Consider the following 72,089-nt stretch of genomic DNA (forward strand, 5'->3'; position numbering starts at 1 on the left):
GGGGTAGGCATTGGTCTGAGTAACTGCATTGAGTTTCCGAAAATCGATGCATAAATCACCCGTTTTCTTGCGGACAAAGAAAGCGGGGGCTGAGTTAGGGGCGGAAGATGGCCATATGAACCTTCGAGCGACATTCTTGTCTAAAAAGTCCCGCAACACGGTACGTTCGGCAGCGCTCATGGGGTAAATTTTACTCTTTGGAAGCTTACTATCCCCCATCACTTCAATGGCGCAGTCCGTTCTGCAGTGGGGGGGTAGTGCATCGCATTTCTTTGCATCAAAAACGTCTGCAAAGTCCCGATATTCAACGGGTAGCGAAGGAGGAGGGGGTGTGTGTCAGAGACTAATGCCGAGGCTGTCGGAAGGACAACAGCGACTTCATGGCGGTGTTGGGCGCAGTCAGGATCAGAAAACGTAATAGTATCAGCTTTCCAGTCTATAGAAGGGCTGTGCCCCTTGAGCCAGTTTATTCCCAAAATGACTTCATACCTGATAGGGGCTATGGTAAAGTCAATTTGTTCCCAATGAGTGCCAATACCCATCGCCACCCCGCGTGTGCGACGGTCAACTGGGCCTCCCCTAAAGCTACTGCCATCCATTTGAGCAAATTGGATGGGATCGGGCAGTGTCTCTGATTTGACCTTGAGTGCATTGAAAGTGGCCTCATTGATTAGGGAGCGCCCACAGCTGGAGTCTATGAGTGCTTTGACATGCACCTGGGGGCCTCTTTTGTAATGTTGTAACACCACGTCCACATATACGGTATTTTCAACTTCACTCACCATAACAGGAGCCTTGGGTTTCGCAGGAGAAGCTGCAGGGGTCTGCGGTGTCGCTCCGCTCACTGCAGACCCTGCCCGTTTTTTGACAGATCGAGAGGAGATTCCAAATTGAGCGCAGGGGGATTCCAGGTGTGATCCTCATCTGAAGAAGGAGAACTGTCCCCCAATGGGGCACTTGTAATTGGAGACCCAGGTGGGTCGGTAGACATAGGGTCACTGGGAGTTTCTCTGACGTGAAGTGAGAGGGTGCGTGTCGTCCCGGAGCAGCGCTATGGGTGGCCCCGGTGCCTCTGCGTTGTGGTCACCCCCGGGTCCGGGGCGGTCCGTCTGGTCGGGGAGGAAGTGTGAGGTCCTGACGGCACGGACAGGCAGATGCAAAGTGGCCCATATTGCCGCAAACGAGACAGGCTCCCCTCTGGAACCAGGATTCGCGGTCTTGCGCGGGCTGCGTTGGTCTCCACGGGGCGGGGGCTGCAACTTTAGGAGGAGGTTTTTGATGACTGCTCCCCTCTCGGGTCCGGCGTCGGACCAGAGATATAAACTGACGGCGGCTTTCCCCCTCCTCTGCCAGTAAAACCCAATCTTCCAGGGTGTCGGGGTCCCGTTGCATGTATGCCCAGTTCAAAATGTCAGGGTGTGGAGCTTCCCCGGAAATAGTGTATTCGGGTGGCTTCAGGCCAATCCACAATTTTACTGGCAAGTCGTTGGAACTCATCTGCGAAGTCTCAAACAGGAGTAGAGCCTTGCCGGAGTTGCAGGAGTTCGGCTTTGGCCCTTTTTCCCAAGAAGGGGTCCTTGAACCGCCTCCCCAGGGCAAACATAAAATTGTTGAGAGAGCATATCGATCAGGCCCGAGTGTCAAACTGGAGGACCATCCAGTCGGCCGCTTTCCCCGTCAACAGAGAGGCAACAAATCGAACTCGGCTGTCCTCAATGGGGAAGTACTGTCTTGTTCCCTCATATAACTGTCCACATGATGTAGGAAACAGGGTAAAGCATCAACCGAGCCATCATAAGTTATCTTAAGACACGGTTGTTTCCACTAAATAGGGGGTGCTGGGGACGGTAGAACTGGTGCCCCTGGGAGTGGCAATGCGGGCGCCCCAGGAGGCGGTAACGCTGGAGCTCCTGGGGGCGGTAAGACCGGCGGAGCTTGTGGTTGTGGAGCCGGCTGAGGTTGTGGAGTTGGCTGAAGTGGTTGGGTGGGAGCCGGTGCAGCTGGGGTGGTTTGGGCGCAGTGCAAGCGTTCATTCTCGTGGAGTAGTTGCTCCATTTGGTCTTGTAGCCGAGCTACTCGGTCAGTTAAGTCCCGGTTTTGGCTCCGCAAAAGGTGCATGTCATCACCGACTCTTCCCGTGCGTCTGGATCGGCTGACCCGTAGGTCGGTAGCCCAGTGGGATCCGTCACCATACAGGTCTTCCTCGTCAGAGTAGTCCGATTCTGGCAGATGTTCCGCAAGGCGCCGTGCACGTTGCGTGGTGCGAGACGGGGCAAAACCCGGGGAAAATGTGGACCCAAAGGAGAATCCAAATCCTACAGTGTCTTTAGGACGCACGACCGTGTCTACCCGCACTCGATTGGCGGCCAATTGTTGCTCCTTCTCCTTGTCGGCCTGAGCCTTGGCCGCCGCCGCATCTGCTGCTCGCAACTGTTCCTCGGCCTTCTTTTGGTATGTGAGTGCCTGGTCGGCTTCGAGCTTCAAGGCGGCGGTCGTGGTGACGATCGGAAGGGCTTCTTGCTCTAAGAGAGTGAGGAGTGGGGCAGAGTCCCCACCAAGCAGAGGTTGAACCTGGACAGCTAGAGCAGCTGCACCATCCCCGAACGTCGGGGTTAACAGTTGTGTTAAATCGGCCACCGTGGTTGTGGTCGGGGGCAGTCCCACGAATAGCAACACTGTCTGGACAGCAACCTTTTGTGCCTCCACTAGGCACTCATTAGGATCCGTAACGAAGGACAGCGGGGTTCCCCCCGCTTGTGCCCCCGTCATGGATCGGGGCGAGTCGGGGTGGATAGGGACCGCTGCTGAGTCTGGTTGCAATGTCTATCTCGCTAACAAGCGAGTCAAGGTTGCCAAGTCCTCTTGTGCTACATGCACTTCGTCCAATAGCCAGTCCAGGGCCAGGAGTTTGTGATAGGCGCTGCGATTTGTGTCCTCGGACGTCCAGGGCCTCACTTCAGCAAGACAGCGCCACTGAACCAGAACAAGTTCCACTAGGCGGTTGATTTCGGCATCAGTCCGTACTGCTTCGATGAGCACATCACGCAGTAGAGTAGGGTCGTCAGGGATGGTAGATGTTCCCAATCGGAGGGCCCAGTGGCTTAAGTCCTCCAGGATTCCAAGCGAGGAACCCGTACTCGAGACGCAGGCGAACCCTCCAGGGCTCTAGCCAGGCAGGTGAAAGAAGAGTGATTCCTGCCTTAATGTAAGCACTTGTCCCCGTAGTGCTCCCTAAAGCAACATCTGCAGACAGGTAGTCCAAAAGAGGGCTGACTTTATTAGAAAACATACAGGTATTCAGAGCTTGCAGAAGTAAAAAGGCAGGAATGGGGGGGGGCAATATAGCAGAATATATGGAGGAATAGTGGTCATAAAGGTCATATCAGATAGTACAGGTTGGCACGGCAACCCCAGGCTAACGGGGCCAGGCTCCCACGGGCATCAAAGGCTAGAGAGGAATGCAACAGTTAGATAAACAATCCTTGAGCAAAGCATCTGCGAGAAGACAAAACACTCCCAAATGCAGAGAGGAGAGAGCAGGCCTGACACCAAATTAGTTCCTGCTCCTCACCTTGTGTTTTCCTTAATAAACCTGCATTTTAAGACTCGTGGCTTGAACATCTGTTTATTGGGATTTAGCAGGTGAACTCAGACCTGACATTAGGATTCCAATCTACCTTTATTTTGATTTCTTTATATTGTGTTTTTGGAACTGTATGCCTGAGTGTTGCATGGCAGCAGCATTTGGGGCCAATGATTCCAGTACTCCCTCTGAGGAAGGGGACAGCCTGTCCACCCAGGAAGGGAGACTGAGGACTTCTACCACCAGGGAGATCCTCCGTCAACTCCTATGGGAGGAGGCCGAAGGAGGTACCCTGAGTACATGGAGAGAGGCCTACTGGTGGCATTGTGGGGAGCGGAAAAAAGCCATCAGGACCTTCCTGTTAGACCATTGTTGCCACGTGAATGAGGACGGTGGAAGTGATCTTCTCCAGCAGGAGACCCGGGTGACCCAGGAAGGCACCTCTCTACTCTCTCAACTAGTCGCGAGTACCGCGGCTTTGGAAGGACTATTGGGGGATCCTGTTTGGCAGATTACCATGGCTGATGGAGGTGAGAGCTTTCGCCTGGACGGGGCGAATGCCACCGCTAAAATCGTGTTGTGTATTATGGACAGAGTTGGTCACGGAAGCCCAGATCCAACAAATCCTAGAAAAGGACTTTGGTTCGAGTTCAGTGGACTTGGCACCCCAAGTTATGCCTCTTCTCACCAACTTGGAGGAAGTGAAATTATTCCTCAATTCTTGTTTGGGACAGATCCTAATTGACTCGGCAGCGGCTAGATTCAATGTTTTACATCTCAAGCCTTTTGAGATGGAGAAGTGTTACTTCAGACAGCTGCAGTCTGCCAGCTATAACACTCTGAAGTACTGGCAGTACTGTAGCTATATTTATACTGTTTCTAGACCCATTAAGAGTGAAGAAAGCTCCTTTATCCCCTCTTTCTTATCCTTCAAGAGGGTACCTTTATTCCCTCTAATCAGATGTCAGGAGCAGTGCAGCTGCTCATGTCTTATGTCCAAATATGGACTTCCTTTCCTTTCACTCCTCTTTGCTTAAAGTATAAACACTCATTTCTGTTACATGATCATGTTATATACATAATTTGTATACCATCCTCTTTGTTAGGACAATACGCATTAAATGAGACTACTTAGAAATCTGTAGCACAATGTTTAACTATATAACTCATAAAACACAATTGTTGTTTACATTTGTCATTTGCAAAGTGACACTGTTTACAATAGTCAGTAGGATTTCCTCTAGCGAGATTACAGAAGGCAAGAAAGCATATTACTCTTATCTTTGAGAGAACTTTAATGCCTTTAAGCTATAATAAGCACAGTTTCAGCTATTAGTGCACTCTTAGTACATTAAGAGATCTTGAGACCTTGAAAAGGACAAGTGTCCTGCCGTTGAGATTCTGACATCTGGTAGCTGAGTCAGAAAGGTGATTTTGTCAAACCTAAATAGATAGATAAGGGAAGGTGCTCTGCTCTGCCCCTTCAAGGACAGATCAGGGTAATTTTAGTAGTTAGCTTTTGATAGAGCTGACATTGAGAGCATTCTGTCAGCCTGTCAGCATTACACAGACTTTCATTATACATTACACAAACCTCTGTAGTGGCTCAGTTTGCATGATGCGTTTAAGCTCTATATGGAATTAATTCTGCACATGTTCACAGAATACCATGATTATGTCAGAGCCTGTCACATGGCTATCCTCCCTTCCGCTCGGGTAACCTGGACGCCTGCCAACAGGCTTTTGAGACTTCAAAATGCCTATTTACCACTGAACCGGTGCTGAAGCACCCAGATTGAGAACGTCAATTTATCATTCAGGTTGATGCTTCTGAGGTAGCCATGGGAGGTGCACTCTTGCAAGAGGAGGCGGATGGCCGCCTGCACCCCTGTGCCTACTTTTCCAAGAAATTCTCTCAATCCCAGCTCAACTGGCCCATTTGGGAAAAAGAGGCAGCGGCAGTAAAGCACGCGTTAACCATATGGAGACATTTCCTTGAGGGTTTGGACACCCCATTTCAGGTTTGGAGTGATGATAAAAATCTTGAAGCTCTGACCGGGTCACACAAATTGACTGCGAAACAGGTCAGATGGGCGGACTTTTTCTCTAGATTCTGTTTTGTAATCAAACATGTCCTGGGGAAGCAAAACCTACTGGCTGACGCTCTCTCCAGGCTTCCCCAATATCCCACCAAGGTAGAGCGACCCACAAACTCCCTCTTCACTCCAGAGCAAAGGAGGCTTCTACCTACTCTAGCGACGCAAACTCGCGCCCAAGCGTGACAGCTCCGACTGCGGAAGCGAAGCATCCCGCTGCATCAGACACCATCCCCCCCTTTTGCCCCTGCCCAAACTGCCGGGAAACTCTGCAAACTCTCCTCCAGCCCTTCCTGCAGTCAAAACTGCTCCTACGATTCCAGGGGGACTACCTGACTCTTTCAGAGACACTCTGATTCGCAGTTATCAAACAGAACTGACTGCCAATGTCCTGCCCACAGGGCTGGAGAAGCGGGGAGATTTGTGGTTTAAGGATAACAAAATGTATGTTCCAGAAACTTTGCGTGGGGAGGTCTTAGAACTTGCCCATGGTACGAAAACCGCAGGGCATTTTGGCTATGTCAAATCCTTACACTTGCTTCGGCGTCAGTTTTGGTGGGCAGGCATGTGATCTGACTTAGACTCTTTCATCCGCAGCTGTCCAGTTTGCGCCACCGCGAAACGTCCCAGAAGCAAGCCGCCCGGATTATTGAAACCCTTGGAAGTGCCCCAAGGTCCATGGGAAGTGATTGCGACGGACTTCATGACTGACTTGTCCCTTAGCCAGGGGAAAACTGTACTGTGGGTAGTTACTGATCTTTTTTCCAAACAGGTGCACCTGATTCCCTGCGCAGGCATGCCCTCCGCTCCGAAGTTGGCCCGTTTATTACACACATTTATAAATACCATAGCTTTCCACGCATGATAATCTCCGACCGCAGCTCCATATTCCTTGTCAAATTTTGGAAAGCATTCCTTAAACTAATTGGGGTGGAACAGTCTAGTGCTTTTCATCCCCAAACGGATGGACAAACTGAAAGAGTTAATGCTGTGTTGGAATGCTACCTTCGTTGTTATGTTAATTATCACCAAGATGACTGGGTAGATCTATTGCCTTTTGCCGAGTATGCCTACAATAACTCTGTGTATCAGTCCACTGGTTTCAGTCCTTTTCACATTGTTTATGGTAAGGAATTCGGACCCATTGGGCATGTGGATGTTTCTGGGGAGGAGGGGAGTCCTGACATTGCTGACTGGGTCCAAGCCATTCAGTCTACATGGTCTTGGCTCACTAGGAACCTGGAACAAGCCAAAAGAAAATACAAGGCTCAAGCCGATAAACATCGGTCACCAGGCTGGACTTTCAAGGTGGGGGGACCTAGTGTATCTGTCTACCAAGAATTTACGGTCCCTTCGTCCCTCCAGGAAATTGAGTGAAAAATCCATTGGGCCGTTTCCCATTTCTCAAATCATTAATGAGGTTACAGTGGAGCTACAGCTTCCCAAAGCGTTAAGGAGAATCCATCCCATTTTTCATATGTGTTTGCTAAAGCAATATGTACCCTCCCCACTATGGCATCCAGAGAACCCCCCAGAAGTTCCTGAAATGGTGGGGGGGGGGATCAACATTGTGAAGTCTCCAAAATCCTGGATTCCCACATTCACGGGGGGGGGGGGCTGGAGTATTTGGTCTGTTGGAAACATTTCAGTCCCGCCCACGATGAATAGGTTAAACATAAACATGTTTCTGCCCCACATCTAGTAAGTCAGTTTCATGCATCATACCCTGACAACCCCCCCCCCCGCTGGATGCGAAGAGAGGGGGGTCTTAGGAGGGGCAGAATGTCAGCTCCTAGCTTGGGAGCGCAGGTGGACTCCAAAGACCTTGGGCTGTGTGATCCGAAGTCTGTTTTGACTGCTTGTGTTTCTCTGTGTATGATAGCTGTAATCTTCTGTGAGAAGTCCATGGGAAATATGTCTGCGGTTTTGTTTACTGTTCTCTGCTGTTCTCTGTTCTGTATATTATTCCAACTGCCCATTCCCCTCTCATTGGAATCCTTGAATAGTTCCAAGTTAGTTCCTGCTCACCTTGTTTTCCTTAATAAACCTGCATTTAGGACTCGTGGCCTGAACGTCTGTTTATTGGGATTTAGCAGGGGAACTCAGACCTGACATCTGAAGAAAAATGAAAGAGAAATGGTGTAGCAACCTTCGTGAAAAATGATTTCTCATAGGGAAGAGAGTAATAAGACACCGACGTTGCCAGCAAAGCGGAGATTAGTTTCATGCAAGAAGAGGATTATGGGCCCTGCTGCCAGAGAAGGACAAAATGGATCACTATTTGGATGGCCTGAGCTAGGCAATAATCTAGTGAGACGAGCGCTCTTACATGATTGGGTAAATGGATGCCAGGGGCAGCGCGAGGGCTTCTCTTCCCAAATGCAGGATTGGGAAAGGGATTCCCACCCAGCCAGGACAGCAAGGGTTAAAAGATCTGGTTCCCACTAAAACTGGGTATGTTGACAGAGCCCTCTGGCTTCATGTGGAGGGTCACGCCAGGCAGAATGACAAGCTAAGATGCTCATCCCACAGATGGGCGACTGGGAAGTTTAGACTGGCCTCATGTGTTTGGTTTTATTTCCTTAGATCCGCTGTGTGCAGATGCTCTAGATTTCACAGCTGTGTAGCAGTAAATAAATATCTTGTTACTTGTACGTTCTCCAAGTGTGTTCAAAGGCCTTTGTTCGAGCACCCAGTCACTTGTTCATGCATGCACAGAGGAAGGGGAGTGGGAGCTGGAAGAATCCACCCTCTCCGGCACACTGGGGCCCTACCTGTGCCCCCAACCACAGGTAAACAGAAGTGCTCTATTTTAATTTGGGTGGTGGCAGACTGAGGGACACATAGGGCAAGGGGGAGGACAAGGAGGAGGCAACCTCCCTTCACAGACATGCATGCAAGCTCCCCCCCCCCCGCAACCACCACATTTTACAAACACTATCCCACTTTTACCGGGAATAAAGAAGCAGTGTATAAATTCTCTAAATGTACACAGAGTGAGTCAATAAAATCAAATGCATGGGAAGTTCAATAAACAATGAACTAGCATTTGGGTTATAGAACCCACCAGAAATGTAAAAGCAGAACTGAAGCAAAGTGAATTGTTAGCATGACACATGAAATGAAGACCCTAATAATTTATCCCAGTAATTTTGTGGGATAAATTTTCTGCATAGAACCCTCTTGCATAATATTCTGCATAGAAAGGCCCTCCTGCATAGTTCAGAGCTGCCTAATTTGTGGACAACCAGGAGAGTGGGCGCCTTCCTGACCTCTGCATGCAAGACTTTCCACAAGGTGGAGGCAACAACAGAGACAGCACATGTACGGGCAGTTGCTGATTTTGCCCATTTGTAGGTTGACACCTGCTGTCAGGCTGCTATCTCGGTTTCGTTATTGCCTCTGTCTCTGTGCTGTATTGTCTGCCCCCCAAGGTCGCATGCCTAAGCCTGGGAACTCAGCTCCTGGGAAACTGTATTCCTGCGTGTAATCTCCCGCCTTTCCTGCCTTATAATATCTCCCAGCTAGTGAGCCTTTCATAGCTGTCATTTTATTCGTTTGCACTGTATGCCTATTTGATCAGTAAAAGCCATCTGTTTAGACTCTATAAGACTTTGTGGTGATTTCTGGTTCTGTGGGCCAAGGGCTGACATTATGACAGCTATCTCTTCACCGTTCTCCTAGCCAGGCTGGAGCCCAGGGGGGGTTCGCCTGCCACTTGGATGGGAGCTGTGCAGCTCTCCAGGTGATCTACTACCCTGGAGCCCTTCTCAGAGGACCCTACTCTGTTACAGGACTTAATCGCTGAACTTTTCCGGACGAACCGAGAGGTTTGCCGCTTGAGGGGACTGGTACACGCGCAGTGGCAATCTCTTACAGGACGTCTCTGGATGTTAACATCGGAGGATACTGATGCTCGTTTAGATCTTCAGGACTTGGATCAATTACTGGACGATGCCCGATTGGCGACTGAGGATTTACAAATATTAACTGGACTTTTGGATAATCTTATTTCTCGACAAACTCTTTCTACCATGGCGGGAGCCCCGCCGGAGGGTTTTTCCCTGATCCCGGATGCGGCCAGCTGCCAGGCTGAGGCCAAGCGAGTCGCTATTAGCACCGCTCTTCTCCTTGTGGAATGTACAAAGGACACCCCGGTAGCCACCTTGGCTCAAGTTTTGACCCCGACGTTTGGAGCCGAGGCATCCGCACTGGCGGTTCGAGTACAACCTCTGCTGGGCGGGGAACCTGACCCCATACTCTTGCTCCTCGAGACAGAACTTTTGCCGCGCATTACGGCAGAGGCTGCCCTAAGACTTGAGAACGCCAAAGTCCTTGCGGATCAGCAAGCCGCCGAAGCGGCTAGGGTCGCAAGAGAGAGAGAGGCGGCGGAAGCAGCCAGGGCGGCTGCAGCAAGGAATCAGGCGAACGTGGACACGCGCCCCAAGGACTATGTACTGGGACTATCAGGTCTAACTTTTTCCCCGGCGTTTGTCCCGTCGCGTGCGACCCAACGCGCACGCCGTTTGGCTGACCGACGTCGAGACTCAGATGAGTCTGAAGACGAGGATTTATATGGGGATAGCTCTCAATGGGCCACGAGCTTCCGAACCAGTAAGCCTCATCTTACTGGTGGCCCAAGTGAGGAGGTTCATCTTTTACGAGCCCAGAATCGGGAGCTCTCCGACCGTGTTGATCAACTCCAAGAAGTAATGGAACTTATGCTTCACGAGAACAGGCAATTACAACAAACCCTGATAGCTCAGAGACAGCCCGTTCCGATACCGGGTCAGGGGGTACCCGTACAACCACCCGCTAATGTGCCTGCTCCACCCTTACCTCCTGGAGCTCCTGTTGCTCCTCCGCCCGGACCACCCGTGCAACCACCTGCTAATGTACCTGCTCCACCCGTGCCTCCCGGAGCTCCTGTTGCTCCTCCGCCCGGACCACCCGTGCAACCGGGTCAGCCCGCGCCCGGTCCTTGGAAGCAACTCAAATTGAGGACTACGTATGATGGATCTCTTGAGACTTTGCCTTGTTTCTTGCATCAAGTGGACAGTTATATGCGAGAACAAGGTCAACTTTTCCCCACGGAAGATAGCCGGGTGCGGTACGTAGCTTCCCTCCTGACAGGCAAAGCGGCTGACTGGATGGTCCTCCAGTTTGACACCCGCTCTCGTGCGATTCGTTCCCTCAACAACTTCATGACTGCCCTGAGAAGGAGGTTTGAGGACCCCTTCCTGGGAGAAAGAGCCAAAACGGAACTCTTACAATTAAAACAAGGCTCTGCTACAGTTCGGGAATTTGCCGATGAATTTCAGCGACTAGCAAGTAAAATTGTAGGTTGGCCCGAGACCACCCTAATCCATCATTTCAGGGAAGCCTTGCATCCTGACATTCTGAACTGGTCTTACATGCGGGGCGATCCCGATACCCTCGAAGGCTGGATCCTATTAGCCGAGGAAGTGGAAAGCCGCCGCCGCTTTATTTCTCTCGTCCGTCAAAAGCACAAGGAGAAGGGTACCCAAAAGCCTCAACCCAAGGCACCACTGCTCGTCCCACGAAATCCCCCACGTCCGCTCCAGGAACGTGAAGCCCGATTTCAGAGGGGTGCCTGTCTTACATGCGGAGAAATGGGCCACTTTGCAGCCGTTTGCCCACGCCGCCAGGAATTATTTCGTCCCAGCACGACAACCCGCGCCCGAGGTCGTCCACCACGCAGAGGCACCGCGGCCACCCGCAGCGCAGCTCCGGGAAGGCCCACACCCTCTGCACTCCATGCCGGGGACCCAGCCTCCCTGCCTGCTTCCAACGACCCCGCCGGGTCTCGGATTACAAGTGCCCCATTGGGGGACAGCTTTCCCTCTTCGGATGAGGAAAACCCTTGGATTTCTCCAGCCTTAAACCTGGAATCTCCCCTCGACTTGTCAAAAAACGGCTCCGGTCTGTGGTGAATGGAGCATCTGCACAGACCTCTCAGGATCTTCCTATCAAACCGAATGCTCCTACCAAAATCAAAGAAGTGGACTCCACCGTCTACGTAGATGCAGTTTTACAACAACTTAACGGAGGTCCACAAATCCCCGTCAAAGCACTAATTGACTCCGGTTGCTGTCGCACTCTCATAAGCGAAGCCACGTTTGCTGCACTCAGAGCCGACTCAGAGGCTTTACCCGCCCCCGTCCAATTTGCTCAAATGGACGGGAGCCAATTCCAGGGGGGTCCAGTTGATCATCGCACCATAGGGGTGGCAATGGGAATTGGTTCCCACTGGGAACAAATAGACTTCACTATAGCCCCTATCCGATTTGAAGTGGTCTTGGGAATTAACTGGATTAAAGGACATAGTCCCAATATTGATTGGGAAACAAACACTATCTCTTTCGCTAGTCCCACCTGCGACCAGCATCGGCAAAACTTTGCTCTGCCATTTCCGCCCGTTCCAGCGTTAACCTCTACTGCCCCAGTACCACCGGCTCTACCCGCTGTATACCGGGACTTTGAAGATGTCTTCGACCTTAGGGAATGTGATGCCTTACCCCCCCACCGGGCCTCAGACTGTGCGATTGAAGTAGTAAAGGATTGCACATTAACCAAAAGTAAGATTTACCCTATGAGCGCTTCCGAGCGCACTGTCCTCCGGGACTTTTTGGACAAAAACCTCGCCAGAGGGTTCATTCGCCCTTCGAATGCCCCAAACTCGGCCCCCGCGTTTTTCGTCCGGAAAAAAGAGGGCGACCTTCGCCTGTGCATTGACTTCAGAAAGCTCAATGCGGTTACCCAGACCAACGCCTATCCTATCCCATTAATATCGGATATTTTGGGACAATTACAGGAAGGCCGTGTGTTCTCTAAATTAGACTTGGTGGAAGCCTACTACCGAGTCCATATCCGCGAAGGAGATGAACACCTCACTGCCTTCTCTAGCTGTTTCGGAATGTATGAATTCCTTGTAATGCCGTTCGGATTAAAAGGGGCCCCGGGGGTCTTCATGCAACTCATCAATGAAATCCTACATGACCTTCTATATCGTGGGGTGGTGGTCTACTTAGATGACATTCTCATTTATTCGAAAACTATGGACGAGCATGTGACTCTGGTCAGGGAAGTTCTACAACGCCTGCGTAACCATCAACTGTTCGCTAAACTAGCTAAGTGTGAATTTCACCAAAGCAAACTCACGTTTTTGGGATACATCATCTCCCACCAAGGTCTTCGCATGGACCCCGCCAAAGTCCAAGCCGTCCTCGATTGGACTCCCCCCACCAACCGTAAGCAAGTACAGCAATTTCTGGGATTTGCAAACTTCTATCGGGGATTCATCCCTAACTTCGCCCAAGTGGCTCTACCCATTACAGACCTACTGAAAACTAAGGGAAAAGTAAGCTCGGCTGCCTTGCCCTCCGCAAAAATCCTATGGACTGAGCAATGCCAAGCCGCCTTTCTGGCCCTCAAACGCCTCTTCACTTCGGAGCCGGTGCTACGGCACCCAGACCCAAATCAAATGTTCATTGTGCAAGTCGATGCTTCCGATGTAGCCATGGGAGGGGCTCTCCTCCAGCAAGGACCGGACGGTCTTCTTCACCCTTGCGCTTACTTTTCAAAAAAATTTGCGCACGCTCAATTAAACTGGCCCATCTGGGAGAAAGAGGCCTCTGCAGTTCATCATGCGCTGACTTTATGGCGGCAATTCTTGGAAGGGTCTAAAGTACCCTTTGAAGTTTGGACCGATCACAAAAATCTAGCTGCCCTCACGGGGTCCCATAAGCTATCGGCGAAACAACAACGGTGGGCGGAGTTCTTTGCTCAGTTCCGTTTCACCCTGAAGCACGTCCCTGGGAAGCAGAACGTTCTCGCGGATGCCCTCTCCCGTTTACCACAATATCCGGTAAAACTCGAAAGACCTACCAACTCTCTGTTCACCCCTATGCAACGTGGGGCCCTACCTATGCTGGCTGTGCAAACCCGATCCCAGCATCAACACACCTTCCCTAACTCGCAAGCTCCGCCAGCCCAACCGGCTGCCCAGCCGCCACCGCAACAGACCGGAGTTCCCGCCCCTCCTACCCCTCCGACCGCTCAGCCGCCTGCAGTCTGCGCGCCGCCGCACGTAAGCACTAACCCTATAACTATTCCTCAGATCTCCAGGACCGACGGGGGGGCTCCCTCCAAAATCCCCATCTCCGAATCCTTTTTAACTGTCCTTCGGGACCAGTGCCTTTTAGAACGTTCCGCTCATACCCTACCTCCTGGTGTTTTGGAACAAGGGGGGTCCTGGTACAAAGACTCAAAATTGTATGTACCCAAAGCTCTCCGGAAGGACGTTTTACATTTAGCTCATGGAGCCAAAACAGCTGGGCACTTTGGGTTTCTGAAGACCCTTCACTTATTGCGCAGACAGTTCTGGTGGGGGGGAATGCGTTCCGACATTGACTCCTTCATCCGCAGCTGTCCCGTTTGTGCCGCTGCGAAACGATCGCAGGGCAAACCCCCGGGACTGCTACAACCTCTTGAAACGCCCAGCAGACCTTGGGAAGTGATTGCTATGGACTTCATGACTGATCTCCCTCTCAGTGGGGGTAAAACTGTGTTGTGGGTTGTTACTGATTTGTTTTCTAAGCAAATACATTTGATTCCATGTGCAGGGATCCCCTCTGCTCAGAAACTGGCCCGCCTCTTCGTGACGCATATATTTCGTTTACATTCGTTTCCGCGTAAAATAATTTGTGACCGCGGAAGTGGTTTCGTTTCTAAGTTTTGGAAAGCTTTCCTCAAGTTGGTGGGGGTGGAACAGGGATTATCTAGTGCATACCATCCTCAAACTGATGGTCAAACTGAACGTGTCAATGCTGTACTTGAATGTTATTTGCGTTGTTATGTTAACTACCACCAGGATAACTGGGTGGAACTGTTACCTTTAGCAGAATATGCCTACAATAATGCCATGCATCAATCCACAGGTTTTAGCCCGTTTTTTGCTGTGTATGGACAAGATTTCAGTCCCATCGTTCCTACAGATGATGTAGAGGGGGAGGGGAACCCCGACATTGCCTCCTGGGCACACGCCCTTTGTACCACTTGGCCCTGGCTCGTTAGCAACCTCGACCGGGCCAAACGTAAATACAAAGCGCAAGCTGACAAACATCGCTCCCCCGGGGGTGATCTGCAAGTGGGTGCTTTGGTTTACCTTTCCACCAAAAACCTCCGTTCCACCCAACCGTGCCATAAACTCAGCGCCAAATTCATTGGCCCTTTCCCCATTACGCGGGTCATAAACCCTGTCACAGTGGAACTGGCTCTCCCCAAATCCTTGAGGCGTGTGCATCCTGTTTTCCACATAAGCCTCCTCAAACCCCATGTTGCTTCTCCACGGTGGCATCCGAACCCACCGCCTGCACAGCCCATCATGGTGGGGGGGGAAGAACACTTCGAAGTCTCCAAGATCCTTGACTCCCGTATTCACCATGGCACTCTCCAATATCTAGTTCGTTGGAAACATTTTCCCCCTGCCTATGACGAATGGGTGCGCGCACGGGATGTCTCCGCCCCCGACCTCGTCGACGCCTTTCACATTGCTTACTCGGACAGGTCAGCCCCCTTGCGAACTGGGAGGGGGCCTTGAGGGGAGCAGAATGTCAGGCTGCTATCTCGGTTTCGTTATTGCCTCTGTCTCTGTGCTGTATTGTCTGCCCCCCAAGGTCGCATGCCTAAGCCTGGGAACTCAGCTCCTGGGAAACTGTATTCCTGCGTGTAATCTCCCGCCTTTCCTGCCTTATAATATCTCCCAGCTAGTGAGCCTTTCATAGCTGTCATTTTATTCGTTTGCACTGTATGCCTATTTGATCAGTAAAAGCCATCTGTTTGGACTCTATAAGACTTTGTGGTGATTTCTGGTTCTGTGGGCCAAGGGCTGACATCTGCAGAAGACTCCTCTCAGACGAGGGAAGCTGATGTGGTGAAACATGGGGGGGAGAGATAGGGAGGTCAAAGGCCATGAGGGGCTTTGAATGTGATAGCCAATATTTTAAACTGAGCCTAGTAACAGAACTATACAGAAGAGATGAAAGGATAAAAGATTCTTTCCAAGAAGAATCTTTTGAAGAAGAACCTACAGTTTTAGAAAGTGAAGTGAAAGCTGCATTGAGAGCAATCGGGAGAAACAAATCACCAGGAGCAGATGGGATATCAATAGAGCTATTCCAAGCCACAGAAACGGAGTCCATCAAAATCTTAACAAGAATATGCCAACAGATATGGAAAACAAAACAATGGCCCACAGACTGGAAACAATCCATTTACATTCCAATTCCCAAGAAAGGAGACATCAAAGATTGCAACAACTATCGGACCATCGCATTAATTTCTCATGCAAGTAAAGTGATGCTCAAAATCTTACAGCAAAGGCTGTTACCATATATGGAACGAGAAATGCCTGATGTTCAAGCTGGTTTCAGAAAAGGAAGAGGCACTAGAGATCATATTGCAAATATACGCTGGTTACTGGAGCGTACGAGAGAATTTCAGAAGAAAATCAGCTTGTGTTTCATAGATTACAGCAAAGCTTTTGACTGTGTGGATCATGAAAAGCTATGGCTGGTTTTAAAGGAAATGGGTGTGCCACAACATCTGATCGTTTTGATGCGCAACCTGTACTCTGGACAAGAGGCCTCAGTTAGAACAGAATATGGAGAAACGGAATGGTTTCCAATTGGCAAAGGTGTCAGACAAGGATGTATTTTATCTCCCTATCTCTTCAATCTATATGCAGAACATATAATTAGGAAAGCTGGATTAGATTTAGATGAAGGTGGAGTGAAAATTGGAGGGAGGAACATTAATAATTTGAGATATGCTGATGACACTACATTATTGGCAGAAAATAGTGAAGATTTGAAACAACTATTGCTGAAAGTTAAAAGAGAAAGTGCCAAAGCAGGACTACAGCTGAACATCAAGAAAACAAAAGTAATGACTACAGGAGAATTACACAACTTTAAGGTTGACAATGAGGAAATTGAAATTGTTCAAGACTTTCTATTCCTTGGCTCCACCATCAACCAAAAGGGAGACTGCAGCCAAGAAATTAGAAGGAGATTGAGACTGGGAAGGGCAGCCATGAAGGAGCTAGAAAAGATTTTGAAGTGTAAGGATGTGACTCTGGCCACCAAGACTAGATTAATTCATGCCATCATATTCCCTATTACTATGTATGGGTGTGAAAGCTGGACAGTGAAGAAAGCTGATAGGAAGAAAATAGATTCCTTTGAAATGTGGTGTTGGAGAAGAGTGCTACGGATTCCGTGGACTGCCAAAAAAACAAATCAGTGGGTTATAGATCAAATCAAGCCTGAACTGACCCTAGAAGCTAAAATGACTAAACTGAAGCTGTCGTATTTTGGTCACGTCATGAGACGACAAGAGTCACTGGAAAAGACCGTCATGATAGGAAAAGTTGAGGGCAGCAGGAAAAGAGGAAGACCCAACAAGAGATGGATTGACTCAATAAAGGAAGCCACAGCCTTCAATTTGCAAGATCTGAGCAAGTCTGTCAAAGATAGGACATTTTGGAGGACTTTCATTCATAGGGTCGCCATGAGTCGGAAGCGACTTGACGGTACTTAACACACACAGTAACAGATGAGCAGCTAGTGGAGTGACTGCAGAATGAGAGTCGTACACATTCCGTTTAGCTCCCGATAATAGTTGAGAAGGGGGTATTCTGCATCTGCTGGAGTTTCCAAATTGATTTTGAGGGAAGACAAAAGTACAGTGCATTACAGTAGTCTAGACTCAACGTTAGTGTGGTGTGGGTCCAGGTGGCCATATCTGCCGTATTAAGGCAAGAGTCCATTTTCTAGGCTGCATGAGTTGGAAGAAACCCTTATTTTTGCAACTGCAATATCTTGCTTCTCCAGCAATAACACTGGATCCAGAAAAACCCTGAGGCTCTTAACTGAGTCAACTGAACCCCCTCAAAAGTGGGGAGCATAATGACCTTCTGCCTCCAAGCGCTTCATCTACCGAATCCAAGGCATCAGGGGAAAAAATCCAGTAGGAGCAACAAGGAGGCCAGACCTTTGTCTAAAGTTAGGCGGAAGTTGTCAACCACAACCAGCAGAACCATCTCTGTCCCTTAGCAGGCTGAAAAGCAGACTGAAAAGACTACAGCGAATGGTTTATCTAACAAGACCTGGAGTTGTTCGCTACTGCTGGAAGCCCCCACCCCTTTCATCTGCACACCCTCCCTCCCAGCATGAATGGAAGTACTGCCAGCGTAACACCATGAGCAAGTCCCATGAGGAACACAGCATGCCTATTATATTGGGTGTGGTGGAACACAGGAAGGATGGTGCTGCTGCAGTTGTCTTGTTTGTGGCTTCCTAGAGGCACCTGGTTGGCCACTGTGTGAACAGACTGCTGGACTTGATGGGCCTTGGTCTAATCTAGCAGGGCCTTTCTTACTGTTACAGGCTTTGACCTATTAGAGCATATAAACTGTTATATTAGTGTTGTACATATGCAGAATTATTCAATATGAAACCTGGATTACAGGATTGTTGAATCTGTGAAAGGGCTTTAAAAATAAAACTGGGCATAGTTTATGCAACACAAGCATTTGTTATGACCAAATGGGGGATCTTAATGTGACAACATTTAACTACGACAAATTGTAATAAAACGGTCCCAATATATATTACATCTATCCACAAACCCAGCAGCCTTATCCCACCTTGCATCACCCACACACACGTTAAAAGGAGGAGCCCTGGAAGTGCTCCACAGAACGACGGTATGCGGAGAGGAGAATATATTAGAAAGTATAGGGGAGGTGCCCAATGAATTGAAGGAAGTAGGATGTATGGAATGGTTTCAGCAGCTAGCTGATTAAAAAAAAATGAAAGGGACCTGCACAGCATGACACTTATGCGATAGAACTAATTAGTTTGGGTTCTTCTTAACCCAAAAATGGGGGGCTGTGGTGAGAATTTTTATATTAAAGATTAGTTTGGCTTAAGAAGAAACATCTATATGCTTAATATCATAACCTTTAGTTTAAAAGCCTGACTATGGCTTTCAGGGGGCAGTTTAGAAGCCTGACCCCAGCCTCAACAAGGCCCCCTGACCTTAGAGGGTATAGGAAATTGCATTGCTAGGAGTTAGTCAATCAAAGCACATTAGGTGCCTGAAATTATGTTTAGAGATAGGAAGGTCACTTAGATCGGCATGGGGGGAATTGTTTTTGTACATGAATGATGGATGAACAGGCGGGCAGTTGTCAGAGATCCTGGAACTGAGTGAAACTTATTTTGGAACAAGACATTTCCAAACAAAATTAGCCATGATTTGTGAAACTCATCTCCTGAGGAATTTGAAAGGGAGGTGTCAGGCTGAGACCCTCTCCTCACTGTCCAGCCTATAAAAAGGCTTTCAAGCTGACCAGTCCTTGGTCCTTCTAAGAGAGTGACCATTTCTGTCTCTTCCTTGGAACGACCCAGAATATTCTGACTGTTTGTTTGTCTGTCAGTTTCTATGTGGGTTTGTTAAATTTGTTAAGTATTGTTTTTCCCTTTGCCTTATACTTTCTTGTAAGTTCAATAAAATTGCTTTTGTGTGCTGTTTAAGAGTATCTTGGGTGCAAGGTCTATCTGTCTTTCCTATAAAGTCTCTGGCCTCTGCTTTTTGGTGAGTAAGCAGGCAGAGAATCCAATCACAAAGAACCAAGGGGAAGAATTCCCCCCACAATATGGTGACTTTTAACAGTGAAATTACGGTATGAAATAGTATAAATATGGGCAGAGAAAGGGCTAGAACTTCAGACCTCTCTAAGTCTTTGGACTGAGGGTCTCAGAAGATGGTCTTGGTACGTATGAATTTACTTAGATGTTATTCTAGAATGTGAATTAGATACTTTGAACTAAATCAGACTGTTATATTTTAAGTATTGGATTTTAAAACTGGATAGTATGTAGAACTTGCTTTATTGTATACATTGTTACTGAATTTTAAGACTTTGTAAAACTTGCATATACACATATATACAAATAATTTCATTGGAGCACATCAATAAAAAGACTTTTTAAAGTGAATAAAGTATTTGAGTCCTGCTTAGTAGGTGACTAACTGAATAAGATAATATACCATTTCTCAGGAAGGGGTCGATTCTAAGAGCATAGTCAACCAAAAGGCACTGACCCGCTTCATTATGTTCTTATGTAACACACAGAGCATGGGGAGCAATAAATACCAGTTATGAAGATAGGAAGCCAGCAGGGGTCGGGGCGGGTGGGAGGGGTTCCAGTGTGCTCTATGGAGTGTCACATGTATGACTATCTGCCTGCTGGACAGAAGTCGTGGGTGTGTGCTCGGTGCAGGGAGCTCCTGGCTCTCAAGTGTTCACTTCCCTGAGACCAAGTTAGCTCAACTGGAGGAGCTGAGACAGGCAGAAAGAGAGGTAGGTAAGGACTCCAGGGATGTAATAGTCGCATCCCAGCCCCAATCCTTAGGAATGTAGATAGCTGGGTTTCTGGCAGATGCACGGACCGCACAGTGACTTGCCTGCCTGGTGCAAAGGTTGCAGACATTATTTTATTTATTTACGTTCATATTTCTAGCCCGCCCTCCCCCAGTCAGGCCAGGCTCAGGGCCAGTTACCCGTCATATAGGTTGTCTGGTAGATAGTTCTGGGAAGGAGCCAGTAGTCGTGGTGCACATTGTTACCAATGATGTTGGGGAAGTGTAGTCCGGAGGTCTTGGAATCCAAATTTAGGTTGCTAGGCAGGAGATTAAAAGCCAGGACCTCCAAGGTAGCTTTCTCGGAAATGCTACCTGTTCCACGTGCAGGATCAGCTACCTGTCTCAATGCGTGGATGAGATGGTGGTGCAGGGAGGGCTTTAGATTTGTTAGGAACTGGGCAATGTCGAGAGAATTTTCAGTATTGATCATTAGTTCATATTGAATATATTATTAATCTATATTAAATGAGTTTGGGTTGAAATTGACCACATGCATTATCACCTATAGTCACACAAGACTTTTAGCTGACATCAGCTCCAATTAGGCTCTTGACCCTAAAGTGCACAGGAGCTAGTCACCCAAAGCACATTGCGTGCTCCAAATCAAGGCAGTTCAAGCAGGCGGCAAATTGTCTGCCCACTCTAGGAGGAGATTGTTTTGGAACATTGATGGACAAGCACAATCAGATATCAGAACGGACACTGAGAAGAATTATTATGGAACAAGATATTTCTAAACAATTTTAGTCATGATTTGCAGAAAACTCATTTCCTAAGAATGTGACAGGGAGGGGTCATTTGGGACCCTCTCCTCTCTATAAATGAACAGTCCAAATATCCCTTCTTTGTCCTTCCCAGGGAGAAGCATTTTCTCTCTCCTTTGGAACGACCCAAAGTACTTTGCTACATGTTATTTGTTTGTGTGTATCTCTGTGGGTTATTGTTATTCTTCTCTATGCCTTATAACCTTTAATAAACCTATATGCTCTACTACTATGAACGTGTGGTCTGAGACTGTCCTAGGAACATGGTTTGTGGTTTCCTATTACACTCTCCGGCGTTGCTTTGGTAAGAAGCAGGCAGAGAGGGCCATACACAACGAATTTGGATTTTCTCGCCACAGGCAACATCTTGGGACATGTTGGGCCTATACAAAAGAGATGGGCTCCACTTGAACCATGATGGAACCAGGCTGCTGGTGTGTAACATAAAAAGGTGGCAGAGCAGCTTTTAAACTGAACCTGGGGGGGAAAGGCGACAGGAGCTGAGAAGCATCTGGTTCAGGCAGACTCAATGTAAATGAACACATTGTCCACATGGGAATGGCATAGACATGAAAGGGGACGGTAAAAAAAGTGGGATAGCCACTTAAGGATGCCCAAGGGCACATGCCAGGCAAGTCAAAAGAGAGAGACAGTGTGGAGATGTTTCTATGCTAATGCTAGAAGCCTCCAAGAGAAATGGGGGAGTTAAGCGTTCATGGTTTTAAGGGAAAACAGATATAGTGAGCATTACAGAAACCTGGTGGAGGGGAGAGAACCATTGGGATACTGTCATCCCTGGTTACGAACTCTTTAGAAATGACAGGGAAGGGCATATTGGAAAGTGTGTTGCTATGTATATCAAGGAAGGCATAGTCTCTAATAAACTAGAAACTATAGAAAGGGCAGACTCATCCACAGAATCCTTGTGGTTACAATTCCAGGCCCCAAAGGTAATTTGGTACTTGGGACGTTCTATCGGCCCCCTAACCAAAAGGCTCAGGGTGATCTTAAGTTGGAAAATGAAATCAGGGAAGCATGTAAAGGTGATGAAGTAGTAATAATGGGAGACTTTAACTACCCTCATATTGACTGGATAAATGCATGCTCCAGTCAAGCCAAAGAGATAAATTTTTTAGACATCCTAAATGACTGTGCCCTCGAACAATTGGTCATAGACCCAACCAGAGGGGAGGCGATCCTGGACTTAATACTCTGTGGTGCTGCCAGTGACATAGTGTGGGATGTGGATGTAGTTGAGCCTGTTGGCAATAGTGACCACAATGGCATCAAATTTAATTTATATGTAAGTGGGAAAGTGACTGGGAAATATCACACAATTATCTTTGACTTTACAAGAGAGAACTTCTCTAAAATGAGAAACCTGGTAAAGAGGAAGTGGAAAAGAACAGTTAGGAGGGTCAAATCTCTAGAAAAGGCTTGGGGGTTATTCAAGTTCACATTACTAGAGGCTCAGCTGGATTGAATACCACAGGTCAGGAAAGGTGGTAATAAGTCCAAGAGGTCACCACCATGCCTAATGGGTAAGGTGAAGGAAGCAATTAGAGAATAAAGGCTTCCTTCAGAAACTAGAAGGGTTGCCCAAATGAGGCAAACAAAAGCAAACACAAACTTGCACAAAGGAAATGAAAGCAAACAATCAGAGATGCAAAAAAAGATGCTGAGGGACATATTGCTAAACTCATCAAAACAAACAATAAGAAATGCTTTAAATACATTAGGAGTAGGAAATCAGCTAGGGGAGCAGTTGGACCATTGGATGACAATGAGAGTAAAGTAATAGGGCAGATTCCTTCTTCTGAGCAGAGGTTTTGGGGAGGGAAGAATGAGGAACTGGGGCAAATAGTGATAACAAGGCAAGAAGTCCTAGAACAGGGATGGGGAACCTTTTTTCCGCCAAGGGCCATTTGGATATTTATATTGTAATTTGCGGGCCATACAAAATTATCAACTTAAAAATTAGCCGACCAAGCTCCAAACAGGCAGCTGCCCCAGATGACCGCCCCCCTGTGCAACCAAGCAGGCAGGCATCCAACTGGTGGTGCACTCACCCACCTGGTGGCACAGGATGAAGTGCTGTGGAACACAGGCTGGATAATGCTGCTGCAGTCATCTTGTTTGTGGGCTTCCGGTGCAAACAGACGGCTGGATTTGATGGTGTGAGGAACTGTTCTGTTTGCTCTGCTGGTCTGCCCGTACAAGCGGCAGGCCAGCCTTTGCTTTGGACTTTGGTTTAGGCTTATACTGGAGTGTTCCCTGTGTAGGCCCCTGTGGGAATGCAATGCTCGCTCTTCTCCCCCCGATCCCCCCTCCCGCCTGACCTTGGCTTTTGCAGGATTGTGCTAACGAGCTTGTGGGCTTTGATGTCTTTGTAGTTTTGGCTGGTACTGTTATCGCGCCGTTTCTCAAAACATGTAACCAACATCTGTGCTGTAGAACTGGTTATAATCTCACCCCTTTAGAGTGACTAGCACTTGCAGCTTTCTACCGTGTAGGCCTGGTTATACCTGTTGCTTTCCAATAAACTTATCTGCTTCTGAATGATCGTCTGAGCAGTGATTTTATGGAAGTTGCCCAGGGTGGCTCGAAAGCCTTGGTCTGATCCAGCACGGCTTTTCTTATGTTCTTACATTCTTAACATGCCTTAAACCAATACCAGTTCAACAGCTGTATACTTCCAGCTTGATTTAGCACTAACGCTCTAGATGATGATGTTCAGAAAGGGTGGGCTAGAGACTGAAGATTTTGCAACACAGGAAATGTTTTTTTTAATATATATATATAAATTGAGGGTACAGAAAAAAGAAGGGAGGGAAAGGGGGAAAGCACGATAAAACATACTTTATTGTCCGAGCTTTAATACAATCTGCATTGAAAGGGAGAAATGGAAATTTCATCAGAAATTCAATCTTTAGACTATCACGCTGAGTCGTCTTATAACTCTATCCAATATCTAAACATATTTAGTCTTTATATTTCAGTACCAGTTCTCACTACAAGTACATTCTAATATTTTAAAGTATTTATATGCAGTTTTATATTTCAATACTAATTCTCACTAAGAATACATTCTAATACTTTTAGATATTTATATGCAACTTGAATAATACTCATAAAAAGGTTGCCATTTCAACTCAGATTATTCTGTTAATTTCTGGTTCACCCATTGCGTTAATTTAGCCATCAAAGCAAAGTCTAAAAGTTTATTAATCCACTCTGTAAAGTCTGGAATTGTACTGGATTTCCAATCATAGAAGCACAGAGATGGACCACCAGGGTCATCAAGTCCAATCCCCTGCACATTGCAGGAAATTCACAACTACCTCCCCCCCCCACACCCAGTAATCCCAACTCCATGCCCAGAAGATAGCCAAGATGCCCTCCCTCTCATAAACTGCCCAAGGTCCAGGGAAGGAGAGCTCACCACCTCCCGAGGAAGCCTGTTCCACTGAGGAACTGCTCTGTTAGAAAGTTCTTCCTAATGTTTAGACATAAAGTCTTTTGATTTAATTTCAACCTGTTGGTTTTGGGCCAACCTTCTGGGGCAACAGAAAACAACTCGGCACCCTTCTCTATGTGGCAGCCCTTCAAGTACTTGAAGATGGTTATCACATCCCTTCGAAGCCTTCTCCTCTGGTCTACTAAGACCCCTATGTTTAGCATAAACGATTCTAGCCGCTGAAATTGCATATTGTTAGAGCTATTTAAACATGGAATTTAGCGGTGTGGGAAACGTTCCTAACAACATATATTTAGGATCCAGTTCATAATTCTCTCGGAGCATTTTCTGAAGTTCTGAATGTATCATTCGCCAATATTTTTTACTTTTATGGCAAGTTCACCATTGATGGTAAAAGGTTCCCTCCACATCCGAACATTTCCAACAATTGGCTTGGCCATGTTATACATCTTGAGATGTTTGGCTGAGAGGTGCCATCCAAAAAAAATCTTGTACCAGTCCTCTTTAATAGTTTGTGAGGAGGTAAATTTTGATGGGTATTTTGACCTAATAGGCATTACTAAAACTTGGTGGGAAGTCACTCATGATTGGAATATTCAGATTGAGGGATAAAACTTGTTTAAAAGGGATAGACAGATAAGGACGGGGGGAGGAGTAGCATTATATGTCAAAGATGTGTATACTTGTGAAGAAATACACGAATCTGAGCATGGAAGTCCAGTCGAAACTCTATGGGTAAAAATAAAAGGAGTAAGAAATAATGGTGATATTATGGTGAGGGTCTGCTATCGACCATCAAATCAGGCAGAGGACTTGGATAAGACACTCCTAGACTAGATTACAAAGTTCTCAAAGAAACGGGGCTTGGTGGTCATGGGAGATTTTATTTACCCAGATATCTGTTGGAAGTCCAACTCTGCTAAAAGTGCAAGATCCAATAAATTCCTGACTTGTCTTGCTGACAACTTCCTATTCCAGAAAGTGGACAGGGAAATAAGGGGATCTGCTACCTTAGACTTGATTCTCACCAACAGGGAAGAACTGGTTGATGAAATAAAAGTAGGCGCCCTGGGTAGTAGTGACCATGTCATCTTGGAATTTACACTCTTGGGGAAAGGAAAAACTGTACGTAGTCAGACATATAGGTTGGACTTTAGGAAAGCAAATTTTAACAAACTTAAACTTATGCTGGGTAGAATCTCATGGTCAGAAGAACTTAAGGAGAAGGGAGTTGAAGAAGGGTGGGCGTTTCTTAAAAATGAAATACTGAAGGTGCAATCACAAACCATTTCTATGAGAAGGAAAAATGGGAGGCGCCTAAAGAGGCCAGGGTGGCTCCATAAACAGCTTTTTAAAAAGTTAATAAAAAAAGACTCATTTAGGAAGTGGAAGGAGGGCCTTATAACCAAAGAGGAATATAAACTAGGGCTTGTAAGAAGAGTGTTAGGAAAGCTAAAGCTCAGTATGAGCTTAGGCTAAAGAGGGATGCTACACACAACAAAAACCGGTTCTTTCCCTATGTACAGAGTAAGAAATAAGAACAAGGACAGATGAGCTCATTGTGAGGACCAGAAAGTGAAATTGTACCAGGAGATGAAGAGAGGGCAGAACTCCTCAATTCCTACTTTTCCTCAGTCTTTTCTTGTGAGGGGAGCGGTCCTCAACATGGCGTAATCAGAACACATGATGAGGGAAGGGATTTGCAGCCTAGAATTGGCATTGGGGTAGTGCACAAACACCTAGTTTCTTTAAATGAAACAAAGACCTCAGGGCCGGAGGAATTGCATCCAAGGGTACTTAAAGAACATGCAGATGTAATTTCTGAGCTTCTTACCATTATTTTTGAGAATTCTTGGAGGCAGGCAAATATTGTCCCGATCTTCAAGAAGGGGAAAAAGGAGGATCCGGGTAACTACCGACCCATCAGCTTGACTTCTATACCAGGAAAAGTGTTCGAACAAATCATCAAACAGTCTTGTAGGTTATCCGGCTGTGTAACCGTGGTCTTGGAATTTTCCATGGTTACACAGCCCGGATAACCTACAAGAACCAATGAACTCTGACCGTGAAAGCCTTCGACAACATCAAACAGTCCTTGAGCATTTAGAAAGGATGGATCTGATGACTACGAGGCAGCACGGGTTTCTCAAGAACAAGTCATGTCAGACTAATCTTATCTACTTTTTTGAGAAAGTTACTATCTTGCTGGATCAGGGGAATGCTGTAGATCTAGTTTATCTAGATTTCAGTAAGGCTTTTGATAAGGTTCCCCATAATATTCTTGTTGACAAATTGGGAAAATGTGATTGAGATCCTGTTACTGTTAGGTGGATCTGGAACTGATTGACAGATCGAACCCAAAGAGTGCTTGTTAATGGTTCCTCACCCACTTGGAGTGAAGTGACTAGTGGAGTTCCTCAGGGATCTGTCCTGGGCCCTGGGTTGTTCAATATCTTTATAACTGATCTGGATGAAAGACTAGAGGGGATGTTTATTAAATTTGCAGATGATACTAAATTGGGAGGGGTAGCAAACAGGGTAGTACTTGAAGGGCTGCCATATAGAGGAGGTTGCTGAGTTGTTTTCTGTTGCCCCAGAAGGTCAGACCAGAACCAACGGGCAAAAATTAAATCAAAAGAGTTTCCATCTAGACATTAGGAAGAATTTTATAACAGTTAGAGCAGTTCCTCAGTGGAACAGGCTTCCTCAGGAGGTGGTAAGTACTTCTTCCCTGGAGGTTTTTAAGCAGAGGCTAGATGGCCATCAGTCAGCTATGCTTATTCTATGACCTGAGGCAGTTCATGAGAGGGAGGGCATCTTGGCCATCTTCTGGGCATGGAGTAGGGGTCACTGGGGGTGTGTGGGGGAGGTGGTTGTGAAATTTCTGCATTGTGCAGGGGGTTGGACTAGATGATCCTGGTGGTCCCTTCCAACTCTATCATTCTGTTATCTCTGATGTCCAAAATAGTTCCCACTGTTTCACTGGAATCATCTCTCCAAAGTTCTGCATCCATTTGATTATACATGTTTTTACTTATTCTGCTTCCGTATCATAATTTAAAAGAAGTTGGTATATTTTTGTCAATAGGTGATCTTTAGTTTTGGATATTGATTCAAATTCTGTTGACTTCCCTTGGCGGTCTACCTGCAAAACAATCTGGCTTTAATCGGTCAACTATTTGGAAATACGTGAACCATGAAATTTGCATACCCATCTTGTGTAGGTCTTGAAGTGTCTTGATTTTCCCTTCTTTCGTTATCAAGTCACTATAAGTTAGATAATTTTTATTCTTTCTATCGTGTAAGTCCAAATAACATTGAGTTTGTGACATAATTATTGGTGGGGTAGGGTTAAGTCTAATCTTCAATAAGTTCCATACTTTTAAAAGATGACTACGGATGCTACAATCATCAACACTTATAGATCGTAATATCCTGGGATCGTTCTTTTTTCATAGTTGAAAATGAAATCCTTGCGTGAGGTCAATTTTTTCAAGCCTGACCTTTCTGTCCTCAGGGTGTACAATCCAGTATGAAATCCAAACCAGACATGCTGCCTGGTAATACAACTTTACGTTAGGTAGTCCCAAGCAGCCTCTTTTTTTCTCATCTTGAAGCCCTTTAAATCTAAACCTTGTTTTTTTACCACTCCAAACAAACTTGTTTAATCGTTCTTGCCATGATTTAATGATCGAGTCTTTTAGGTAAATTGGCAACACTGGCAATGTTTGTCAGGTTTTTCTCCTCAGTGAATTCTTTGATGCAAAACATGACTTAGCATTTATATGATTTCTCCCGTGTGAATATTTTGATGTACCTTAAGATGTGCCTTTTGAACAAAGCTGTTTGCACACTGCAAGCATTTATATGGTTTCTCCCCAGTGTGAAGACATTGATGGTAACTAAGGTTTGACCTCTGAGCAAAGCTCCTTCCACATTCCAAGCATTTATATGGTTTCTCCCCAGCGTGGAGACACTGATGTCTTGGAAGCTGCGAACTCGAAGCAGTGCTCATTCCTCAATCCAAGCATTTATATGGTTTCTTCCCCATGTGGATATGTTGATGTTTAGTAGGGCCTGAACTCGAAGCAAATCTCTTTCCACACTCCAGGCATTTATATGGTTTCTCCCCAGTGTGAAGACATTGATGGTAACTAAGGTTTGACCTCTGAGCAAAGCTCCTTCCACATTCCAAGCATTTATATGGTTTCTCCCCAGCGTGGAGACACTGATGTCTTGGAAGCTGCGAACTCGAAGCAGTGCTCATTCCTCAATCCAAGCATTTATATGGTTTCTTCCCCATGTGGATATGTTGATGTTTAGTAAGGCCTGAACTCGAAGCAAATCTCTTTCCACACTTCAGGCATTTATATGGTTTCTCCCCAGTGTGGATACGTCGATGTCTAATAAGACGTGAACTCGAAGCAAAGCTCTTTCCACACTCCAGGCATTTATATGGTTTCTCCCCAGTGTGGATACGTCGATGTACAGTAAGGGACGAACTCTCAGCAAAGCTCTTTCCACACTCCAAGCATTTATATGGTTTCTCCCCCGCAAGTTTATTTTGATGATAAGTAAGATGTATCTTCTGAGTAAAGCTCTTTCCACAATCCAAGCATTTATATGGTTTCTCCCCAGTGTGGATACGGCGATGTCTAGTAAGATGTGAACTTGAAGCAAAGCTCTTTCCACACTCCAGGCATTTATATGGTTTCTCCCCAGTGTGGATACGCTGATGTTGAGTAAAGTGCGAATTCAAAGCAAAGCTCTTTCCACACTCCAAGCATTTATATGGTTTCTCCCCAGTGTGGATATGTTGATGGTACGTAAGAAGCCCACTCGAAGCAAAACTCTTTCCACACTCCAAGCATTTATATGGTTTCTCCCCACTGTGGATACGCTGATGTTGAGTAAGGTGCGAATTTGAAGCAAAGCTCTTTCCACACTCCAAGCATTTATATGGTTTCTCCCCAGTGTGGATACGTCGATGTACAGTAAGGGACGAACTCTCAGCAAAGCTCTTTCCACACTCCAAGCATTTATATGGTTTCTCCCCCGCAAGTTTATTTTGATGATAAGTAAGATGTATCTTCTGAGTAAAGCTCTTTCCACAATCCAAGCATTTATATGGTTTCTCCCCAGTGTGGATACGGCGATGTCTAGTAAGTTCTGAACTTGAAGCAAAGCTCTTTCCACACTCCAAGCATTTATATGGTTTCTCCCCACTGTGGATACGCTGATGTTGAGTAAGGTGCGATTTCGCAGCAAAGCTCTTTCCACACTCCAAGCATTTATATGGTTTCTCCCCAGTGTGGATATGGTGATGGTAAGCAAGATATGATCTTGAAGCAAAGCTCTTTCCACACTCCAAGCATTTATATGGTTTCTCCCCAGTGTGGACACGTCGATGTACAGTAAGGGATGAACTTGAAGCAAAGCTCTTTCCACACTCCAAGCATTTATATGGTTTCTTTCCTGTGTGGATATGTTGATGGTATGTAAGAAGCCCACGCGAAGCAAAGCTCTTTCCACACTCCAAGCATTTATATGGTTTCTCCCCAGTGTGGATATGTTGATGTACAGTAAGGGACCAACTCGAAGCAAAGCTCTTTCCGCACTCCAAGCATTTATATGGTTTGTCCCCACTGTGGATACGCTGATGTTGAGTTAGGTGCAAATTCGCAGCAAAGCTCTTTCCAGTGTGGATATGCTGATGTTGAGTAAGGTGCGAACTCGAAGCAAAGCTCTTTCCACACTCCTGGCATTTATATGGTTTCTCCCCAGTGTGGATATGTTGATGTACAGTAAGGGATAAACTTGAAGCAAAGCTCTTTCCACACTCCAAGAATTTGTATGGTTTCTCCTCACTGTGGATACGCTGATGTTGAGTAAGGTGTGAACTCGAAGCAAAGCTCTTTCCACGCTCCAGGCATTCATGTGTCTCTCCACTGTGGTGTCGTTGATGGCCAGAAGAATCTCCCTTCCAACCCAAGCTCCTTCTACTCTTTGAGCATTTATCAGCTCTCTCCCCAGTGTTAATTCTTTGGTGAGTATCAAAGACCTGAGATTCAGCATCCTGAGATGCAGAGCATTCATTCCCCCTCTTCTGGTTTGATCCAGGGTTTCCTTTCTGCTCTTTTATGTCGAATAGGTGTTCTGGTTCTTCCTTGGATTTCTTCTGTGGATAATCAGCCTCTGGAATAAAGAGAAAGGACTGGTAAGACCTTCAAGACAAAGCAGAATGAAGAATAGAAGGCTGTTAACAGCTCTTGATAATGACATAACAGAGACAGCATACAAATAAATCAAGCCGAGAAGTCTATAAACATTTCCCTCCAAGCTTAGGTATAAACAAGGCAGCATTACCCCCTCCTTAATTTTAACTTCTCTTTCACCCTTCAGAATGCTTTCCTTGCCATTCTCAGGCTGTTGCCTCTTGAGAAATTCCTCTAACTTCGAAATTTAGCCCAAGAGGAGTCCTGCTCACTTCCACCACACAAGTAAGCAGATACCTGCTGATCTCTCTCTTTCTTCTGCATCTTGGAAAAGCGGATCTCCGGCTTCTTCCACTGAGGATATGCAATCTGGTTTGAGAACCAAGTCCTTCTTTGGACCTGAGCCCAGACAGAGCCACCAGGATACAGTATCTTAGATCCCTCCCAAGGCAAGCAGGATTTGACATCCCAGTCCACTGCGGCTCTGATGAAGGGCCACTTTCTAAGGGCTCCCCTGCCTTTGAGGAGACCCTACAGTCCTTCCAAGATGGGCCTGAGCAGCTGGGAGAGAGACAGAGGAGGAGCTTAGAGAAAGCTGTAGCTGGCTGAAGGTAATTGCTGTGCTGTTGATTGCTGAGGGGTGGGGCTGAGAGTATTGAAATAGGCTCTGCTTGCCAGAGGCTGGCCTGAGCAGCTGGGAGAGAAACAGAGGAGGAGCTTAGAGAAAGGTCAGTGAAAATTTTACTGTAAAGTTTGTGTTTTCCTCAGTGGCTGGGGAGCAGTAGTTGAGGTAGCTGTGTGTGTGAGTGCCTGTAGCCTGCTGGATGAGGGTTTCTGACTGGTTCACTTTGTTGTTTTATCTAGCTGTAGCTGGCTGAAGGTAATTGCTGTGCTGTTGATTGCTGAGGGGTGGGGTGAGAGTATTTAAACAGGCTCTGCTTGCCAGAGGCTGGCCTGAGCAGCTGGGAGAGAGACAGAGGAGGAGCTTAGAGAAAGCTGTGGCTGGCTGAAGGTAATTGCTGTGCTGTTGATTGCTGAGGGGTGGGGCTGAGAGTATTGAAACAGGCTCTGCTTGCCAGAGGCTGGCCTGAGCAGCTGGGAGAGAGACAGAAAAGGAACTTAGAGAAACGTCAGTGAAAGTTTTACTGTAAGGTTTGTGTTTTCCTCAGTGGCTGGGGAGCAGTGGTTGCTGGGTGTGTGTGTGTGAGTGCCTGTAGCCTGCTGGAGGGGGGTTTCTGACTTGTTCTCTTTGTTGTTTTATCTAGCTGTAGGTGCCTGAAGGTAATTGCTGTGCTGTTGATTGCTGAGGGGTGGGGTGAGAGTATTTAAACAGGCTCTGCTTGCCAGAGGCGTGAGCCGAAGCCTGGGGGCCTGGCCTGTAATATTTTTTTCGCAGGATATGTTATTAGATCTTGGGGAAACTGAAGCTTTCACCAAAATTAAAAAGCGCATTAAAGAGCTCGATTATAACAGCACTACTTTTCATGCTCGTCACGTCTGATCATCCCAGTTCTTCAGAATACCCCCTCCACGTGGTCTGCCTGCCTATACATATTATCTGACAACTCATCGTCTCTGTAGAGCTTTTTGCTTGGCTAGATTGAATGCTAAGATTTGTTTCAGTCCTTGTATCCCTCCAACACTAGATATATGCTGCTCAAGATCAAGTGATCAAGGAGCTTCTAAGGGATAAAAGGAAAGGAAAGGTAATATTTTTTATGAGCTGAGTGTTTTCTTCTTCAAGGAGGGCATCTTGAAAGAAGGTTTGCCAGGGGAACTATCAGAGTAGCCTAAGAAAGAAACTTCAGAAATGGATCACAGCACTGTGGCTAGTGAGGGAGCCGAGGCAGTAACATGCAAGGTCTGTGGCATGTTTGTCTTTTTACCTGAGGGTAACATTAATTACACTTGCAGCAAGTGTAAGTTGGTAGCTCTGCTGGAGGAGAAGATACAGGGTATTGAGGCACACTTGTCCACACTCCATTTTTTAAAGCAAGGTGAAAAGTTCATGGACAGAACTCATGAAGCTCTCTTTAGCGAGGAGCAGGAGTAAGGAATCTGAACAAATGGAGGTACAAACATCACAGGAGGAGGATGCATGGAAGAATTTGGCCCACAGGAGTAGGACACATCCTGATCCTCTCTTGCTCAGCAATCGGTTCCAGGATCTCCCAATAGATACTGATTCTGGACCACTGGAACAAGGGCTATCCCCCAAAGCGTGAAAGAAATTCCTCAGGCTCCTGCGCATGAGAGGACTAGATCTTGCGCCCCACAATTTAGGAAGAGGCGTGTTCTCGTAATTGGGGATTCCCTCCTGAGAGGTGTAGAGTCTAAACTATGCCGACCTGACTTGTCCCAAGAGGTCTGCTGTTTACCAGGTGCACGCATCCAGGATGTGATGGAAAGAGTAGGAAGACTCATCAAGCCCACAGATTATTACCCTTTCTTGCTCGTTCATGTGGGAACAAACAATATTGCCCTGCACAGCCCAGAACATATTAAAAGAGACTACATGGCTCTGGGTGAGAAGGTGAAGGACTTGGGGGCGCAGGTTGTGTTTTCATCAGTTCTGCCTGTTGAAGGTCGTGGCTTAGGAAGGGAAAGACGAATACTACAAATTAATGACTGGCTGCATAAGTGGTGTCATCAAGAAAGGTTTGGATTTCTGGACCATGGTTTACACTTACGAGAAAAAGCTGTTCTGTCGGGGGATGGTTTACACCTCACAAGGGTAGGAAAAAATGTGTTTGGGGAGAGCCTTGCAAACCTAATCAGGAGGGCTTTAATCCTATGGGGGAGCAAGACAACAATTTAAAGCCTTGTATGCTGATAATACCTGGAGACGAGAACAATAAAGATTTGCAGGGAGTGGCATGTATGCAAGGAAACAAACACACAGGTAAGTACAGAAATGAAAACCTAAGGGCACATAAACCACAGATACCGATGCTTGTACACTAATGCACAGAGTATGGGAAACAAGCAGGAAGAACTCGAAGCCCTAATACAGGAAGGGGATTTTGACCTAATAGGCATTTCTGAAACTTGGTGGGATGTCACTCATGTTTGGAATATTAAGATTGAGGGGTACAACTTGTTTAAAAGGGATAGACTGATAAGGAAGGGGGGAGGAGTAGCACTGAATATCAAAGATGTGTACACTTGTGAAGAAGTACATGAATCTGAGCATGGTAGTGCAGTCGAGACTCTATGGGTAAACAAAAGGAATAAGAAATAATCATATTCTCGTGGCGGTATGCTATCGACCACCAAACCAGGCAGAGGACTTGGATGCGACACTCCTAGACCAGATCACAAAGAGATGGGACATGGTTGTCATGGGAGATTTTAATTACCCGGATTTTTGTTGGAAGTCCAACACTGCTAAAAATGCAAGATCCAATAAATTCCTGACTTGTCTTGCTGACAACTTCCTATTCCAGAAAGTGGACAGGGAAACAAGGGGATCTGCTATCTTAGACTTGATTCTCACCAACCGGGAAAAACTGGTCAATGAGGTTAAAGTAGTAGGCACCCTGGGTAGTAGTGACCAAGTACTCTTGGAATTTACGATCTTGGGGAAAGGAAAACTTGTACGAAGTCAGACATATAGGTTGGACTTTAAAAGACCAAATTTTAACAAACTTAAACTTATGCTAGGTAGAATCCCATGGTCATAAATACTTAAGGAGATGGGAATTCAAGAAGGGTGGGCATTTCTTAAAAATAAAATACTGAAGGGGCAATCCCAAACCATTCCTATGAGAAGGAAAAATGGGAGGAGCCTAAGAGGCCAGGGTGGCTCCATGAACAGCTTTTTAAAGAGAAATAAGACTCATTTAGGAAATGGAAGGAGGGCCTTATAACTAAAGAGGAATATAAATAAATAACTAGTGCTTGTAGGGAGAGTGTTAGGAAAGCTAAAGCTCAGTATTGTCAGGTCTCAGCAACACGTTGCGTTCCTGGCAATAAAAACTTTTCTCCAGACAGTGCAGCGAGTTAAAAGTTTTATTTCAGCAAGTCAGCGAGTTCAGCAGATCATAGAAACATAAGGCTAGAATACAGGCATGGGGACGTATCGGTACATGTATAGGGTAAATACAATGGGGTTGATTAGGTTTTGGGAACAAAGAAACAATACAGAAGTTAACTACCGGTAAAGACTTAAGACAACGCATGCAGGAAATAAATGTGTGCGTTAAACAGCTGATTTTCCCGGGCTCCCGGCATTATTTTGCGGGACCCAGTATCAGATCAGTGATTACTCGGGCGGGTCTCCATTGAGGTGCAGATCTTGGGCAGGAGACCGGGTGCAAACGGGGAGGAACGGAGTGCACAAAAAACTCCATTTTGTCCGTGGGGGGAAACCATCTTGTTTCTTATCCGGGGCCGACAGAGAGCCTATCTGACAAGTATAAACTTAGGCTAGCAACAGAGGCTAAATGCAACAAAAAAGGGTTTTTTTCTATGTACAGAGTAGGAGTAAGAACAAGGACAAGAAAAGCTTATTGCATGGACATGAAAGTGAAATTGTAACAGGAGATGAAGAGAGAGAGTTCTGCTTTTCCTACTTTTCCTCAGTCTTTTCTTGTGAGGGAAGTGGTGCTCAACATGGCATAAACAGAACATGTGATGAGGGAAGGGATTTGCAGCCTGGTTTCTTTAAATGAAACAAAATCCTCTGGGCCATATTAATTGCACCCAAGGGTACTCAAAGAACTTGCAGATGTTTCTTTAAATGAAACAAAATCCTCTGGGCCACATGAATTGCACCCAAGGGTACTCAAAGAACTTGCAGATGTAATTTCGGTACCTCTGTCCATTATTTTTGAAAAGTCTTGGCAAACAGGGGAGGTGCCAAAAGATTGGAGGCGGGCAAATGTTGTCCCCATCTTCAAGAAGGGGAAAAAGGAGGATCCAGGTAACTACCAACCCATCAGCTTGACTTCTATACCAGGAAAAGTGTTTGAAAAAATCAGTCAGTCAGTCCTTGAGCATTTAGAAAGGATGGATCTGATCACTAAGAGCCAGAATGGGTTTCTCAAGAATAAGTCATGTCAGACTAATCTTATCTCCTTTTTTGAGAAAGTGACTACCTTGCTGGATCAGGGGAATGCTGTAGACATAGTTTATCTAGATTTCAGTAAGGCTTTTTGATAAGGTTCCACATAGTATTCTAGTTGACAAATTGGGAAAATGTGGTTCAGATCCTATTATTGTTAGGTGGATCTGCAGCTGGTTGACAGATCGTACCCAAAGAGTGCTAGTTAATGATTCCTCATCCACTTGGAGAGAAGTGACTAGTGGAGTTCCTCAGGGATCTGTGCTGGGCCCTGTGTTGTTCAATGTCTTTATAAATGATTTGGATGAAGGAATAGAAGGGATGCTTATTAAATCTGCAGATGATACTAAATTGGGATGGGAAGCAAATATGGTAGAAGACAGAGCCAAGATGCAGGATGATCTTGACAGGCTGGAGAAAAGGGCTAGAACTAATAAAATGTACTTCAACAAAGACAAATGTAAAGTTCTGCATTTAGGTAGGAAAATAGGATGGGGGAGACTTGTTTGAGCAGTAGCGTGTGTGAAAAGGATCTTGGGGTATTAGTAGACCAAACACTGAACATGAGTCAGCAGTGTGATGCGTTGACTAAAAAGGCAAATGCAGTCTTGGGCTGCATCAACAGAAGTATAGTGTCCAGATCACACAAAGTGATGGTATCACTTTGCTCTGGTTAGACCTCAACTAGAGTACTGTGTTCAGTTTTGGGCACCACAATTTAAGAAAGATGTAGACAAGCTGGAACGTGTCCAGAGGAGAGCAACAAAGGTGGTGAGGGGTCTGGAGACCAAGTCCTATGAGGAAAGGTTGAAGGAGCTGGGTATGTTTAACCTGAAGAGGAGAAAACAGAGGGGATATGATAACCATGTTCAAGTACTTGAAGGGCTGTCATATAGAGGAGGGCGGCGAGTTGTTTTCTGTTGCCCAAGAAGGTCGAACCAGAACCAATGGGTTGAAATTAAAGAAAAAGAGTTTCCATCTAGACATTAGGAAGAATTTTCTAACTGTCAGAGTGGTTCCTCAGTGGAACAGGCTTCCTCGGGAGGTGGTAAGCTCTCCTTCCCTGGAGGTTTTTAAGAAGAGGTTAGATAGCCATCTGTCAGCAATGCTGATTCTGTGACCTTAGGCAGATGATGAGAGGGAGGGCATCTTGGCCATCTTCTGGTCACTAGGGGTGTGTGTCAAGTAATGCAAGTCATTGCATACCAGGAACTAAAAGGTCAGGAACACATTGCAACCTTGGAGACTGCCTTGGACTGGTTTGAGCAGGTGGTGCCAATAAGCTAATGCAAGAAGGTGAAATGCAATAACCAAGCAAATGAGTCAGCTTTGTGCTGATTGGTTTCTAGAGGCCTGGAAATGTATATGTACTCCGTAACTATGTGTGGAGGAGAATTGGTGGAGTGTCGAGAAAGTATGAGATGGTTTTTATTTATGCACTGTAAATAAACAAACACTGGGTTTCTTGATACTTACAGGACAATGATTAGCACATTACCTTTGATACTTTTTGCAGGACAATGATTCAGCTCAACCCAACCCTTTTGGACTATATATTACTCTCCCTACACACTTGACACTGAGAGACACTGTCATTCAGTGTTACTCCTCTGAAGATGCCGGCCACAGCTGCTGGCGAAACGTCAGGAAAGAAAATACCGAGCCACAGTTACACAGTCCGGATAACCTACAAGAACCAAACACTGGTTTTTTTTAGCTTGGCTGTTTCTGGATTGTGTACTGAGGACTCTAATCTAATCCGCCAGCTCCTCGCGACAGGGTTATGGGCCCAGACCACTAGGCTACACGAGAGTAGGTAGTGGTGGCATTGCAGAGTCAAGGAATCCAGAACGCTACAGAAGCAGTGTGAGAGTCTAAGTAGCGTAATGGCTCAGTCTCTGATTCCGGTGGAAAAACTGAGAACTACCACGTCTGGTCGGTGCGACTGGAGCAGTATCTCAAGCGTGAGTCCCTGTGGGATGTCATGGAGCAGGCCTCCGCTAATCAAGTTGAGAGGGACCGAGACCGGAAGGTGCTGGCTAATATCATTCTGGCAGTAGATGATGGCCAACTAACGTATGTTGCTGGCAAAGAGAGCGCGAAGGAGTTGTGGGAGGCTCTGAAGGCTGTGCACCTATGCACTTCGGCCGGGGCAATCATCTCATTAACGAGGAGGCTGTATAAGTGCCATAAATCATCCCAGATGCCAGCAAGGGAGCACCTTAGGACTCTAACAGATTTGTTTAGGCAGTTGGATCTGAGGGGAAAAGAATACTCGCCTGAAGATCGAGTTTACATAGTGCTCGGCTCCTTAGATGAGAGTTTCCATGTGCTTATCATGTCACTGGAGTGCATGGACAAAGCACAACTCATGCCAGAGTATGTGGCCGGGAGAATCCTGGAAGATGAAGCAAGACGGGAGGAATGCCGGGAACAGATGACCACAGCCCACCTGTGACCGCATCCGATGTTTAGAGCAGCACTTCATTAGTCGCCGATAGCATCAGCCCAGCTGGGAGTTCACCCGGGAGGAGCCTTGTAGACGACGCAGATGACGTCAGCCCTGGAGAAGTGGCAACCCAGAGATGGGGGAGTTTTCTACTCTGCGCAGATAACGCCGAAGCAAGTGCGTAGAGCTGATTTACGGGGGCGTGCAGTTTTCAAGCAGGAAGCGGAGGAGAGCGTGTGCTTTGTGAGAAAATGTTATTGTTGCGGCTCAACGAGGCACCTTCAAAGAGACTGTCCACAATGTAAAAGGCAGCAGAGTGAGAAGCACAGAAGAAAGTCGTTTACTTCCACGCACACAGCTGTTGTTTTAGCTGAAGCCGACCAGGATGCTGATTTATGGCTGCTTGACAGTGGAGCAATTGAGAATTTTACTAAGGATGCTTGTAATTTGGCCAATAAAACAGATTCAGCCAGGACGCATGTAAGTCTGGCAGATGGGAGGAAGCTGGCTGTACAGTGTGAGGGGGATTTGTATTTTCCTGCCTTGAATTAATTATATATATATATATATATATATATATATATATATATATATATATATATATATATATATATATATATATATATATATATATATATAATTTTCTTAAGTCACATACAATTTCAATATTGTCATCTTCAAAGTTACATAAAATAAAACAGTTTCAATCTAATCAGCCTAATCAATATTGACTTTTTCTGACTTCCTGTCAGGCCTAGCCTGTGCAATGTGCAGAGAATGCCAGGCATGGTCTGACAAAGGATGTTGTTCTTTCTCTAGGTGCTGGCCAACTGCCAACTTTGTGTTTTGACTGAACTCTGTGGGAATCTTACCTCAATGGAAGGGGGGTTATCCTGACTGTTCTGTGCTCTGTGATATAGGCCCTGCACCATGCTTGTAGTTCTCATTAATGCCAACTTGACTCTTAGCTGCTGTAAACCTGTGGATCTTTCAATAAATCAACTCTCTTTCGGACTACCTGTCTACGGATGTTGTTTATGGAATTATCATGGGACAAGTGCTCAGATTTTGGCACTAATCTCCTCACCTCTTTTAAATGATATTTGTTCCCTGGCTGGAGCCCGAGGGGGATTGCCGGGATCTCGGGTTGGAGCTGAGGACGTGCTCCCCGAGCGCATAGACCTTGGCTGGAGCCCTAGAGGGTTCGCCTGGGCACTCGCCTCCTTGGTTTGAGGTGCGAGGCGAGGATTCCAAGTTACTGCATGCCGTCTTGGAGGAGACACTGCGAACCGACGCGGAGGCCACCCGGCTAGTTGGGCTGGTGACCAATCAGTGGCATCGCCTAGCTGAGACGACCCCGTGGAGGACCCACGACGCTGACCTACGTGCCCGCACAGACCTTTTGGGACTGGATTCGTTACTGGAAGAGATCCAGCTGGCGCATGAGGACCTTGCCTTGTTAACTCGATTGTTGTCTGAACTGACACTCAATGACCCGCATCGGGGATCAGCAGTCTCTACCCAAGGGCTAGGGTCCAGATTCGTGATGGTGGCAGGGGGGTCAGCAGGAAACGGTGGGGGTGACGTTCCGCTAAATGTCCCGGACCCCGGCGTATGCCACCGGGAAGCAAAGGGCATTGCCGCCCGGACAGTCCTGGCCCTCATGGATTTACCGCAAGCCACAACAGTCGCGGAAGTAGAGAAAGTTTTAAACCCAGAGTTTGGTCTTTCCTCCGCGGATCTGGCTAAACAGATCCAACCACTGTTGGGTCAACCTAAGGAGATTATATTACTCTTGGAGCAAATGGCCGAGCCTATCGTGACAGCTGCCGCAGTTGCCAAAATCGAGGCGGACCGAACACTTGGGGACCGAAAGTGGGCGGAGAAGCAACTGTTGGCTGATGCGGCCGCTGCTCGGACACGAGCGACGGTGGGGGGCGATGTGCGATCGAAGGTGAGCGGGGGACTGGAACAGTCTTTCCCCTCGTTTTCCCCGGAGCATGGTCTGCCTCGAGATGTGGCACACAGGCGACGACTCGCCTTCACTTCCGATGTGCTGGAGTACTCAGATGATGAGGACTTATATACAGAGGAGGACTGGAATACTCATTTCCGAGTCAGCCTACCCCAATGTACCGGTGGATCAGAGGTGGAGATCCAAAACCGAGACTTGACGGATCGTATGACTCATATGCAGGACCAAATGGACCTACTGATGCGTGAATACGACCATCTACAGCAAACTCAAGTGCCTCCGGCGCCACCGCCGCAAGTGCCCCCGACACTCCCATCACAAGCGCCTCCAGCGCTACCGGCCCAACCGCCCCTGGCGCCACCAGCCCAGCCACTCCTTGGGCAACCACCAGCATCACCTCCGGCAGCCCAGATTGTGCAGTGGAATCAGCCCCGTCTACGAGTGACATATGACGTGGATGCGTTGCCCTGTTTTCTGCACCAAGTGGACAGCTATATGAGGGAACAGGGACACAACTTTCCCACGGAAAATAGCAGAGTACGGTTCGTTTCCTCACTTTTGGTAGGAAAAGCCGCAGATTGGATGGTCCTCCAGTTCGACACCCGGAACCGATCTATCTGCTCTCTCAACAAGTTTATGAGAGCATTAAGACGGCGGTTTGAAGACCCTTTTCAAGGGGAGAAGGGCAAGGCTGCCCTCCTTCAGCTCCGTCAAGGATCCTCTTCAGTCAGAGACTTTGCTGATGAGTTTCAGAGACTTGCGAGTAAAATTGTGGATTGGACTGAGGTGTCAGGCTGCTATCTCGGTTTCAGTATTGTTTCTGTGTTGGTACTGTACTGTCTAGCCTCAAGGCCGACCACACATACCAAGGCCTGGGAACACTGCTCCTGGGAAAGTTGACTCTGTCTGTGTATGCTGATGGTGTATAATCTCCCGCCATTTACTGCCTTATATTATCGTTCGGCTAGTGAGACTCTCATAGCTGCCATAGTTCCCTGTATGCACTGTATTGCCTTTTTGACCAGTAAAAGCCATCTGATTGGATTCTATACGACTCTGTGGTGATTTCTGGTTCGAAGGGTCAGGAGCTTACATTATGGCAGCTATCACCTTCCTTCTTTATTGTACTACTAGTCAGGCTGGAGCCCAGGAGGGTTCGCCTGCCGCTTGGATGGGAGCTGAGAAGCTCTCCGAGTGACCTATTATCCTGGATTCCTCTCGGAAGGATCCCACCCTGTTACAGGACATAGTCGCTGAACTCTTCAGGACTACCCTAGAGGTTTGCCGCTTGAGGGGACTGGTACAGGAACAGTGGCAATCTCTTAAAGGGACTCTCTGGATGTTGACGTCGGAGGATACTGATACTCGTTTAGATCTTCAAGACTTGGATCAATTACTGGACGATGCCCGGTTGGCAACTGAGGATTTACAAATACTAACTGGACTTTTGGATAATCTTATTTCTCGAGAAACTCTTTCCTCTAGTTCTACCATGGCGGGAGCCCCGCCGGAGGGTTTTTCCCTGATCCCGGATGCAGCCAGTTGTCAGGCTGAGGCCAAGCGAGTCGCTATTAGCACCGCTCTTCTCCTTGTGGAATGTACAAAGGACACCCCGGTAGCCACCTTGGCTCAAGTTTTGACCTCGACTTTTGGAGCCGAGGCACCCGCACTGGCGGTTCGAGTACAACCTCTGCTGGGCGGGGAACCCGACCCCATACTCTCACTCCTGGAGACAGAACTTTTGCCGCGCATTACGGCGGAGGCTGCCCTAAGACTTGAGAACGCCAAAGTTCTTGCGGATCAGAAAGCCGCCGAAGCGGCTAAGGTCGCAAGAGAGAGAGAAGCTGCTGAAGCAGCCAGGGCGGCTGCAGCAAGAGTTAGGGATCGGGCGAACATGGACACGCGCCCCAAGGACAATGTACAAGGGCTATCAGGTCTGTCTTTTCCCCCGGCGTTTGTCCCGTCGCGCGCGACCCAACGCGCACGCCGTTTGGCTGACCGACGTCGAGACTCAGGAGAGTCTGAAGACGAGGATCTATATGGGGATAGCTCTCAATGGGCCACAAGCTTCCGGACCAGTAAACCTCATCTTACTGGTGGCCCAAGTGAGGAGGTTCATCTCTTACGAGCCCAGAATCGGGAGCTCTCCGACCGTGTTGATCAACTCCAGGAACTAATGGAACGTATGCTTCAGGAGAACAGGCAATTACAACAAACCCTGATAGCCCAGAGACAGCCCGTTCCGATACCGGGTCAGGGGGTACCCATACAGCCACCCCAACCACCCGCTAATGTGCCTGCTCCACCCTTGCCTCCTGGAGCTCCTGTTGTTCCTCCGCCCGGACCACCCGTGCAACCGGGCCAACCTGCGCCCGGCCCTTGGAAGCAACTCAAATTGAGCACTACGTACGACGGATCTCTCGAGACTTTGCCTTGTTTCTTGCATCAAGTGGACAGTTATATGCGAGAACAAGGACAACTTTTCCCCACGGAAGATAGCCGGGTGCATTATGTAGCTTCCCTTCTGACAGGTAAAGCGGCTGACTGGATGGTCCTCCAGTTTGACACCCGCTCTCGTGCTATTCGTTCCCTCAACAACTTCATGACTGCCCTGAGAAGGAGGTTTGAGGACCCCTTCCTGGGGGAAAGAGCCAAAACGGAACTCTTACAATTAAAACAAGGCTCTGCTACAGTTCGAGAATTTGCCGATGAATTTCAACGACTGGCAAGTAAAATTGTAGGTTGGCCCGAGACCACCCTGATCCATCATTTCAGGGAAGCCTTGCATCCTGACGTTCTGAACTGGTCTTACATGCGGGGCGATCCCGATACCCTCGAAGACTGGATCCTATTAGCCGAGGAAGTGGAAAGCCGCCGACGCTTTATTTCTCTCGTCCGTCAAAAGCACAAGGAAAAAGGCACCCAAAAGCCTCAACCCAAGACACCACTACTTGTCCCACGAAATCCTCCACGTCCGCCCCAGGAACGTGAAGCCCGATTTCAGAGGGGTGCCTGTCTTACTTGCGGAGAAATGGGCCACTTTGCAGCCGTTTGCCCGCACCGCCATGAATTATCTCGTCCCAGCACGACAACCCGCGCCAGAGGTCGTCCACCACGCAGAGGCACCGCGGCCACCCGCAGCGCAGCTCCGGGAAGACCCACACCCTCTGCACTCCATGCCGGGGACCCAGCCTCCCTGCCTACCACCAACGACCCCGCCGGGTCTCGGATTACAAGTGCCCCATTGGGGGACAACTTTCCCTCTTCGGATGAGGAAAATCCTTGGAATTCTCCAGCCTTAAACCTGGAATCTCCCCTCGACTTGCCAAAAAACTACTCCGGTCTGTGGTGAATGGAGCGTCTCCACAGACCTCTCAGGATCCTCCTATCAAACCGAATGCTCCTACCAAAATCAAAGAAGTGGACTCCACCGTCTACGTGGATGCAGTTTTACAACACCTTAACGGTGGCCCACAACTACCCGTCAAAGCACTAATTGACTCCGGTTGCTGTCGCACTCTCATAAGCGAAGCCACTTTTGCTGCACTCAGAGCCGACTCTGAGGCTTTACCCGCCCCTGTCCAATTTGCCCAAATGGACGGAAGCCATTTCCAGGGGGGTCCAGTTGATCACCGCACCATAGGGGTGGCAATGGGAATTGGCTCCCACTGGGAGCAAATAGACTTCACTATAGCCCCTATCCGTTTTGAAGTGGTCTTGGGTATTAACTGGATTAAAGGACACAGTCCCAGCATTAACTGGGAAACAAACACTATCTCCTTCGCCAGTCCTATGTGCGATCAGCACCGGCAGAACTTTGCGCTGTTATACCCACCCGTCCCAGCATTGGCCTCCGATGTCCCAGCGCTTCCAGTTCTACCTAACGTCTATCGAGACTTCGTGGATGTCTTCGACCTTAAAGAATGTGACACCTTACCCCCCCACCGAGCCTCGGACTGTACAATTGAGGTAGTCAAGGACTGCACATTAACCAAAAGCAAAATTTACCCTATGAGCGCTTCCGAGCGCACTGTTCTCTGGGACTTCCTTGACAAAAACCTCGCCAGAGGGTTCATTCGCCCATCGAATGCCCCGAACTCGGCCCCCGCGTTTTTTGTCCGAAAAAAGGAGGGCGACCTTCGTTTATGCATTGACTTCCGAAAACTCAATGCGGTTACCCAAACCAACGCCTATCCTATCCCATTAATTTCTGATATTTTGGGACAGTTACAGGAGGGCCGGATATTCTCCAAACTAGACTTGGTGGAAGCCTACTACCGAGTCCGCATCCGCGAAGGAGATGAGCACCTCACTGCCTTCTCTAGCTGTTTCGGTATGTATGAATTCCTTGTGATGCCGTTCGGATTAAAAGGGGCCCCGGGGGTCTTCATGCAACTCATCAACGAAATCCTTCATGACTTGCTATATCGCGGGGTGGTGGTTTATTTAGATGACATTCTTATTTATTCAAAAACCATGGAAGAGCATGTCACTCTAGTCCGAGAAGTTCTGCAACGCCTGCGCAACCACCAACTCTTTGCCAAACTGGCTAAATGCGAGTTTCATCAAAGCCAGCTCACATTCTTAGGATACATAATCTCCCACCAAGGTCTTCGCATGGACCCTGTCAAAGTCCAAGCCGTTCTCGATTGGACTCCCCCCACCAATCGCAAGCAAGTGCAACAGTTTTTGGGGTTTGCAAACTTTTATCGAGGGTTCATTCCTAACTTCGCCCAAGTGGCCCTACCCATTACTGATTTACTAAAAACCAAAGGGAAAGCAAACACGGCTACCTTACCTTCCGCAAAAATCCTGTGGACTGATCAATGCCAAGCTGCGTTTGTAGCTCTCAAACGCCTCTTCACATCCGAACCCGTATTACAGCACCCGGACCCAAACCAAATGTTTGTTGTGCAAGTCGATGCCTCCGATGTAGCTATGGGAGGGGCCCTTCTCCAGAAAGGTCCGGATGGCCTTCTTCACCCCTGCGCTTACTTTTCGAGGAAATTTGCGCACGCACAATTGAACTGGCCCATTTGGGAAAAAGAGGCAGCGGCCGTTCACCATGCCCTAACTCTGTGGAGGCAATTCTTAGAGGGGTCCAATATCCCCTTCGAGGTTTGGACCGATCACAAGAATCTAGCTGCCCTCACAGGGTCCCATAAACTATCAGCGAAACAACAACGTTGGGCTGAATTCTTCGCTCAGTTTCGTTTCGTCCTAAAGCATGTTCCTGGGAAGCAAAAAGTTCTCGCAGATGTCCTCTCCCGGTTGCCACAATACCCGGTAAAACTCGAGAGACCGACTGACTCTCTGTTCACCCCTACGCAAAGGGGAGCCCTTCCTGTACTGGCCGTGCAAACTCGATCTCAGCGACAGCATCCCAGATCCAGTTCTCCAGCACCTCCAACCCGAGCGGCTACCCAACCGCCCTCGCAACAGCAACGAACCGACGATCCCGATCCTCCAACCCCACCGGCTGCCCTACCGCCTACGACCTGCGCACCACCGCACGTAAGCTCTACCCCCATAACTACTCCTAAAACTACTCTAGCCGGGGGGGGGAGTCCCGCCAAGATTCCCATCTCCGAATCCTTTTTAAATACCCTTCGGGACCACTGCCTTTCTGAACGCTCCACTCACACCCTACCCCCTGGGGTAATGGAACAGGGGGGCTCATGGTACAAAGACTCTAAATTGTACGTACCCAAGGCACTTCGAAAAGACGTTTTACACTTAGCTCATGGAGTAAAAACAGCTGGACACTTTGGATTCCTAAAAACTCTCCACTTATTGCGCCGACAATTTTGGTGGGGGGGAATGCGTTCCGATGTTGACTCTTTTATTCGCAGCTGCCCTGTTTGCGCTACAATGAAACGCTCACAAGGCAAACCCCCGGGGCTACTGCAACCTCTAGAAACACCCAACAAACCATGGGAAGTGATTGCTATGGACTTTATGACTGATCTCCCTCTCAGCGGGGGAAAAACTGTATTATGGGTTGTTACCGACTTGTTTTCCAAGCAAATCATTTGGTTCCATGCGCAGGAATCCCCTCTGCTCAAAAACTGGCCCGCCTCTTCGTGACACATATCTTCAAATTACATTCGTTTCCGCGCAAAATAATCTGTGACCGCGGCAGTGGCTTTGTTTCCAAGTTTTGGAAAGCATTTCTCAAGTTGGTGGGGGTAGAACAAGGATTATCTACTGCATACCATCCCCAAACCGATGGTCAAACTGAACGTGTAAATGCTGTCCTTGAATGTTATTTACGCTGTTATGTTAACTACCACCAAGATAACTGGGTAGAAATGTTGCCTTTTGCAGAATATGCCTACAATAATGCTATACATCAATCTACAGGTTTTAGCCCATTCTATGCAGTGTATGGGCAAGATTTTGGTCCTGTTACTCCCACAAGCACTGTGGAGGGGGAGGGAGATCCTGACATTGCTTCCTGGGCACACACCCTCCGTACCACTTGGCCTTGGCTCATTAACAATCTCGACCGAGCCAAACGCAAATACAAAGCACAAGCTGATAAACATCGTTCCCCCGGGGGCGAACTGCGAGTGGGTAAATTGGTCTATCTTTCCACCAAAAACCTACGTTCCACCCGTCCGTGCCTTAAACTCAATGCTAAGTTCATTGGCCCATTCCCGATCACACGGGTCATAAATCCTGTCACGGTGGAATTAGCTCTCCCGAAAACCCTGAGGTGTGTGCATCCCGTTTTCCACATTAGCCTCCTGAAGCCCCATACGGCCTCTCCACGATGGCATCCCGATCCGCCCCCCGAACAGCCCATTATGGTGGGGGGGGAAGAGCACTTCGAAGTCTCCAAAATCCTTGACTCCCGTATTCACCATGGAAACCTACAGTATTTGGTCCGGTGGAAGCACTTCCCCCCTGCCTACGACGAATGGGTTCGTGCACGAGATGTCTCCGCCCCCAAACTAATCGATGCCTTTCACACTGCCTACCCGGACAGGCCATCCCCCTTACCGACTGGGAGGGGGCCTTAAGGGGAGCAGGATGTCAGGCTGCTATCTCGGTTTCAGTATTGTTTCTGTGTTGGTACTGTACTGTCTAGCCTCAAGGCCGACCACACATACCAAGGCCTGGGAACACTGCTCCTGGGAAAGTTGACTCTGTCTGTGTATGCTGATGGTGTATAATCTCCCGCCATTTACTGCCTTATATTATCGTTCGGCTAGTGAGACTCTCATAGCTGCCATAGTTCCCTGTATGCACTGTATTGCCTTTTTGACCAGTAAAAGCCATCTGATTGGATTCTATACGACTCTGTGGTGATTTCTGGTTCGAAGGGTCAGGAGCTTACATGAGGCTACCCGGGTGCATTATTTCCGAGAACCTTACACCTTGAATTATTGAACTGGGCTTATACGCAACGAGATCCAGCCACCAGGAGGAATGGATTCTACTGGCGGAAGAAGTAGAAAGCCACCGCCAGTTCATAACCCTGGCCCGACGTCAGGCCAAGGAGGGAGGAAGCCAAAAAGCCCCTCCAAAGGCTGCAGCTCCTGACCCGCGGAGACCGGCACAAACCGCGCAAGACAGAGTGTCGTGCTTTCAAAGAGGAGCCTGTCTCGTTTGCGGTACCATGGGTCATTTTGCTGCAGCCTGCCCGTTTCATTCGGAGCAGCCGACTCCTGCTCCCCACCCGGAGGGGATGCCTCGTGGAAGAGGACGCACTCGGAGAAGCGCCGTGACAGATCGCAGTGCCGCACCAGGACGGAAAGCGCCCCCAGCCCTCCACATCGAGGAGCCGGCACATGAGCCTTTGCCAACAGACCCGTTGGGGTCCCAGATTACAATTGCCCCAATAGGGGATGGGTCTACATCGTTGGATGAGGACCGCCACTGGGATTCTGCCTTGAACCTAGAGTCTCCCCTGGATCTATCAAAAAACGGACTGGGTCTGCGGTGACTGGAGCAGCCCCGCAGACCTCCACAGACGTTTCTGCCAAACCCAAAGCTCCTGTAATGGTGAGTGAAGTGGGAGAGACTGTATATGTGGATGTGCTATTACAACATTATAGAAAGGGACCCCAGTTACAAGTTAAAGCCCTTATAGACTCGGGATGTGCCAGCTCGTTGATCAATGAAGCCACCTTCAAGGCACTCAAGGTAAAATCAGTACCTCTACTGACCCTGTTCAGTTTGCCCAAATGGATGGCAGACTTTAAAGGTGACCAGTTGACCGTCGCACTTGGGGAGTGGCGATGGGCATCGGCCACCATTGGAAACAAATCGACTTCACTATAGCCCCCAATATATGATACACTGTGGTGTTGGGGATAAATTGGCTGAGGGGACACAGCCCCTCCATTGACTAGGGGGCCGAGACTTTAATATTTTCCAGCCCAAGTTGCGAACAGCGTCGGTACGAAGTTGCTGTTAAAACCGTACTCCTGACAACCCCTTCCTTGGCTTCAGATGCCCCTGGGCCACCCCAACTACCTGCCGAATATCGGGATTTTGCGGATGTCTTTGATGTACAAGAGTGCGATGTGCTACCCCCCCACCGCAGATCAGACTGTGCTATTGAGGTGGTGGGGGAGGGGAAACTGCCCCAAAGCAAAATTTATCCCATGAGTGCTTCGGAAAGAGCAGTGCTTCGTGATTTCTTAAAAATCTGGCTCAAGGTTTTATCCGACCCTCTACTGCCCCATATTCAGCCCCCGCTTTCTTTGTGCGCAAAAAGACCGGTGACTTGCAATTGTGCATTGACTTTCGGAAACTCAATGCAGTCACCCAAACCAATGCCTACCCCATTCCTCTGATCTCAGATCTTTTGGGGCAGTTAAAGGAGGGACCAAATTGGACTTGGTCGAAGCCTACTATAGAATCAGAAGGGGACGAGCCCCTAACAGCCTTTTCCAGTTGCTTTGGTATGTTTAATTTTTAGTGATGCCTTTCGGATTAAAGTGGGTTCTGGGGGTCTTCATGCAACTCATTAACTACATGACTTGTTATATAAAGGAGTGGTGGTTTATTTAGATGATATTCTCATTTACTCTAAAACCATGGATGAACACGTTGCCCTAGTAAGGGAAGTGTTACAACATCTTAGAAACAATCAACTATGCTAAGGTGTCCAAGTGTGAATTTCACCAACCACAGTTGACTTTTTTGGGCTATATAATTTCACACCAAGGACTCACAATGGACCAGGAGAAGGTGCAAGCCATAACCAATTGGGAACCACCCTCTACCCGTAAACAGGTCCAAAGATTTCTCAGGTTCGCAAATTTCTACTGGGGGTTTATCCCCATCTTTGCTCAAATTGCACTGTCGATCACAGATCTCCTTAAGACTAAAGGAAAGGGAAGCGCAGCCATCCTGCCTTCAGCTAAAGTGAATTGGACGCCCCAGTGCCAAGCTGCTTTTGATAGTCTCAAACAACTGGTTACCTCCGAACCGGTATTGAAACACCCTGATTCGGAACAAATGTTTATTGTCCAGGTAGATGCTTCAGACGTTGCGATGGGGGGTGCATTGCTACAGCGAGAGAGGGACGGTCATCTCCATCCGTGCGCTTATTTCTCAAAGAAGTTCACGCAGTTTTAGCTCAATTGGTCGATTTGGGAAAAGGAGGCAGCCGCGGTCAAACATGCCCTCACGGTGTAGAGACAATTTTTAGAAGGGTCTAAAGTCCCTTTTGAGGTGTGGAGCGATCACAGGAACCTGGAAGCGTTAACGGGGGCTTGTAAACTGTCTGTGCCGGCGTAGGCCAAGGGCTGGGCAGTGCCCGCAGTCCTCAGACGTGCGGGAGGTATCTAGCCCCTTTCGGAGCAGGCAACAAAGATTATGCTATCTACCAAGGTCAGAAGTCAGAGGTGTCGTCAAAGCAGGCAGGAGTCAACGGCCGGAAAGATCAATCATAGCGGTAGCAGGAACACAGAGAAACTGCACGGTTGCTTCCGCAAAGTGAAAGCATGCCTTTATCAGTCAGTGCACTTCCAAGCTAGGCTTCATCCTGAAACGACTCAGCACCAGTTCTCTGTCTGCTTAGCCTCTCCAAGTGAGCACTCCTCCGTCTACCTTGCAAAACTACACGCTGCCGAGTCCTGATATGCCTATCAGGTTCAGGTGAGCTTGGAGGGCTGCCATTCTCAGCTTCCACTGCAGGGGTTGGGGGAAGAGTAGTGTCTGTCTGCCCTTGTTCCATCTCTCTGCCTAGCTGTGGTTCCTGCTGAGTTGTTTCAGGCTCCTGTGCTACTGACTGCAGTGGAGGTACTGAAGGCCCAGAGGCAACCTGTTCCTCCACTTCAGCTTCAGAGTCCTCCGAGTCCTCAGCTCCCAAGGCAGGGCCCATGACACTGTCCGCAAAACAGGTACGATGGGCGAACTTCTTTGCCCAATTTTGCTTCGTATTGAAATATGTACCAGGGAAGCAAAACCTGCTGGCTGATGCTTTGTCTAGACTGCCCCAATGCCCTACCAAAATTGAGCGCCCCGCCGAGTCCCTCTTCAGTCCTGCTTAGAGGGGTTTGCTGCCCAACCTGGCAGTACAAACCCGGTAGCAAACCCGACTCCCAACGCAGCCTTTTCAGGGGGGGAAGCCCTAAGCCCGAGCACTTTGTTCGGCCTGTCCACCCCGCTCTCCACACCCACTTCACCGGCTCTGGCTCCACCCCTTGTGCAATCCCAAAACACCAGTTCCGAGGAAGAGGGGCCCATTCTCCCAGGCACACCGACCACCCGAACCCCCCCAATGGCGCCGACACCTTCGCCTGCCACGCAACCTGCTAATGTGGCCCCCCCAATGCTGGACATGGAGGGGCTGACCGATTCCTTCAGGGAATCCCTCCATAACGGTTGCCAGGCCAAACTCTCTGCGAAAACCCTCCCAACTACTCTGGTAGAACGCGAGGGGTATTGGTATAAAGACTCCAAAGTGTACATACCTAAGGTACTACGAAGGGAGGTTCTGCATCTGGTTCATGGGGCCAAAACAGCAGGACACTTTGGTTTTCTGAAAACGTTACATCTACTAAGGAGACAATTTTAGTGGGCAGGCATGCGAACTGACGTGGATTCGTTCATCCGCAGTTGCCCAGTGTGTGCTGCTACCAAAAGGCCCCAGGGCAAACCACCCGGACTGTTGCAACCTTTAGAAACCCCCACCAGACCCTAGGAGGTGATCGCAATGGATTTTATGACTGATCTACCCCTCAGCGAAGGGAAAACTGTACTTTGGGTGATCACGGACCTGTTTTCGAAACAGGTGCATCTTGTACCTTATGCCGGTGTCCCTTCTGCCCCAAAACTAGCCTGCCTCTTCGTGTCACACGTCTTCCGATTGCACAGATTTCCATGCAAGGTGGTCAGTGACCGCGGGAGTAGTTATGTGGCTAAATTCTGGAAAGCTTTCCTAAAAGTGGTTGGGGTGGAACAAGAACTTTCAACTGCCTTCCATCCCCAAACGGATGGCCAAACTGAAAGGGGGAATGCGGTCTTAGAATGCTACTTAGGCTGTTATGTTAATTACCACCAAGATGATTGGGTAGAACTGTTGCCTTTTGCTGAATATGCTTACAATAACGCTGTACACCAATCCACTGGGTTTAGCCCTTTACGGGCTGTATATGGACAAGACTTCGGCCCCATTGTTCCTGTTGACATGTCTGGGGAGGAGGGAGGTGGAGATGTGGCTGCCTGGGTACACACAATTCAAACGACTTGGCCATGGTTCTCGTAGGTTATCCGGGCTGTGTAACCGTGGTCTTGGTATTTTCTTTCCTGACGTTTCGCCAGCAGCTGTGGCCGGCGTCTTCAGAGGAGTAACACTGAAGGACAGTGTCTCTCAGTGTCAAGTGTGTAGGAAGATACTCTTCCTACACACTTGACACTGAGAGACACTGTCCTTCAGTGTTACTCCTCTGAAGACGCCGGCCACAGCTGCTGGCGAAACGTCAGGAAAGAAAATACCAAGACCACGGTTACACAGTCCGGATAACCTACGAGAACCAATGAACTCTGACCGTGAAAGCCTTCGACAATATTTTGACTTGGCCATGGTTGATTAAAAATCTGGATCGAGCCAAACGCAAATATAAGGCTCAAGCGGACGAACACTGGTCACCGGGTAAGAATTATGGGGTGAGGGATACAGTTTATCTGTCCACCAAGAACCTCTGGTCGACCTGCCCATGCGGCAAACTCAGTGCCAAGTATGTGGGTCAGTTTCCCATTTCCCGCATTATCAACCCAGTTACTGTAGAACTCTCACTCCCAAAGTCTCTAAGGCGAATCCATCCCGTATTTCATGTCAGTCTACTGAAACCGCATATTCCCTCCCCGAGGTGGCATCCCGACCCACCGCCTGAGTTGCCTGTACTGGTGGGAGGGGAGGAGCATTTTGAAGTTGCTAACATCTTGGACTCACGTATCCATCGTGGTTCCCTCTAATATCTAGTCCGTTGGAAACACTTCAGTTCTGCTCAGGATGAATGGGTGCACTCACGCGATGTTTCCACCTTTCACCTGATCCGTGAATTTCATGATGCCTACCTGCACAAACCAGCGCCCGGAAGATCATAGGGGGGCCTTTGGGGGGGGCAGAATGTCAGGCCTAGCCTGTGCAATGTGCAGAGAATGCCAGGCATGGTCTGACAAAGGATGTTGTTCTTTCTCTAGGCGCTGGCCGACTGCCAACTTTGTGTTTTGACTCTGAACTCTGTGGGAATCTTACCTCAATGGGAGGGGGGTTATCCTGACTGTTCTGTGCTCTGTGATATAGGCCCTGCACCATGCTTGTAGTTCTCATTAGCGCCAACTTGACTCTTAGCTGCTGTAAACCTGTGGATCTTTCAATAAATCAACTCTCTTTTGGACTACCTGTCTACGGATGTTGTTTATGGAATTATCATGGGACAAGTGCTCACACTTCCCCTCTCCCCTCCTCTATCAATTTAATATCTATATAATCCCCTCTGTATTTTTTTTCTAATTCATTATAATTCATTGTATCATCAATAAACTAGATATCATCTTATATGCTTTAATTATTGATTACTTTATCCTTTCTACATTAATCAACTGAATTAGATTAAGTCATAGCCTTTTACATATCCCATATTTAATTCATTTTCACAATATATTATCCATGCCTCCCATTCTCTCACATATTCTTCATTGTCTTTTTGATTTACTAAAGCAGTAAGTTTAGCCATTTCTGCTAGTTCAAACATTTTATTTATCCAGTCATTTTTGTCGTATCTCAAACATTTTCCATTTAGCTGCATAGACCAATCTTGCAGCGGTGGTGGCATATATCAAAAAAGTTCTTTGTGTCAAAATATGTTCTGGTATCATACTTAGCAGTGAAAGGATATTATTTCTTTGATCTTCTTTTGATTCACAATGTGTTGTGTGTACCCTCCCTAGAAAATAATTTACTAAGCGTCTCAGCCTTGGCCAAAGCAGGCTTCACTGTAGTGTTTAAAGATAGAACATGCAGTGTGAATAGAGAAGAAGCATTGCTGTTAAAAGGGAAATGAAAACAATGTTTATGTGGTTAACAGAGGATCCCCAGAAGCAAAGAATGTTGTGGGGATGGGTAACATAAATCCTCATGACGAATGTGTGCAACTGTTACATCAAAGATTAGAGCACGCAAGTTTTCCCATCATTCAGAAGACCCTGGATTTATTGGGTGGTGACGTGAAGTGAAACAAATGCAGTATGTTTTTAGACTGCACAGTTTGCAAGTCTGCAAAGAGTAAACGGTGCCCCATAGCCAAAGCAAGCCAGAGAATGACAAAAAGACTTATACAATTAATCCACGTGGACATCTGTGGGCCATTCTCTGCAAGTGTGTCAGGAAATCGTTACATTTTGGTCCTCACAGATGATTACAAGAGGTTTGGATGGGTGTACTTGTTAAAGCAAAAAAGTGAGGCTTGTCAGACCATAAAGTATTAAATTGCCAAAGTGGAGAGGCAAATAGGCTTGCAAGTGGCAGCGATTCAAAGTGACGGGGGAGGGAGGGTGAATCCCAGTCTCAGGCTCTAGTTCAATGGCTTGAAAGTAAGGGAATAGAACACCGTTTGGCTAACCCATGTGTGCCTCAAGAGAATGGGATAGCAGAAAGGACAGGTGGTTATTTACAGTCTATGATGCAGGCTTTACTGGAGGATGCTCAGTTGAAACCCATGTATTGGGCTGAAGCAATTAAAGTTGCCTGCTATCTGATTAACAGACTGTACCTCTAGCCTAAACAACATTCCCTATAGAGTGCTTTATGGGAAGAATCCTTCATTGAAACACCTCAGAGTGTTTGGGACAAAGGCATGGGTGAACATCCCACTTAAAAGTAGAAGGATAGGTGGCAAGAAATCTAAACAAATGCTGTTTCTAGGGTACCAGAATGCAGCCAAATCCTATAGGTTTGCAAATGACTACAACAAATAACGTTTAGTAGGTCAGCAAGCTTTGGAGAAGCTCAAAATTGGCAAAGGCTTCATAGAGAAGAGAAAGAAGTTGAAAGAGTTACCTTGCCAATTATTGAACAGCCCAAGATTATGACAGAGAGTGTTTCCCTGCAGAGATCTCCTAGAAGAGAAGCTGGTATGCTTGAAACTTCAGAAGGAGGGGAGCCAAGAGAAACACCTGTTAGGCGTTCAGAGAGAGCCACAAAGGGCATTGCATCTGAGAGATATGGGTATAATACATGTGATTGTATTTGCAATGTGAATGTTTGTGAACCAGAAAGTTATGAACGTATGTTAACCTTAAAAGAAAAGGATAAACAATTGTGGTTCCAAGCAATGAAAGTTGAAATGAAAGCGTTGGAAGAGCACCAAGTGTTTACTCCCACCAATCTACCACAAGGGCAGCAAGTAATTGGCTGCAGGTGGGTTTATAAGAGAAAGAAAAGGTGGTACTTTGTAGAGAAAAAACAGGAGCAGTTTCAGAAGGAGCTGGGTGAAAGGTTTAAACTAAAGTGTTTGGGTGAGATCACAAATTACCTTGGTGTGGAAGTAAGGAGAGACAAAGAAGGAATGTTCTCCTTGTCATAGCAAAGCAATTATTGGAACGTTATAATATGCTGGATGCAAGTGTTGCTGAATCCCCAATGATCATAGGCTATGCAAAAGATGAAGCAGGAAGTAAAGATTGTGATAAGACATTGTATCAATCTTTAGTTGGAAGCCTACTTTATTTAGCATGTTGGTCTAGGCCTGAAATATATCAGTCTGTACATTGTCTTAGCAAGCACAATGTTAATCCTAAGGAAAAGGATTGGAAAACAGCAAAGAAGGTGCTGAGGTATTTGAAAGGTACCATAAACAAAAGACTGTATTTGAAAGCCAACAGTGGGAAATTGAAAGCATATGCAGATGCTTCTTGGGCCGATGAGACACAGGGCATTTAATCTATTTGGATAAGGCACCAATACACTGGAAGTCACAGAAGCAATCATTTGTGGTGGCTAGTACCTGTGAAGCAGAGTTCAGTGCTATTAGTGAGTGCACTACTCAGCTGGAGTGGTTTGTGTATCTGCTAAAGGAACTGGGTGTGATAGTGCCACTGCCTGTAGTGATATATTCAGATAATGAGGCAGCTAAGCAACTTGCCAACGAACAGAGTTTCAGGGGCAAAAGTAAACACATCAGGATACGATCTGAGAACGTGGAGAGAAATCTGATCTGTGTGAAGTGTTGTAAATGTGGAAGATCTATTTACAAAAACAGTAGACTGTCAGAGATTTGGAAAGTTGTCAGACCTGACATGCATGGCTTGAGAAGGAGTGTCAAGTAATGCACGTCATTGTATATCAGGAACTAGAAGGTCAGGAACACATTGCAACCTGGGAGACTGCCTTGGGCTGGTTTGAGCAGGTGGTGCCAATAAGCTGATGCAAGGTGAAATGCAATGACGAAGCAAATGAGTCAGCTGTGTGCTGATTGGTTCATAGAGACCTGGAAATGGATATATGTCTTGTACTCTGTAACTATGTGTGGAGAATTGATGGAGTGTCGAGAGTGTATGAGATGGTTTTTATCTATGCACTGTAAATAAACAAACACTGGCTTTTTGTAGCTTTGCTGTTTCTGGATTGTGTACTGAGGATGTCACGGTCTCTGACATAATTATGGTATTTTGTGTACATGTGCAGAATTAATTCCATGTAGAGCTTGAACACAACATATAAAACCGAACCATAAATTGTAGAGGTTTGTGTAATGAAAAGCCTGGCAACAGCTTACAAAATGCAACTGTCCTTAGAACATTTGACTGAATTCTCTCAAGGTCAGAATTCTTTCAAGAGCTAACTATATTACCCTGGTCTTGTCCTTGAAGGGAGAAGAACAGAGTCACCCTTTATTATCTGTCAGAAAGATGTATTTAAAATCACCCTTTCTGATTCAGCTGCCAGCTGTTTATATCTCAAGAGCAGAAAAGTCCTGCTTTCTTGGAGAAGTTCTATTAAAGACCCCAAGGCTATAAGTATAATAAGCTTCTTGCTTTCTATAATCTTTCTGAAGACTATATTCTATAACCTTTCTGAAGGCTATGTTTTCTATTGACCAGATGGTTACAAGTTACAACGTAAGCAATAATTGTGTTTTATGATTTATATAGTTATATATTGTGTTGTAGATTTCTAAATCGTCTCATTTAATGCGTATTGTATTGAATATGAGAATGATACGAAAATTAAGTATATAACATGATCATGGAGCTCAGAAATGATTGTTTATACTTTAAGCAAAATAGACTGAAAGGAAAGGAAGCCCATATATGGTCATGGGAAGACAGCTGCAACTAAGACATTATTGCACTGCTCATGTTATCTGAAAGTGGGAATAATGATATCCCTCCTGATGGATAAAGATATTGTCTGAAAGTGGGAATAAAGATATTCCTTCACTCTTAATGAGTCTGAAACAGTATAAATATAGCCACAGTAAGCCCAGAGAATCAGAACCTTCCAAAGGCTCTCAAGAAAAGGCTGACTGATATGTATGGCTTAAATACATTACATTAGACTTTATGAATTAGATACTTTGAACTGAATCAGAATAATTTGACTGTTATATTTTAGAAGTTGGATTTTGAAACTGAATAGTATGTAACACTTGCTTGCTTTTATCTCATACATTGTACATACATACATTGTACTTTGACAAGAGTTTTTATAGAAGTGTTAAAGACTTGATAATCTGCATTTATACATATTTTACTAGAAGTATGTCAATAAAAAGACTTGCTTTTTAAAAGTAGGTAAAGTTGTTGAGTCCTGCTTACTCGATGACTGGCTGAATAAGATAACTTCACTTCTCAGTAAGTGATACATTCTAAGAGCCTGTCATCTGAACAGCATGACCCACTTCAGTTGGCGAGCCAGCCAGGAGTCACGCCCAGACGTGGTGTCAGGCTGCTATCTCGGTTTCGTTATTGCCTCTGTCTCTGCGTTGTATTGTCTGCCCCCCAAGGTCGCATACCTAGGCCTGGGAACCCAGCTCCTGGGAAACTGTATTCAGCCTGTACGTGTAATCACCCGCCTTTCCTGCCTTATAATATCTCCCAGCTAGTGAGCCTCTCATAGCTGTCATTTTATTCGTTTGCACTGTATGCCTAATTGACCAGTAAAAGCCATCTGTTTGGACTCTATATGACTTTGTGGTGATTTCTGGTTCTGTGGGCCAAGGGCTGACATTATGACAGCTATCTCTTCACCATTCTACTAGCCAGGCTGGAGCCCAGGGGGGTTCGCCTGCCACTTGGATGGGAGCTATGCAGCTCTCCAGGTGATCTACACCCTGGAGCCCTTCTCTGAGGATCCTACTCTGTTACAAGACTTAATCGCTGAACTTTTCCGGACGACCCGAGAGGTTTGCCGCTTGAGGGGACTGGTACAGAAACAGTGGCAATCTCTTAAAGGACGTCTCTGGATGTTAACGTCGGAGGATACTGATGCTCGTCTAGATCTTCAGGACTTGGATCAATTACTGGACGATGCCCGATTGGCGACTGAGGATTTACAAATATTAACTGGACTTTTGGATAATCTTATTTCTCGAGAAACTCTTTCTACCATGGCGGGAGCCCCACCGGAGGGTTTTTCCCTGATCCCGGATGCAGCCAGCTGTCAGGCTGAGGCCAAGCGAGTCGCTATTAGCACCGCTCTTCTCCTTGTGGAATGTACAAAGGACACCCCGGTAGCCACCTTGGCTCAAGTTTTGACCTCGACCTTCGGAGCCGAGGCACCCGCACTGGCGGTTCGAGTACAACCTCTGCTGGGCGGGGAACCCGACCCCATACTCTCACTCCTGGAGACAGAACTTTTGCCGCGCATTACGGTAGAGACTGCCCTGAGACTTGAGAACGCCAAAGTTCTTGCGGATCAGCAAGCCGCCGAAGCGGCTAAGGTCGCAAGAGAGAGAGAGGCTGCGGAAGCAGCCAGGGCGGCTGCAGCAAGGATTAGGAATCAGGCGAACGTGGACACGCGCCCTAAGGGCAATGTACTAGGGCTATCAGGTCTGTCCTTTTCCCCGGCGTTTGTCCCGCCGCGCGCGACTCAACGCGCACGCCGTTTGGCTGACCGACGTCGAGACTCAGAAGAGTCTGAAGACGAGGATTTATATGGGGATAGCTCTCAATGGGCCACAAGCTTCCGGACCAGTAAGCCTCATCTTACTGGTGGCCCAAGTGAGGAGGCTCATTTCTTAAGAGCCCAAAATCGGGAGCTCTCCGACCGTGTTGATCAACTCCAAGAAGTAATGGAACGTATGCTTCAGGAGAACAGGCAATTACAACAAACCCTGATAGCTCTGAGACAGCCCGTTCCGATACCGGGTCAGGGGGTACCCGTACAGCCACCCGCTAATGTGCCTGCTCCACCCTTGCCTCCTGGAGCTCCTGTTGCTCCTCCGCCCGGACCACCCGTGCAACCACCCGCTAATGTGCCTGCTCCACCCTTGCCTCCTGGAGCTCCTGTTGTCCCTCCGCCCGGACCACCCGTGCAACCGGGTCAACCTGCGCCCGGCCCTTGGAAGCAACTCAAATTGAGGACTACATATGACGGATCTCTCGAGACTTTGCCTTGTTTCTTGCATCAAGTGGACAGTTATATGCGAGAACAAGGACAACTTTTCCCCACGGAAGACAGCCGGGTGCGTTACGTAGCTTCCCTTCTGACAGGTAAAGCGGCTGACTGGATGGTCCTCCAGTTTGACACCCGCTCTCGTGCTATTCGTTCCCTCAACAACTTCATGACTGCCCTGAGAAGGAGGTTTGAGGACCCCTTCCTGGGGGAAAGAGCCAAAACGGAACTCTTACAATTAAAACAAGGCTCTGCTACAGTTCGAGAATTTGCCGACGAATTTCAACGACTGGCAAGTAAAATTGTAGGTTGGCCCGAGACCACCCTGATCCATCATTTCAGGGAAGCCTTGCATCCTGACATTCTGAACTGGTCTTACATGCGAGGCGATCCCGATACCCTCGAAGACTGGATCCTATTAGCCGAGGAAGTGGAAAGCCGCCGACGCTTCATTTCTCTCGTCCGTCAAAAGCACAAGGAAAAAGGCACCCAAAAGCCTCAACCCAAGGCACCACTGCTCGTCCCACGAAATCCCCCACGTCCGCCCCAGGAACGTGAAGCCCGATTTCAGAGGGGTGCCTGTCTTACTTGCGGAGAAATGGGCCACTTTGCAGCCGTTTGCCCACGCCGCCAGGAAATATTTCGTCCCAGCACGACAACCCGCGCCCGAGGTCGTCCACCACGCAGAGGCACCGCGGCCACCCGCAGCGCAGCTCCGGGAAGACCCACACCCTCTGCACTCCATGCCGGGGACCCAGCCTCCCTGCCTACTACCAACGACCCCGCCGGGTCTCGGATTACAAGTGCCCCATTGGGGGACGATTTTCCCTCTTCGGATGAGGAAAATCCTTGGATTTCTCCAGCCTTAAACCTGGAATCTCCCCTCGACTTGTCAAAAAACGGCTCCGGTCTGTGGTGAATGGAGCGTCTCCACAGACCTCTCAGGATCTTCCTATCAAACCGAATGCTCCTACCAAAATTAAAGACGTGGACTCCACCGTCTACGTGGATGCAGTTTTACAGCAACTTAACGGTGGCCCACAAATCCCCGTCAAAGCACTAATTGACTCCGGTTGCTGTCGCACTCTCATAAGCGAAACCACTTTTGCTGCACTCAGAGCCGACTCTGAGGCTTTACCCGCCCCCGTCCAATTTGCCCAAATGGACGGAAGCCATTTCCAGGGGGGTCCAGTTGATCACCGCACCATAGGGGTGGCAATGGGAATTGGTTCCCACTGGGAACAAATAGACTTCACTATAGCCCCTATCCGATTTGAAGTGGTCTTGGGAATTAACTGGATTAAAGGACATAGTCCCAGTATTGATTGGGAAACAAACACTATCTCCTTCGCTAGTCCCACCTGCGGCCAGCATCGGCAAAACTTTGCTCTGCTATATCCGCCCGTTCCAGCATTAACCTCTACTGCCCCAGCACCACCGGCTCTACCCGCTGTGTACCGGGACTTTGAAGATGTCTTCGACCTTAAGGAATGTGATGCCTTACCCCCCCACCGGGCCTCAGACTGTGCGATTGAAGTGGTAAAGGACTGCACATTAACCAAGAGTAAGATTTACCCTATGAGCGCTTCCGAGCGCACTGTCCTCCGGGACTTTTTGGACAAAAACCTCGCCAGAGGGTTCATTCGCCCTTCGAATGCCCCAAACTCGGCCCCCGCGTTTTTCGTCCGGAAAAAAGAGGGCGACCTTCGCCTGTGCATTGACTTCAGAAAGCTCAATGCGGTTACCCAGACCAATGCCTATCCTATCCCATTAATATCCGATATTTTGGGACAATTACAGGAAGGCCGTGTGTTCTCTAAATTAGACTTGGTGGAAGCTTACTACCGAGTCCGTATCCGCGAAGGGGATGAGCACCTCACTGCCTTCTCTAGCTGTTTCGGAATGTATGAATTCCTTGTGATGCCGTTCGGATTAAAAGGGGCCCCGGGGGTCTTCATGCAACTCATCAATGAAATCCTACATGACCTTCTATATCGTGGGGTGGTGGTCTACTTAGATGACATTCTCATTTATTCGAAAACTATGGACGAGCATGTGGCTCTGGTCAGGGAAGTTCTGCAACGCCTGCGCAACCATCAACTTTTCGCAAAACTTGCTAAGTGCGAATTTCACCAAAGCAAACTCACGTTTTTGGGATACATCATCTCCCACCAAGGTCTTCGCATGGACCCCGCCAAAGTCCAAGCCGTCCTCGATTGGACTCCCCCCACCAACCGGAAGCAAGTACAGCAATTTCTGGGATTTGCAAACTTCTATCGAGGATTCATCCCTAACTTCGCCCAGGTGGCTCTACCCATTACGGACCTACTGAAAACTAAGGGAAAAGTCAGCTCGGCTGCCTTGCCCTCCGCGAAAATCCTATGGACTGAGCAATGCCAAGCCGCCTTTCTGGCCCTCAAACGCCTCTTCACTTCGGAGCCGGTGCTACAGCACCCAGACCCAAATCAAATGTTCATTGTGCAAGTCGATGCTTCCGATGTAGCCATGGGAGGGGCTCTCCTCCAGCAAGGACCGGATGGTCTTCTTCACCCTTGCGCTTACTTTTCAAAAAAATTTGCGCACGCTCAATTAAACTGGCCCATCTGGGAGAAAGAGGCCTCCGCAGTTCATCATGCTCTGACTCTATGGCGACAATTCTTGGAAGGGTCTAAAGTCCCCTTTGAGGTTTGGACCGATCACAAAAATCTAGCTGCCCTCACGGGGTCCCATAAGCTATCAGCGAAACAACAACGGTGGGCGGAGTTCTTTGCGCAGTTCCGTTTCACCCTGAAGCACGTCCCTGGGAAACAGAACGTTCTTGCGGATGCCCTCTCCCGTTTACCACAATATCCGGTAAAACTCGAAAGACCCACCAACTCTCTGTTCACCCCTATGCAACGTGGGGCTCTACCTATGCTGGCTGTACAAACTCGATCCCAGCATCAGCACACCTTACCCAACGTACAACTTCCGCCAGCTCAACCGGCTGCCCAGCCGCCACCGCAACAAACCGGAGTTCCCGCCCTTCCTACCCCTCCGACCGCCCAGCCGCCTGCAGTCTGCGCGCCGCCGCACGTAAGCACTAGCCCCATAACTGTTTCTAAGATCTCCATGGCCGACGGGGGGGCCCCCTCCAAAATCCCCATCTCCGAGTCCTTTTTAACTGTCCTTCGGGACCAGTGCCTTTTAGAACGTTCCGCTCATACCCTACCCCCTGGTGTTTTGGAACAAGGAGGATCCTGGTACAAGGACTCGAAATTGTATGTCCCCAAGGCTCTCCGAAAGGACGTTTTACATTTAGCCCATGGAGCCAAAACAGCTGGGCACTTTGGGTTTCTGAAAACCCTTCACTTATTGCGCAGACAGTTCTGGTGGGGGGGAATGCGTTCCGACATTGACTCCTTCATCCGCAGCTGTCCCGTTTGTGCCGCTGCGAAACGATCGCAGGGCAAACCCCCGGGACTGCTACAACCTCTTGAAACGCCCAGCAAACCTTGGGAAGTGATTGCTATGGACTTCATGACTGATCTCCCTCTCAGTGGGGGTAAAACTGTGTTGTGGGTTGTTACTGATTTGTTTTCTAAGCAAATACATTTGATTCCATGCGCAGGGATTCCCTCTGCTCAGAAACTGGCCCGCCTCTTCGTGACGCATATCTTTCGTTTACATTCGTTTCCGCGTAAGATAATTTGTGACCGCGGCAGTGGTTTCGTTTCTAAGTTTTGGAAAGCTTTCCTCAAGTTGGTGGGAGTGGAACAAGGGTTGTCTAGTGCATACCATCCTCAAACTGATGGTCAAACTGAACGTGTCAATGCTGTACTTGAATGTTATTTACGCTGTTATGTTAACTACCACCAGGATAACTGGGTAGAACTGTTACCTTTAGCAGAATATGCCTACAATAATGCCATGCATCAATCCACAGGTTTTAGCCCATTTTTTGCTGTGTATGGACAAGATTTCAGTCCCATCGCTCCTACAGATGATATAGAGGGGGAGGGGAACCCCGACATTGCCTCCTGGGCACACGCCCTCCGTACCACTTGGCCCTGGCTCGTTAGCAACCTCGACCGAGCCAAACGTAAATACAAAGCACAAGCTGACAAACATCGCTCCCCCGGGGGTGATCTGCAAGTGGGTACTTTGGTTTACCTTTCCACCAAAAATCTCCGTTCCACCCAACCGTGCCATAAGCTCAGTGCTAAATACATTGGCCCTTTCCCCATCACCCGGGTCATAAACCCTGTCACGGTGGAACTGGCTCTCCCCAAATCCTTGAGGCGTGTGCATCCTGTTTTCCACATTAGCCTCCTCAAACCCCATGTTGCTTCTCCACGGTGGCATCCGGACCCACCTCCTGTGCAACCCATCATGGTGGGGGGGGAGGAACACTTCGAAGTCTCCAAGATCCTTGACTCCCGTGTTCACCATGGCAACCTGCAATACTTGGTCCGTTGGAAACATTTCCCCCCTGCCTATGACGAATGGGTACGCGCACGGGATGTCTCCGCCCCCGACCTCGTCGACGCCTTTCACATTGCTTACCCAGATCGGCCAGCCCCCTTGCGAACTGGGAGGGGGCCTTGAGGGGAGCAGAATGTCAGGCTGCTATCTCGGTTTCGTTATTGCCTCTGTCTCTGCGTTGTATTGTCTGCCCCCCAAGGTCGCATACCTAGGCCTGGGAACCCAGCTCCTGGGAAACTGTATTCAGCCTGTACGTGTAATCACCCGCCTTTCCTGCCTTATAATATCTCCCAGCTAGTGAGCCTCTCATAGCTGTCATTTTATTCGTTTGCACTGTATGCCTAATTGACCAGTAAAAGCCATCTGTTTGGACTCTATATGACTTTGTGGTGATTTCTGGTTCTGTGGGCCAAGGGCTGACACGTGGGTATGAATCTTGGTCTCACTTTCACATTTTTACACATTTTCTACACAAAAATTACACCCTTGGTCAAAATAAATCCTATAGGTACCCAAAGCACTGCTTGGGATGGCTCAACACATACAAAACGCTCTGCTAAATGATTTCGCTAATCAAGCAGGGGTTCAGCTTGTACATGGTCAACAATTGGTCTTTAGAATGACAAGTGGTTCGCAGGGACTGGGAGATCGTTATATGCGTGGAGTTTTAGCACTACTACAGGATAATGCAAATCCACCAGTTGCCTTAGCAAATCCCATTTTGAATTAAGGTCCAATGGATCCACAGGACATAGTTCTGAGTCTTAGTCACTTTCAAGCTGAAGGTATAGTGAGTCAATGTAATGCAACAGCTATGGAAGGCACCGCCAGACATGGGCCTTTCCATATAGATTGGCAACCTGAACATCCATTTGCAGCAGGATTTTTACCCATTATTACAAATGAAATAGATGCATTACCAGTAGCTCAAAGGAGAGCTGAATTGACATTTCTAAGCAGAGTAACTGCTAGAATCATTCAACAAAGAGTATTGGGCTTGGGAGCACAAGCACCAATAGCACCTCATGGTATAGTAACCATACCAGTGAGTCAGCTTCGTGGAGTAGTTGGAGACACTCCCACTGACATAAAGAAAGTAGCAGTATGGCTTTCAAAGAAAACAAGAGCCCTAGATGGGACAATGGCTATAAATACTCCTGAATTAAGAGCAAGAGTTGTGAATGCTTTTTGCTAATAACCCTTCATTGTCTTTGTGAGCAGAGGAGGCTGGAACCTGGCCTCAGGTCATAGGACATCTCTACAAAAAAAGCACATGGAGTAGTTCTGGTAGTAGAACTTTCCAGAACTCTAACAGACCTGGTGAAAACGGAAGGTTTGATAACTGCTTTTGATATAGGGATGATGCTAAAAGAATACTTTACTTTAGTGTGGGGTATTCTGAAACCAAGTTGTACAGGACTTGCCGTACTTGCTTCAATTCAAACTGCTTTGTCTATTCTTCCAAATGACAATATCAGAAGATTACAGTTTGCACAGATAGTAACTACTGTCTATGAGAATCTGGGTTTAGATTCTACAGGTCGACCAGCGCACCGAGAAGACATCCAGAGACTCCAATCAAAGGAGGAACTAAAGGAATGGAAATAATTTGAAACAACAGTTCCGGATTTTCCAACAGAGGACACCTGCCATAGATGAAAAAGGTCCACAACAACCAGGTCAGAAATTTGTTAAACAAACTCAATCTTCCTTTTCCAGACCCCAGACTAATAAAAACTGGAAAGCTGATTATGGGAATGAGAGAAGCTTACCAGACCAAACACCAAGAGGATATGGTCTGAGATATAATGTTAAGCGACCTGATTGGTATGGAAATCCAGAGAGAGGACCTCCAAATCCCTATAGACGAGGGGAACCATCAATCTGCTGAAGAGAGGCAGATTCCTGTGAGGCAATCACAGACACCACAAGAGTGCAGAGTTCAACAAGTACAACATGGAAATACTCGTCCAATACAACAACCATCACATGAGGGTGGTCCCAGACACGCAGGCAACAATAACATGTCTGCCCATTAGCTGGATGACACAAGAAGAAATACCAGTGGCAGTGACCTTGGTAACCACCATTAATGGGGGTAAGGAATATGATTTATATTTCTTGTCTTTAACTTTAGATGGAAGAAATATACAAACTAAAGTGATTTTTTGTGATGGAACACAAGCTATAGTTTCCATTAAAGATGTTCCTTGGAGAATGGATTCAAGTATAAAATTGACTATTAAGTTACCAACCGAACAATATCAAGAAAGATTGATTCAAGAATCTCAATTGTCTGAAAAAGGATGCTTACAATTGAAACGTCTTTTTCATCAATATAGTGAAGTTTTCCAAACATGGGAAAATCAAACAGGTCATGTGAAAGATGTACAATTTCATATTGCTGCAGGTATGAAAATGCCTAAAGCTCAAAAACAATATCATATTAATCACAATGCTAGACCTGACATTCAAGTTGTTATTAACGATTTATTAACTTAATGAGTTTTAATTCCAAGAAACAGTCCAATGAATTCACCAATCTATCCAGTGCCTAAACCTGATGGAAGATGGCGAATGGTTATTGACTACAGAGAAGTAAACAAAGTTACACCTGTACTTGCAGCACAGAATTGCCACTCAACTGGAATACTACACAACTTAATTCAAAAGATTTTTAAGACTACTTTGGACTTAAGCAATGGATTCTGGGCATGTCCAATTTCTCCAGAAAGTTATTGGATCATGACTTTCACTTGGGAAGGTAAACAGTATGCCTTTACACGCCTTCCACAAGGATTTTTAAACTCACCTGCCTTATTTACAGGGGATGTCATTGAAACTTTACGTGAAGGTCCTAATGTTTTTGTATATGTTGATGATATTTATTTTTCTTATTCCACTGAAGAGGAACACCTACAAGCCTTAGAGGAAATCATACAAAAGCTTCTCACTAGAGGGTATGTAATTTCTCTGAAGAAATCTGATATTGCCAAATCTGATGTTACTTTTTTAGGATTTGAAGTGACAAACACAGGAAGAGGCCTGACTCAAAGGTTTAAGGATAAAATTGTATCTCTTCAACCATCAAAAACTTTGAAGCAATTGCAAAGTATTTTAGGCTTGTTAAATTTTGCAAGGAATTTTGTTCCAGATTTTGCTCAAAACATCAAACCTCTCTATGGACTGATTTCAAAATCAGAAAAATATAGTGTTCCTTGGACACAAGAAGATCAAGCTATACTTAAGAATCATTTATTTTCCTGATTAAATCATTAAGTATTTAGAGGCTAGAGATTCAAGTAAAGCTTTGGATGTGAAGTTTTTTACCTCTCCTACAGCAGGATATATAAGATATCATAATGCTTCATCTACTACACCTATTATGTATGGAAATTTTATTTTTTTCTTCCACAGAGAAAAAGTTTACTCCAATTGAAAAACTTCTCACTGACAATGCATAAAGCTTTATTACAGGCACTTGACTTATCACAAGGTGAACAAATATGTGTGCATTCACCACTATGTTCGCCACAGCATCTACAAAAGATGCCGCAAACAGAAAGAAAAGCACTTTTTGGTAGATGGCTAAATTGGCTGTCCTACTTTGAAGATACAAGGTTTGAGTTTCATTATGATGATACCTTACCATATCTTGATGATTTACCAGAAGTAGAAACTGAAGATTCTACTACATTTTTTCTCCCACAGCTTCATTTAAATGAATATACAGCTGTTTTTTACACAGATGGATCTGCCATTAACAGTCCTATCCAGAAGAAACGGAATGCAGCCAGCTTCAGAATTGTCCAAGGAAATTTTAACTCGGACTCACAGTTTGTCATAGACCACCAATGGAAGTACCCACTTGGTGATCATTCTGCACAATATGCTGAAATTTCCGCAATGGAATTCGCCTTCCAGGAGGCTACACAGATGAAAGGTCCAATACTCATTGTCACTGACAGTAATTACCTAGCCAGATGTTTCAATGAGGACCTGGAGACATGGATCTCAAACGGATTCATGAACAATAAGAAACAACCACTACTCCACATGGGTAAGTGGAAAACAATTGCACACATTGCAAAAAACCGCCCTGATATCTAAGTGATACACGAGCCGGGGCACAGACCAATGGGATCCTCCCTACATACACAGGGAAACACGATAGCTGACAAGTTAGCTCAACAAGCAAGCCATTCAATACATACTACCATACATACCAAGCCGATAACTGATTCAGATCTAATTCATTGTCTAGATACTGTGAGGTTCTCCAACCTCCCTGGGCAATTTCCATAAAATCACTCGCTCAGACGACCGTTCAGAAGCAGGTAAGTTTATTGGAAGGCTTCAGGTAAGGTCAGGGCCTACATGGTCCAAAGCTACAAGTGCTCACACAGTCAAAAGGGCTAGAATATAAACAGTTCTAAAATGCAGGCGGCGGTTACATGTTTTGGGAACCAGAAGATAACAGCTCAGAGCAAAGCTACTGAACACTTCAAAGACAACAGAGGAGCTCGTTAACCCAAGCCTGCGAAAGCCAAGGTCGGAGGGAGGAGGAGGGAATGAGGAAAGGAAAGCGAGCGGGGCATTCCAGCGGGGGCCTAACTGGGAAGCGGTTCAGCCAAAGCCTGAACCTTTCTACTGACAGAGACCTGGCCTGTCGCTTGTACGGACAGTCCAAACACAAAGCAGAGCAATCCTTCCCATGACAGAGACCTGGCCTGTCGCTTGTACGGACAGTCCAGACACAGAGCAGAACAATCCCTCACAGATACATCCAGACCTAATCCACCTGGATACCCAAAAACATATACTTACATCAGGAATGAACAAGGTGATGTAATTGTATGTAAATCTGGTGGTAAATATATCTTACCTCCACTTGTTAAACGTCCAAAACTTGTTCAAACAGCTCATGCTGGAATGGGGGAACTTCATGGGGGCAGAGATGACACCTTAACACGTTTGAAGGGAAAATATTGGTGGCCAAATATGAAAAAGGATGTTGTATCTGTTTTAAGTCAATGCATAGCATGTCAAGTTGTGAACTGCACTAACACTGTTCAAGTTCCTTTCATTAAGCAGCAACGTCCGAGCGCACCCTTTGAGAAGGTGTTCATGGATTATATTGGACCATTAGCTCCTTCAGATGGTACGATAAATATTTTGGTATTGGTTGACAGTTGCACTGGGTTTACTTGGTTATATCCCACCAAGTCACAAACAGTTGAAGCTTGATTGATCCAGTTGAGCAAATTGATAGATGGGATAAAATTATGGAGGTTTATGGACAGCTTTCAGGTTTTAAAATTAATAAAACTAAAATATTGGTTAAAAATATGACTCTTTCACAATAACAAATATTGATTAAAAAGACAGGATTTAGTATTGAACCTAAAATTAAATATTTAGGCATATGGATATCAAATAATAATCTTAATTTATGCCAAAATAATTATGTAAATCAATGGCAACAGATAGTAAAATATTTAAACAGTTGGGAAAAAATACCATTATCACAGTGGGGACGAATTTCAGTAATTAAAATGATGCTATTACCTAAGATGCTTTTTTTGTTTCAAAATCTACTGATACTGAAAGGTGCACAGATATTTAAAAATTGGAAGAAAGATATTCTAAATTTTCTTTGGGGTAAAGAAAGACATAGGATAGCATATAATAATTTAGTGGAATTGAAAGAAACAGGAGGGTTGAGATTATCAGATTTGAGAATGTATTATCAGGCAGCTTGTTTCACCTGGATACAAAATTGGATTCTATTAGAGAATCCGAAATTATTGGAATTAGAGGGATTTAATTTACGATTTGGGCGGCACGCATATCTATGGTATGAAAAGGAGAAAGTAAATAAAGAATTCAATTCCCATATTATTAGGATTAGTTTATTACAAACATGGAAGAAATATAAAGGTTTCTTGGAAAGCAAAACTCCTGGTTGGATTAATCCCATAGAAGCTTTTATGAAAAGGGGTGTGCATTTAAACTGGATAGCAATATATATAGAGAAATTATAGAATATAAAGATGGGATCTGGATGCTGAAAACTAGAGAAGAGTTCAAATTAAAGATTGGTTTATGTATTATAAATTAAGGGATATATTTAATAAGGATAATAGGATGGGATTTAATCAAACTAAATCTAAATTTGAAATTATATTAACTAAGGGGAATAAAGGATTGATAGGGAGGATTTATAAATTATTGATAGAAATGAATTTGGAACAGGAAAGGATTAAACCAGTGATGGTGAAATGGATGAGGAAATTAGGTTATAATATAGATTTGAAAATATGGGAAAATTTGTGGAAGAAGGAATTTAAATTTACCATTACTAATGAAATAAGAGAAAATTTATATAAAATGTTTTACAAATGGTATATAACCCCAGTATTACTAAGTAAAATGAAAAAAGAGATGAGGGTTTCTGTTGGAAGTGCGGAATGGATATAAGTACATTCATGCATGTTTGGTGGTTTTGTAAAAAAATTAAGAGATTTTGGAGACTAGTTTTAAAGGAAACTAATAATTTGATTAATTCAAAAATAAAAAAGATCCTGCCTTTTGTTTATTGGGTATTCCTAAAAAGAATTTAGATAAAGGTGAGAGTCATATGTCAATATAGCTTTGCTGCAGCTAGAATTACAATTGCTAAGAACTCAAAGCAAATAAATAAACCTTCAATCAAAGATTGGAGAGAAAAATTATGGATGTATATGCGGATGGCCAAATTTACAGACTCTTTACACGGTAAAGATATGGATGAATTTAAAAAAAATATGGTCAAAGGCCGCTGCACATTGCGATAAATTGGCAAAAATGGATTTTACAGGTATAGTTAATGAATTATAGATTAATGTGTTTTTAATAAATGAATATAATAATAGATTTTTAAATACTGTCATAACACCGCTCCGGAAGTCCAAGGGTGGAGGGCACAAAGGTGGGTGATGGAGGTTTGGGCACTACATATTTTATAAAGGATAGTATATAATGTACTTGCAACGGATGTAATAGTGTTCTTTGTGTGATTTTGTATTTTTTATGTTCTTTTTTTGTACTGTTTTATGATTTTATTTTTGTTTTATTTTTTATTTAATCTTAAAAAGCAATAAAATTATATTAAAAACCGGTTGAAGCAACAATCAAGGCTCTCACTGCCTTCGTTTCTACATTGGTTCTGAAGATTCTGCACTCTGATCAGGGTCCTGCTTTTGTATCTGGCCAGTTTAAGAGCTGGGCCACAGCTCTGGGCATTACTTTGGAATACAGTAGCGTTTATCACCCCCAAAGTAGTGGGAAAGTGGAGCGAAAAAATGCAGAGGTGAAACGTGTCTTGACAAAGCTCCTACTTGGTAGACCGAAGTGATGGGCTAAGTTAATTCCTGTTGTAATGTTTGGTTTAAATTCATATACAAGTTCGTCAGGTGTGAAATCGCCTTATGAATTGTTGTATGGTGTACCACCCTTATCTCCTTTCACCTCTACCGATACTACGGTATCTAGAGATGAACAGTTGGCTTTAATTCAAGAATTACGCTTATCATTAGCTCATGATGCTTCTGTTCCAGATGCTTCGTCTCTTTATCCAGGACTACTAATCCAGAAAAAGATAAATAGGACGTCGCAGCTACGACCTCGTTGGAGAAAGCCTACTCAGATACATACAGTCTTGAATCCCAGAACTATTACAATTTTAGACAACAAAGGCCTGGAAAGAAAATTGTCTGTAGATAATATCAAGATAACTAATCATCAGAATGGTCTCCACAGAGGACACACAGATGGATCTGATGAATCAGCACCTGATGAATCAGCAGCTGGAAGAACAGCAGCAAGATCAACCACAGGATCAGAGGTTCCTAGACCACCACCAGATGACAACGTTGTCATTACGAATGACGGCAGTGATAGTACTTCTACTGATGACGTGAGTACTTCTGCATCTGTTTCTCCTTTTTTACCACAGATTCCTAACTGGACACGGAGAGCCTGCCGATTTTGTTCCAGAATAGGATGGCTGTGTTTTTGGCTATTATTCGCATGCATAATCCTTATATTGATTTTTGGAGCAATCTTCTGGGTGCAATGGGACAATATATTGCACTAGTTGCAACTCATGATTTTAAGGCAGATGCCTTAACACTTTGTCGAGCACAATGTATTGAATGCTTGAGGACTTTATCCTTATCCTAATTCGAGCAAAGAGAGGGTACATGGACTATCTCAAGTATGATGGATCTGGGATTGCTCGACTTCGGAACGGATTGCTCAACAAATGATTACCTACAAAGTGAATAGCTTCAAGATGCTATCTTTGAATTATTATGTGCCATATGACGAGACACTGAGACTTTGGTTACATAGAAATGTTTAAG

General features: G+C 46.6%; 1 protein-coding gene across 1 annotated transcript; it reads right to left on the bottom strand.

The window, feature by feature from the left end:
• Nucleotides 1–2,823: 2,823 nt before the first annotated feature.
• LOC130493232 (zinc finger protein 345-like) lies at nt 2,824–30,372 on the bottom strand. Its single transcript, XM_056866929.1, has 3 exons — nt 30,304–30,372; nt 28,811–30,052; nt 2,824–3,165 (listed from the first exon to the last, which is right to left on the bottom strand). Exons 1-3 carry the CDS (start codon nt 30,370–30,372, stop codon nt 2,824–2,826), a joined length of 1,653 nt encoding a protein of 550 aa, XP_056722907.1.
• Nucleotides 30,373–72,089: the final 41,717 nt, after the last annotated feature.

This window comes from Euleptes europaea, chromosome 1, assembly GCF_029931775.1.
Source record: "Euleptes europaea isolate rEulEur1 chromosome 1, rEulEur1.hap1, whole genome shotgun sequence".
NCBI lineage: Eukaryota > Metazoa > Chordata > Lepidosauria > Squamata > Sphaerodactylidae > Euleptes > Euleptes europaea.

Excerpts from the sequence above, each read along its gene's own strand:
- LOC130493232 (XM_056866929.1), bottom strand. The coding sequence starts at position 30,372 with ATGAATGCCTGGAGCGTGGAAAGAGCTTTGCTTCGAGTTCACACCTTA. Across the intron at positions 30,053-30,303 it reads TCAACATCAGCGTATCCACA|TGCGGAAAGAGCTTTGCTTC; the intron begins GTGAGGAGAAAC and ends AAATGCTTGGAG. Across the intron at positions 3,166-28,810 it reads GTATCCACACTGGGGAGAAA|AGCCCTGGAGGGTTCGCCTG; the intron begins CCATATAAATGC and ends CTGCCTGGCTAG.